Source organism: Eretmochelys imbricata, chromosome 10 (assembly GCF_965152235.1).
Source record: "Eretmochelys imbricata isolate rEreImb1 chromosome 10, rEreImb1.hap1, whole genome shotgun sequence".
NCBI classification, from domain to species: domain Eukaryota; kingdom Metazoa; phylum Chordata; order Testudines; family Cheloniidae; genus Eretmochelys; species Eretmochelys imbricata.
The window spans coordinates 79,967,243-80,039,331 of NC_135581.1; positions in this window are offsets into that span (position 1 = coordinate 79,967,243).

The following is a 72,089-nucleotide window of genomic DNA, read 5'->3' on the forward strand; positions in this document are numbered from 1 at the left end:
CACTTTTCAAACTATAATCACACTTTAAATGATATTTGATCGGGACCAGATTGGTTGATGTCATGCAGCATAAATATTAATATTCTACTTTATTATTTTTCTGTTTATTTTACAACAATTATTGTCACGATGGTGTCAAAACATGTAACCATCATTTAAAGCCAGCTCTTGAGATAATGTACTGATCTTTTTCTTTTTGCTTAGTTTTATTGCATAAGGCCATACCATCTACATCACAGGCTACATCTGTCACGTGCAGTATTTTAAAAGGACACTTTCATGTTGTGTCACTTCTTTAAAAAGAACAGTTCTCCCTTACTCCATTTCAGATAGTAACTTTGATTATTTAACTTAAAAAAAATATGGTCTAATTTACTGTTCACCATTTGTGATATTTACCTTTTTCAAAGTTCTTTTTGCCTTCTTCATAGTTAGAAGTCCAAATCCCACTGAAATTCAATGAGAGTTGGACACTGAATGCCTCTACCCCTTTGAAAAACTCCAGTCTTCATGCATTTCAGTCTGTCTGAGCAAAGAAAAGAGAGTGGTTTGTTTCATTTTCTAATTCACATGTACTGGCAAGTTCCTTGGGGTTTGGATAAAACAGTATGGGGGATATTTTAAATCCAAACAACAAAAAACCCAAGCCCAAACCCTTCCTGTTCCCATTATTCATTTACTCTTTCATGTCATGAGAACAATTTTAGTGTTAGATTGTATAAAACTTGTTCTTTTTTTATCATGCTTGTGTTTAGGGCTTTAGTAGCTGATGGTCTCCTTTTAAGGCCATAAAATAGATCAGCTTGTACTACCCCTCACCTTTGATGTGGACCAGGTTCTGCCTGTGGAGACTACAAGTCCCAACATGCACTTCTGTATCACTGAAATACCCAGGACCCAAAGTCTGCTCAGGCCACTGCCCAGTAATAAAGATGAAGGTTGCCATCATGTAGATGCCATAGGACGTACTCCCACCCTCCCTGGCCCAATGAAAACCATGGGCCTGATTCTCCACTGCACTGCCTCTGCTGTCATCCTTTGATGCCCATGCTACCGTTCTGATTTGATAGCTTTACCTCTGTTTTCGACAGGTGTAAATCAATTCCTAGACACAGCGCTGCAGAGTCAGGTTCCATCTATTTATAACGTAATTACCTGTGATACTAATAACATCTTGGCTTTATAAAAGAGAATGCATTTCTGACATCCCATTTACTTTGCACTGTTTCTGCTGTTTAATTTTTGCACTTCACTCAGCTTGAACAATGTTAGTGACTTTTCTTGAACTCAGTTCCTGGCCAGTATCACTTATAGGTCCTCATGAAATAGCACAGTGGTAGCATTCAGGTTCCCAATGTGCAATGGAATGGTTACATTTAGGATTTTTGTATTTTTAATTTCATGTACACTTTTCCATGAATAAATCTGGAAGCTAATTTCAGTTGACAGTGACTCTTGAAATGCAAAATGCAATTTAGCTTTTAGAAAGGGGCTATGAAATAAGACATCAACTTTTGTTTTTCACTGCCAAGTTGGGTCCTTTAATATATTTAACTAGGACCTTTTAGTCCTTACCCTGTTCTAGATCCTCACTGTGCTTAAGTTAAATCTTCTGTGAACTCAAGTCTCTGCACTACTTTTGAACCTGATTGTTGTTTGGTAACTATAAATCAGGACTTCCAACAGCCCTCAGTGTGGTTTCAAGCAGTGTCCCGTTAAAAAGACCTTGCAATCAGACCACCCAGAACTCACTTCTAGTCACTTCATGAGTCATGCTTTGTAAGTTCAAGAAACCCAGCCTAAACAAGATGGTTTTCAGAAGATAAAAAAGAAAAGAATGTTCCCTCTGGCCTCTGAAGAAGGTGAATAAGCTTCTCATTTTGCCTTTTCTGAGGATAACCTCAGCTTGGTCTCTTGGTCATGCTGCTTTTATTTCACCAATATTCCTTTTCCGTATTAATTTAGTTTGGTAGTGAGTTAGCCAATGCATGTACTGCCAGCATGCCTCAATCCTAGCTTGGAGACACCAGCTTTCGGGGCAGGAGGACAGATCCGTCTTCATGTTTATTCACATTTGTATTTCCTCAGCTAGAGCTACCCCCAAGGGTCACTTGTGGTGGTGTTTTTGTGTGAGTTGGACACCTGTTTTCTGGGAAGGGGAGTGAGGCCACAGACTCATTTCACATAGGTGACCAAGCAGCCCTCAAGTGGTAAATGAGCTTACTACTAACATGTTGGATTTGAATTAGCAAGTTCCTCTGGACCCCATTTCCAACCCACCAAATCTTCCAGTCTCCCCTGTTTTCACATTGACTCTATGCTCTGTAGCAGAGCTAGCCATCAAATACTTCACTTACCCAACTGCTCAGCACCAATGCCTTCTAAACCAGCTCAGTTATTTTCAAAGATTCAGACACTGACTGTCAAGCCAAAAACATGCATTTGAATCACACCTAAGCAGTAAATCTGCCTTCCTCCCCCATAGTGGGAAGAGGCTTTCCATCAATCAGTCAATCACATATTGAGTTCTGTCCCTAAATGCATATGACATACACAAACCTGATGCAGGCAGCTACAGGAGTTTAAGTGGAGAACTAACTGTCTTTAGCTCCGCCTCATGCACTCCCCTATATAAATGGGAAGACCATAGCCACCTGCTCCTAATAGTTGAGGGAGGTAATAGGGTTACCTTGATTTTCAGTTGTGCTAGTCTCTTCTCAATACAAGCCTAGCTTCTTTCAGGCCCTGTTAGAACAACATTGTTTTTGCCTTACCTAAGGTAAGTAAGGGGTTTTCTGTTCTTTGTTCCTGAATCAGAGACCAAACGCATAGTTAAGTTTGCTTCTGCTGCAAGAAAATAATTACTTTTGTGTTTGTGTGGAAAGTGCTGGTACCACGGGGAGGAATGGATGGTCTTCTAAATCCTGAGATGTCTGAGTAGTAAACATGATGTTCTCTTACTGCTGATGCAAGTTAAATGGATATAACGCAAATAACCAAATCCTGCCCTGAAAGCGGGTGCCAACAAAGAAACCAGCCATAAGTAGAAATGAACTACAGGAGCAAAGGTCAGCTCTAAACATCCCCAAAGTTTGGTGGCTGGCTGGCTGGCTTCAGGGGTTTGGATCAGGCCCATCACTAGAAATGGTACAGTAATGCAAAGTACAGCTTCAAATAATTTTCTCCAGGCTGGTTTGGTGTAAATACTCTTCTTCTCTCTTCCCCCCCCCCCCCCCCCCCTTTTGCATTTGAGGGAGGAAGTTGATGTAAGCACCAAGTTAGCTAGCCTTGTTCAAAGCCGGTGTAGGTAACGCAGCATGTAAAATGTTAATGTCCTCTAGCACCTTGTTTATTCTGGTGCTCTTGCTGTTCGTGCCCCTCACCCTCTGGTTTCCAAGCAGTCAGCATTGAGAGGGGGCAGGCTGGTCCGCCAGTCACCAGTGATGCTACGGGTCTGGTAGCTGCTCACCTAGCAAAGCACTCAGATGCCTGACCGCAAAAGATAAAGGCAAAGACACATTTGTATCTATGAGCATGGGCTGCGCTGGGGACTTCAGTTCCTGCTTAGAGACTCTAGAAACCATGGTTAAAGGCTTGGTGTCAACTTGGTTTTGGCCACTCTGGGAAATGTTTATCCATTTCCTGACTGGACATTGTAGGATTGTCATTTAATGTAGGGTCGGTCATGGTCTTCCTAAGGGAAATGGGCACTCTCCTGCCTGAATTGTTTGAGGGCATTACAGGGTGACATTGTCCCTTTAAGAGGGAAAAGGCCAGTTCACTTGTGACTGGGTCAGTTGACCCCTAAGGCAACTGTGCCCTGGAGGGAGGGAGGAAGCCTGGGTGAGTCTGTGCTGAAGGAGATGCTGGTGAGGACTGCTCAAAGCTGGGAGCCCTGGATGAGCAGGACACTGGGACAGCAACCCCTAAGGGAAAGGGGAAGATCCAGCCTGGCTTGGGGAAGCCAAGCCTGGAAGCAAAGGGCAGTTGCTGCGGGAGAGTGGATCCCCCTGAGCACAGTAAGACTTGGGCAGGGAGGTGTAGGGACTGGAACCCACAGGGAGCTGAGTGAAGGGCTGTGAGCGGACTGGCTGCTCTCAGGCAGGGAGGCCTGGAGGGTGGGTTCCTGGCTTGGGGACCAAAGGAACAGGGAACAGAGGTGACTTGGTGGGGATGTCTCTGGAGAGGGGACTGGGAAAACCTGCTGTATCTTTAGATGTTTACTGTAGGAACTGGAAAATGGTTTCACTACAGGGTTAGTGAGGCGCTACTGCACAGGTGGATATGAATAGTGTGTGCACATAGGTGAGCTTGTATCAGACCCTGAAAGACTGTTCCTTTCATGGATGAAAAGGGTAAACTGAGGCAAACAGGCCTGTGGTGCTGCAGCCTGCCACTAGGTGCCGCAGGCAGGGCCACCCTATGACACGAGGTAGAGAGCTCCTCTCATGAGCATGGCACACCCTGGTGCTATTATCTCTTCTCCTGCCCTCAATGCCTGTGTATGCAATGGACAAATTGACTATTTGCTGACGAGCACAGGACAAGAAAATCCTCTCCAGAACTGGCTTCCCCTGAGAACCACTATAGAGGGCACCAGGCACCTAAAAGACCTTTGTCAGTGGCAGAGAAGAGCACTAGGCTCCAGATATGTCAGCAGCGTGTAGGTCTGGGCAGGAAACGAGGAAAGTTAGTTGTCCCCCACCCGCACCCTGATGAGGAATTACTTGTATTTTGGGTGGGACAAATACCAAATATTACAAATGCTCAACCACAACCATGGGGCTAAGTGCCTCCCCCTAACACCAGTGCCACACTCAGGAAACTCCCTTGTGTGTGACAAAATCAGTAAGAACGTAACAGCCATTCTGGGTCAGACCAATGGTCCACCTAGCCCAGTATCCTGTCCTCTGACAGTGACCAGTGCCTGCCTCAGAGGCAAGGAACAGAAAACGGCAATTAGTGAGTGATCCATCCCTTGTTGTCCAGTCTCAGATTGTGGCTGTCAGAGGTTTAGGGACACCTGGAGCATGGGGTTACATCTCTGATCATCTTGGCTAATAGCCACTGATGGACCTATCCTCCATAAACTTACACAATTCTTTTTTGAACCAGTTATACTTTTGGCCTTCACAACATCCCCTGGCAATGAGTTCTACAGGTGAGCTGTGCGTTGTGTAAAGAAATACTTCCTTTTGTTTGTTTTTAAACTTGCTGCCTATTAATTTCATTGGGTGACTCCTGGTTCTTGTGCTAGCTGAAGCAGTAAATAATACTTACTCACTTTCTCCACACCATGATTTTATAGGCCTCTATTATATCTCCTCCTTAGTCACATGGGTGGAACAAGGCAGGGCTGCGGGGGAAGGGGTGGAATCAGGAGGGGCTTGAGGCTCCAGCCAGGGCAGAGAGATCTGCCATGGTCCCAGCTGAGACTGAGAACTTGATCCTGGCCAGGGCTGAGCTCTCAGCCCCTTTCCCCTGTACCAGTGGCCCTGACCAAACTCTCAGCCCGCCCCCCTTCACCCACTGCCCATGGTAATGGCAGAGAACACTAACTTAATCCAGAGAGAAGAGTCTGAGGCAAATGATGGGTGCTCAGGATGGATCTTGCTAGTTTATGTGGCTAACTTGCTTGGAGAAGCAGACATCTGTTAGCCCAGAATAGTACACTCTAAACCTAGAAGTGTTTATCTTGTGTTTTAAAATGATCAGGCATCAGAGGTCTAATGAAGGGGCCTAATTTCCCTCTTGGTGGCATTGGTGTAACTGAGATGAGCATTACACCCCAGGTAACTGCTGTTACTGCACTCCCCTGTCACTCTGGCTCTTTGAGAATATGTTGAGATTGTGTTCTCTCCAGGAGGCACGTTTCTAAAGGCATGGCCCAGAAGGAGAACGGCACAGGTGGACCGGGGCTCTTGGGGGTAAACTTAAGGGCTATTTATGGCAGCCCTAAGCTGTACTTGATCTAAGGGGATATCCCCCTGGTCCCTTATGGCACAGTCTGGATGCTATATCCCATGGCAGCAGAGAATGGAGGCTGGGTTGGGACAGAATTTGTCCTATGGTTTAAAAATAAAATCAGAGGGAAGTATGGTTCCTGTTGATTTCTGAGGCAAAACAGGCCACTGGTTCTTCATGTACTGGTCACTCTGTGTACTCCACTCTGGGTATGCATGAGCTCCATGCACCTGAGAGCAGGGAATTCTTGCAAGCAGTGTCTGGTTGTCTGCCCTTCTGCTTTCCTTGTGCCCATGCTGCTCCAGTCCCTTCTTATCACCGCATGGCTGGAGTTGGAATCCTCCAGTGTCTAGAACTGATCCTACTTTACCAACTGGCCCACCTTCCTCCTTGTGTGGGTGTCATAAATATAAAGGGAAGGGTAAACCCCTTTGAAATCCCTCCTGGCCAGGGAAAAGCTCCTCTCACCTGTAAAGGGTTAAGAAGCTAAAGGTAACCTCGCTGGCACCTGACCAAAATGACCAATGAGGAGACAAGATACTTTCAAAAGCTGGTTTCAGAGTAACAGCCGTGTTAGTCTGTATTCGCAAAAAGAAAAGGAGTACTTGTGGCACCTTAGAGACTAACCAATTTATTTGAGCATGAGCTTTCGTAAGCTACAGCTCACTTCATCAGATGCATACCGTGGAAACTGCAGCAGACTTTATATATACACAGAGAATATGAAACAATACCTCCTCCCACCCCACTGTCCTGCTGGTAATAGCTTATCTAAAGTAATCTTCAGGTTAGGCCATTTCCAGCACAAATCCAGGTTTTCTCACCCTCCACCCCCCCACACAAATTCACTCTCCTGCTGGTGATAGCCCATCCAAAGTGACAACTCTTTACACAATGTGCATGATAATGAAGTTAGGCCATTTCCTGCACAAATCCAGGTTCTCTCACTCCCTCACCCCCCTCCAAAAACCCACCCCCATACACACACAAACTCACTCTCCTGCTGGTAATAGCTCATCCAAACTGACCACTCTCCAAGTTTAAATCCAAGTTAAACCAGAACATCTGGGGGGGGGGTTAGGAAAAAACAAGGGGAAATAGGCTACCTTGCATAATGACTTAGCCACTCCCAGTCTCTATTTAAGCCTAAATTAATAGTATCCAATTTGCAAATGAATTCCAATTCAGCAGTTTCTCGCTGGAGTCTGGATTTGAAGTTTTTTTGTTTTAAGATAGCGACCTTCATGTCTGTGATTGCGTGACCAGAGAGATTGAAGTGTTCTCCGACTGGTTTATGAATGTTATAATTCTTGACATCTGATTTGTGTCCATTTATTCTTTTACGTAGAGACTGTCCAGTTTGACCAATGTACATGGCAGAGGGGCATTGCTGGCACATGATGGCATAAATCACATTGGTGGATGTGCAGGTGAACGAGCCTCTGATAGTGTGGCTGATGTTATTAGGCCCTGTGATGGTGTCCCCTGAATAGATATGTGGGCACAATTGGCAACGGGCTTTGTTGCAAGGATAGGTTCCTGGGTTAGGGGTTCTGTTGTGTGGTATGTGGTTGTTGGTGAGTATTTGCTTCAGGTTGCGGGGCTGTCTGTAGGCAAGGACTGGCCTGTCTCCCAAGATTTGTGAGAGTGTTGGGTCATCCTTCAGGATAGGTTGTAGATCCTTAATAATGCGTTGGAGGGGTTTTAGTTGGGGGCTGAAGGTGACGGCTAGTGGCGTTCTGTTATTTTCTTTGTTAGGCCTGTCCTGTAGTAGGTAACTTCTGGGAACTCTTCTGGCTCTATCAATCTGTTTCTTTACTTCCGCAGGTGGGTATTGTAGTTGTAAGAAAGCTTGACAGAGATCTTGTAGGTGTTTGTCTCTGTCTGAGGGGTTGGAGCAAATGCGGTTGTATCGCAGAGCTTGGCTGTAGACAATGGATCGTGTGGTGTGGTCAGGGTGAAAGCTGGAGGCATGCAGGTAGGAATAGCGGTCAGTAGGTTTCCGGTATAGGGTGGTGTTTATGTGACCATCGTTTATTAGCGCTGTAGTGTCCAGGAAGTGGATCTCTTGTGTGGACTGGACCAGGTTGAGGTTGATGGTGGGATGGAAATTGTTGAAATCATGGTGGAATTCCTCAAGGGCTTCTTTTCCATGGGTCCAGATGATGAAGATGTCATCAATATAGCGCAAGTAGAGTAGGGGCTTTAGGGGACGAGAGCTGAGGAACCGTTGTTCTAAATCAGCCATAAAAATGTTGGCATACTGTGGGGCCATGCGGGTACCCATAGCAGTGCTGCTGATCTGAAGGTATACATTGTCCCCAAATGTGAAATAGTTATGGGTAAGGACAAAGTCACAAAGTTCAGCCACCAGGTTAGCCGTGACATTATCGGGAGACATTATGTGTGTGTATGGGGGTGGGTTTTTGGAGGGGGGTGAGGGAGTGAGAGAACCTGGATTTGTGCAGGAAATGGCCTAACTTCATTATCATGCACATTGTGTAAAGAGTTGTCACTTTGGATGAGCTATCACCAGCAGGAGAGTGAATTTGTGTGGGGGGGTGGAGGGTGAGAAAACCTGGATTTGTGCTGGAAATGGCCTAACCTGAAGATTACTTTAGATAAGCTATTACCAGCAGGACAGTGGGGTGGGAGGAGGTATTGTTTCATATTCTCTGTGTATATATAAAGTCTGCTGCAGTTTCCACGGTATGCATCTGATGAAGTGAGCTGTAGCTCACGAAAGCTCATGCTCAAATAAATTGGTTAGTCTCTAAGGTGCCACAAGTACTCCTTTTCTTTTTGCGAATACAGACTAACACGGCTGTTACTCTGAAACCTGTTAGAACTTTTAGTAAGTAATCTAGCTAGGTATGTGTTAGATTATGATTTCTTTAAATGGCTGGGAAAAGAATTGTGCTGAATAGAATAACTATTTCTGTCTGTGTATCTTTTTTGTAACTTAAGGTTTTGCCTAGAGGGGTTCTCTATGTTTTTGAATCTAATTACCCTGTAAGATATCTACCATCCTGATTTTACAGGGGGGATTTCTTTATTTCTATTTACTTCTATTTTTTTTATTAAAAGTCTTCTTGTAAAAAACTGAATGCTTTTTCATTGTTCTCAGATCCAAGGGTTTGGGTCTGTGGTCACCTATGCAAATTGGTGAGGCTTTTTATCCAACATTTCCCAGGAAAGGGGGGGGTGCAAGTGTTGGGAGGATTGTTCATTGTTCTTAAGATCCAAGGGTCTGGGTCTGTAGTCACCTAGGCAAATTGGTGAGGCTTTTACCAAACCTTGTCCAGGAAGTGGGGTGCAGGGTTTTGGGAAGTATTTTGGGGGGAAAGACGCGTCCAAACAGCTCTTCCCCAGTAACCAGTATTAGTTTGGTGGTGGTAGCGGCCAGTCCAAGGACAACGGGGGGGAATATTTTGTACCTTGGGGAAGTTTTGACCTAAGCTGGTAAAGATAAGCTTAGGAGGTTTTTTTCATGCAGGTCCCCACATCTGTACCCTAGAGTTCAGAGTGGGGGAGGAACCTTGACAGTGGGGTAAAAGCTCATTCCACAAGGGCACAGGCAACCTCAGTAGCATCACTTCAAGGTGCCCCTGCTTGATATTTGCAGGGTAGCTACCTGGAGTTTCATCCACAGTTGAGACGTTATGCCCTGGTCCAAGCCTCCTCTGCTGACTCCTCCTTTGGGATGGCAGTTCCGCAAGCAGCTATACCCCCTCCTCATCTGAGTACTGGTTGTCAGTCACCTGCAGTGCAATACACAAAGGAACCAACACTCGAAGAAGGAAGGGAAGTTGCATATCTTGCTGGAGTTCTTTAAGACATCTGGTCCCTATTTGTCTCCCTTGCCCTCTCCTTTGGATCATGACTGGATTTGGAGTAAAGAAGGGACTGGGCAGGCAGTTGCTCCACTCTGCCCCTCTTACCCTATATGTGGAACAGGAGGTTAGCAAGGGCACAAGTGTGGGCCACCAGTGGTGTTCGTGAGAATTCTCCAGTCTCGGATGCATGGAGAGCACATGTACCCACAGTGGAATACAGATAGGGACCACACATCTCAAAGAACTCCAAACACAATAAAATAAGTAATCTCCCTTTTTGATGGCAGGTTTGCATTTAGGCAACTCTGACTATCTTATGGGCAAGACATGTTAGCTGAAGATGGAGACCTGTTAGGTCATCTAGTCCAGTGGTTCTCAGCCTGGGGCACGCAGAGGTCTTCCATGGCTAGGTACATCAACTCATCTAGATATTTGCCTAGTTTTACGATAGGCTACATGAAAAGCACTAGCAAAGTCAGTACCAAGTAAAATTTCCTAAGACAATGACTTGTTTATACTGCTCTATTGAAATGTAAGTACAATATTTATATTCCAATTGATTTATTTTGTTATAATTTGGTAAAAATGAGTCAATGTTTTTTCTGTGATAGTGTGTTCTGTGACACTTCTGTATTTTTAGGTCTAATTTTTTTAAGCAAGTAGTTTTTAAATGAGGTGAAACTTGGGGGCACACAAGACAAATCAAACTCCTGCAAGGGGTACAGCAGTCTGGAAAGGTTGAGAACCACTGATCTAGTCCATCTTTCTGCCAATACAGAATTGTTCGTGTATTGATTTTTCTAGCGCTCTGTCCAGTCCTAGAAATGTCTCAAGTGATGGGGTTTCCCTCTTTTCTCTTGAGAGACGGTTTTACATTCTGGTAGTCCTCACTGACAGGACATGTCTCCTGACATTCAGCCTGTTTTCTTTTTTGTTCCATTGTTTCTAGTTACACCTCCATGTTACTGCTCTTCAAAGTCTTCGGTAGATGCCCCTGCCTACATTTCAAAGGGAGCTTCACCCTTGTAAATGAGAGCAGAATTTGTCTCTCTTTCTTCATTCTTACTTATCGAGGGTGCTTTTGAGAGGGGAGTCTGAAAGGCCAGGCTATAGTGGGTTCTGTCTATTCTATGGCGGTAGAGACCCTCTTCTAATACAGAAAAATTAACCTCCAAAGCCTATCACAGACTTGGGTTGAAGTGTGATTCCTGGCTTGCAGCTAGCAGCAGCTTCCTCTGGTCAGGCTGTCACAGGTTTTTTGCCATTTCCATCTAGAACAGTTTGTCTTAGCCATTTTTGTTAGAAGATGAATGCTAGGGCCAGCAACCTTCGGGAGCCGAGGACAAAATAAGTATTTACTAAGCATAGCACAGTCCTCCAAAAGTTTTTGTGCAACTCTGATGTGATCAATCAACTTGCTACATTTAAGAGTTACTTTTCTTAACATGAAGGTCTCCAGCTATTTCTTGTCCAGTGCCGTCTGGGATGATAGGTGGAGCATATAGAACAGTTGGGTGTAAAACGGTCTTGGATTGTACCTACCCACTTTAAAATCATTCACAGTTTTCTGTAAAAGTGTGCAGGGGAATAATTATAATTTAAGATGGAAGCTTGTTAGAAAGACTTACTCACTACTGTAAATGGCTGCCAGCAGCAGGGCCCACTGATCTAGGGTTGACACAATTTAATGACAGTGTCGATGGGGAGGAAGCAGTTTGGAGCCCTTTCTGGTTTTCAAGCAATATCACAAAGTTGTACTTGGGCCCTGCAGTCAGATCTGCCCAGGCATGAATCCCCCAGTGGGTATCTGACTGCAGAATCAGTCCCCCATTTCCAATATTGCAGTGGAAAGTCCAAATTAAAGAACAAAACGGTTTCAGTGGAATCAAAAACATTGAATTAATATTTCTACTTGTATGAAGTTCAGCAAAAACCTGTCGGCTTTGCTCTGCAGAATGTAGTTACCTGAGGGGATCCCTTTAAATGGAATAAAACTGCCTTTAAAAAAAAAATCTGTTCAATATGTTGATTTTGCATCAGCCCGTTGCTGCAAAGCAAATTGTTGGAGAAGAAAATGGATGTTTTCCCCTTCAGAGGCAGTTGGGGAAGCAGGCACCTGCAGTGAGAAAAACATTTGTTGTTCCTGCCTTTGGTACACGTTACTCTTTTGATTTGAAAATAACCTTTCCCTTTACAGCACAGAATATAGAAAAAATTAATGCTAAGGTACCACATCAGATCTTGTACAAATCAGAGGGCTGCCATTTTGGCCACAATGCTTAAGGGTCTGTCACTCTTTACGCTACAATCTCTATTTTCAGGGTGGTATCTCTGCAGTAAACATTTTCTAGAGGATGAAATTTACAATACCTAATCTTGGCCCACCCCGCTGGATTCCTTGCTCTCTTCCCCCGTGCACTTTGCCACTTTTGTATTGGAATGTAATGGAAAAACAGGGGCTATTGTTTTAAAAGCGTCATGCACGATGGCCATCCTCTTTTCCCCTCTCAAAAACTGAAACGCAGCTCATAACTTTTTATTTTGTACAGATAATTTTTAAAAAGTAAAGCAAAATGGTGGGTTATAGCTTTAGCTAGTGCCCATTAACTTCTCTGGTTCCAGAACTTCAATGGGTTTTAAATGGTGGGCTTGACCCTTAGCACTGATCTGCCCTCATTTTTGCTCCTTTATCCTCAGCCAATGAATCATTTCAATAGCTGGGGATCACTGGTGTGCAAGAGTCTTCTGGCTGCTCCCCCTTTGCTTTGGCCAGGACGTGTTTCCTTTGGGGTTGCAGTGGGTGGTGGCATAGATCTAGCAAGGCCAGCTGTATGTTGCTGGAGAATTTCCTAGTGCAAAGGGAATCCTTAGTTAACCACTTAAGTCACCTTTAAGTCTGCTTTACGCTTCCTGGAGTGGCATGAAGCGGACACAAGAAAGGCTGAGCATCTGGTCCTGCATCTGTATCTATATTTAAAAACCGGGGAGGGGGGGTGGACTATTTTAAGGTTCTGCATGTGGATGCTGTAGTGAGGAGCTCTGTGTTTATCTGCAGGACCATGTCCCTGCTATTAAGTGGCTGGGTTTGGTGACTTCAGGGTGACTCTGTGGGCACAGGGTCTATGCTAGGCCATGTGTTGGATAGATCAGAGCCTTTGTGTTCTTTTAATGTAGCTCAGTGCTGTACCCACGCACCTATACAAAAGCCACAAATAAAAGAGAAAAAAGAAAACATTAAGAAATTCCAAAAACAACCCTCCTCCCCTTCATTAAAACCCCCAGTTAAGGTTGCTAATGGCAACTACTTAGTTACCGACCTGCATTTATCAACCTCAAATTCAAGGCCACAAACATACATGATTTTGCCTTCCATTGGCAATGGTGTGTGTAATTCCACAGAATACAGCTCAGCATTTATAGATCTGTAGATCTTAAAGTTCTCCCCAAAGGAGGGCAGGTATCCCCATTTTACCAATGGGAAGACCAAGGCACGGATCACTAGTGACTTGCCCAAAGCCAATGGCAGAGCAGTGTCAGCTGGTGAGCCATGCAGCACAGGAATAGTCTTTGATCTGGGTTTGCACAGCACCTGGTGCAATGGGGTCTCAGTCGGGATTTGGTAGCGCTACTAGAATAGAAATATTTAACAGCAATAAAGCTAAGGCTAGAACCCCAAGATCTCCTGGCTATTTATTACTATTACTGACTCCCCTCTTCCAGAGCCTTATCTACTTGGCAGCACCGCTTCCCAGTATATGGCGCACATAACTGCTTTCTTCTTGAGAATGTTGTAAGTACAGTACTTTACTAAACATGTCCAGCTGCCAGTTTGACAAAATATATTAACTGGTCATATGTTTTCACTAACGGTATTCTCTCAAAGAAAACTTTTAGGTACCATATATTTGAGTGACCAGTTCGTGGGTCAGAGTTAAGGTTAAATATACTTTAACCTTTAACACACACTTTTTATACTTGACAAGAATGAATTTATTATATAGGCAGTGTCAAATTTATAGGAGCCAGAAAATGAGTAATTATGGTTCATCGTGGGAGTTCTGTGAAAGATGGGGCTGGTGAAGACTCTGCTGTTACTTAGCTACCTCAATTGTTGTTTTACTCTAAGCCGTTTTAAGGGTAGGGTGATGAATTGTGAGTCAGGAGACTTGGGTTCAGCTCTGCTGCTGAGCAGGTGTGACTTTGAGCAAGATGCTTCCCTTCTAGTCCACTCTTTCCTCTCCTACCGTTTGTCTTGTCTCATTAGATTGTAGGTTCTTCAGGGCAGGACTGTTTCTTACTATGGGCTTGTCTACACTTAAGATGCTACAGCCTAGCATTTCACTGTAGACACTACCCATGATGATGAGACAGCTAGTGCTTTCTACATGAGGACTTTGGTCAGCTTAATTACACTGCTTGGGATGTAATTTTTCACACTCCGGACTGGTGTAGTTATGCCAACCTAATTTTCTAGTATAGACCAGGCCTTAAGTGTCTGTACAGCATCTTGTTTAATGTGGCTCTGATCTCGATTGCAGCTTCTAGTTGCTACCTTAAATGAAAATCTTTATTAAGTAATTTTGAATTTGAAATAACCCAGAAAGAAACCTTTCTCTCCTCTCCTTTCTGGAGACTACAAGGTGCACTGAATTGCTGAGCTTGTGGAAATCACACAAGGAAGCTGAGCATGCCAGTCAAATGGCTGTAATTGTTATTCTAATGTCACAGATGGTTGCTTCATGCCATTTTATGGAGCTTGTTCAGAGCCCTCCTAACATGCTGTATTTAAAGAAAAATTGGACAGTTAAAAGTAATAAAAGATAGAAAAAGAAAAGAAGGTAAGAGGAGTCCAGTGTAAAGGGGAAAGGGAAAATTAGGAGTAGCATGGGACTTCATTGCTCCTTTTCTGTCATTTCCTTTCCTTCTTTCCTGATCCCTTCTTTCATACTATAGGAGGGCTGGACCTATCTGCACCTATCTTGGCTCTTGAAAGACAGGCATGTGTGTTATGCACCAGCCTCACTGTTGAGGTGTAAGAAATCCTCCTTCAGAGACCTACGTGTATTTAGGGGGAGATGTTCAGAGGCACAAGGGGTCAGTGAGGCTCCCAACTGGCACCCCTTGACTTTCTATGGGACTTGGGTGGCTAATTGCCTTAGTGCCTTTCAAAATGCCCACTGTAAATGATTGAAGGTAACTGCTTAGATGCCTTGTGGTATTCAGGTTCTAATTTCCATACAGGTGCCCTATGGTCTTTATGATCAGATCTAGGAACATGTCTCAGTGCGACACTGCAGTTGATCACCAAGGGTTATTTCATACCAAGTAGTTTTAATCCTGCTTTCCTAGAATGTTTTATCATGTTGCTCTTCAATGAAGCTTTGCTTGCTGCTATGTTGGAAATTCTAATCTGTTTTCCTGATTTATGACCAGGCACAAAGTAGCATCTGTACGATGTACACTGTGGGAACAACCCAAAGTTGCTCTGCAACTAAACTGGTTTACAATTATACTGAAACCTATTAAATTAAAACACACAGCACATATATTACACAATAAACCACAGCTATTTCATGGATCAAATTAAATTTTATTTGGGCAAATTGCAACCTTTCTTGCAGTTGTGCCTTTGTGAAACCATTTCTTTTCCATAAAAGCAAGCTTTTTTGGCGAGCACTCTTGAAGTGTGCATTCCCAAAAATTGCATCTACAGTTGCTATTTTTTTAGATGTATGTGGTTAATTATCTTGTCCCATTTAGGACAGATTCAAACACAAGAGAGTCGTCCTCCTCCTATCCCATTCTTTGTTCTGCTGGAATTTCTTATTCCTTTCCATTTTTTATTAGCTTGGCTATGGAAGTCATCAGAAAAACCTTCTACTCATTAAAAAGCAGAAAAGCATTTCCCGGAATTCTTGAGGAAATATGACTCACTAAATCACTCTCTAACAACTGCTTTGCTCACTCTGCTGCAAAACAACGTAGCTCAGTGGATAATGGTGGCTTGAAAGACGAAGGTCAAAAACAAATCTCTGGGCATGTGGATTCAGATCAGCTTGAACATAGGGAGCCATAAGGCATTAGATGACAGGACTAAAAACAGCCCAATGAAGTGGGCGGAGAACTTGTTGGCTGGTAGTGAGTCTGAATGTTTACAGGCCCGAAAGAGAAATTATGGTTTGGGAATGGAGACAGTCTCTAAACCAAGAATTCAGAGGTTTCTGGCCCTTCTTGTTTGGCCATTAATTGCCTAGTGACAATCCCACACAGGGGATTCCCGTTGACTGTCCCTGTGTGTGTGTGGCATAGAGAAGATGCATTCCTATCACAACCTTCTGGCTTAATTCACAAATGTCAGTCTTGTAGGTAGATTCTTTCCTTAGCTCTGCTCAGAATAACTTGCTAAATGTTACTCTTTAATGGGCAAACAGGTTTGGATAAAATAAAAATAACCCAGACAACTCCGTGAGGCTTGAAAAAATGTTGCGTCAGTGTTTTTCCTGCCTCTCTGTTTTCCGGTTTCAGTCAGGGCCAGAGGTAGAGCCACCAATGTTCTGTGAGAAAAGCTTTTCCCACAGTATTCTCAGCCAGGACCAGGAAATACAGGATATCTCACAAGTACAGGCTTCCTTGGGTGATATCCAGCCCAATTTGTAGACCAATGAGATTCAGGTAAGCATCAGATGAGCATCCAAACATTTAATTTCTTTAATGAACTGAATGGAACCTTTGCAACTCTTAAGCTTACACTTTTTAGTCGTCATTGCTCTTGGGGCAAGCCGGAATTCTGAAAATGCATCTGTTAACACTTGACACTGGCTCTTTACCAGGCAAAGCTAGTGTTCAGACTCTTCTACTCTCCCGTTCCATACCATGGCAAAACATTTGCATCTTCTCCTTTCTCCATGGCCAGAAGAAGAGTTGCCACAAAGCATGCCACTTGAGGGCAGTGAAAGAAGGAAGGATGGGGCTCTAGGGGGATCCTGGATCTGTGCCCACGAAGCTCCTGAAATGTCTTTAAAATTTCTGAAAACTAAAGTTTTAGAAAACTAGAAAAAGGCCCAAGTTTCAAAGTTCCAATCTGGGTCTAACATGACCCAGGGAACCTGAGTCTTGCACCTTGGGGGTACTAGACTCAAAGGTGGTGGCTTTCAGATAAGATGGGCTTCCTTTGTCATGGTGCAACTTTATTTGGATAAAGTATTTGTTGCTTGTCTTGAACTGTAATGGAGAGTTGCAATATACGGTTAGGACACCGCATTTCTCCCCAAAGGCATTTTCCCAGCAATGGGAGGTGAAGTGACCCTTTAGAATTCTTTTCACATTGGCTTTAGTGCACTTTGGAATGAAAGGAGGTGCATTAAAATAAGAGGATTACTTTACACAGAAGAACCCTTAAATGAGGAATTGCTTTGGTTTTCTCAGTCACTGAAGTTGGCCAGGTCCTAGTCCCACCATTGTTTTCATCATACATCAAGAAAGAAGTAGCAGACACGGGTTAGAGGATTACAGAGCAATCCTCAGAAGAGACGGGTGTTTGGCGCTCGGGATGTGTTTCCTTGCCTGCTGTTGCCAATATTGCACCCGTAGCACTGTTCTGGACAGCAGTACTTTCACCAGTGATGTGGCAGCCCTTATGCCGGTCCTGGTTCCTAAAATGTCTTTATAGGAAGCACTGCTGCCTTCCGGAGAATAAACACGGCTTCGGGAAATGACACCACAACCAGAGTGTCTTGACATGGCTGTCAGGGCATTGTGGGAATATGCCATAGGCCCTGGTGTGTAGCGGGTATTTTCTGCATGCCTCTTCTAGCTATTCCTTTATGTACATGCCTGTTTGTGTACGGAGGTGTGCAATGGCCTCTCCTGGTGCATGTGTGCTTAGAGGTCACGACATCTGTGTCTTCAGATGCTGCTGGATTATAGTGCAATGCCTCTAGCCTGTAGGGCAACATTGTCACCACTACATTGAGCCTCTTGCTTTGAGGAGTTAATGGAAAATGATCCTAGGAGGTGGTGTGTATTAATATTAACCAGGTAACTCATATCCATTCTGGTATTCTTCTTAGGCAGAGTTTTAAATATATTTAATCTTGGTGTCAGTCCAGGTTTATTGATAAGCACAGCTGGCTGAATGAAAAAAATTAATTGTGAATAGGTTATCCACCAATTGCAGAAAAATAATTGTAACTATTTTATCTGACAGACAGGGTTCAACCTGGTAGATCTGAGTGGAGGCGTTTATTCCTGTACCTGGGCATTATGAACTTCAGGATCAAGGCCTGAATACTCAAGACTACAAAGAGGAGGTTGGGGGGAAGACTCTCATTGTTCCTGTTTTTACAAATGGGAAATTGACAGACTAAGTGACTTGGCCAGGGTCACGCAGGGAGTCTGTGACCGAGCTTGGAATTGAACTCCGATATCCTGAAGCTCAGGTTGCTCTTGTGGCTAAGGCACTAGGAATTTCTCATTATGAAGATCTCTTTAATGATGTTTAGATCTCAGTCCTAATTTATTCTGGGGTTTTAAATAACCCCAAAGCAAATTGAGGTCTTTGGTTTGGGCCTATATCTAGCTCTAATGGGTATAATAGAGAAACCTAGATTGCCTTCATTACATGACCAGTGCCCTAGGAGCTCCATGACTTGGTCTGCATGAGCTTGACTATCTTGCTTCGAACCCTTCCCCCTCCTACTTGTCTGTCAAATGGTTTAACTTTTGCACTACATACTTTCCTCACATGGCAGATCCCGCCCCTCCCCACATTTATTCCCTAAAATACATCTTACTGTGGGCTGAGCTGATGACTGAGGACTGGTTAACAGCAGTAAAGTGCCTCGCTCCCAAGTCTGACGGTGGCCCTTGTAAGGTTTTTTACTCCATGGAATGTCAAGAATATTTCATGCTCCTTCTCCCCCCATTCTTCCCCACACCCACCCCTTCTTCCACTCCAAACCACAAATAGAAAGCAGAGGAAGGAGGGCTGCAGAATTCCTGATACACTGAAAGCTTTTTCCAGTCCTTTTCCTGTCTCTGCATCTGAATCCTTGTAAAATCTGGACATTGACACGGATACAGGAGCATAGGATGTTCACTTGATGCTAAACAGTTATGGTTTCATTTATACAGCTGTGGCATTTCTCTTGTTGGGATACCGACATAGGTCAATAGTATCTGTCTATGTATGGGAAATGTATTCAACCAGACATTTCAACACTGCAGATCAGGGCTTGGGAAGACAGGACCACAGCATACTGTTAGCTGTCATTGCAGCAGTGTTTGGAACTGTCTCCTCATGGAACCCTTCTGAAAGTATACACAATGTTTCACAGATCCCTCTGGGCACTACTGTCATACAGTCAAGAGCGATTATAATGCAGTCTCTGAAATCACATCTGCACTGGATTTATAGAGTTGTATTCAGTAGGACTGTGTTCACAGGCAGTTGACTGTTTGGTAAGCTGCAAACGAAATCCATAGCACAAAACTTAATTATTTGTTGGTGGTAGCTGTCAGTTACCCAGTGAACAGCACCTCTGACCCCTCTTGGTCTCTTTGATGCCCTCTCTCCTCCACTCCCAGACACCTGGCTTTGGTCTCTCTTGAGGTGGAATCATGTGACTTTCCCATTCTTAGGCTTGGTCCTGGGTTACGTTCCCCTGGGATCAACTATGATTACCTCAGCCGGCCTGACTTCAGTGGCTGTTTCCTCTCCCTCCAGGAGCAATGACAGTGGTAGCCAGTGACCAGACAGCCACCTTAGAGTATGGTCTTAATTTAGAACAAAAGCATTTAATTAAAAACAGATCTTAAAGATATAAACCAGTGTTGCCTTTACTCATTCCTTTCCCCATGTTCAGGCAGCAATAAGCCTTGGGGAAAACCCATCCTTTCAGATTCCTCTGTAGAGAACGTCTTCATCAACCTGTCTCCCTGTTGGTTGACCCCTGCCCTCCTCTCCTCAGAAGGGCTTTTCAACCCACGATCTCTGGCTCCCAGCCTGGCAAATTGAGGCTTGTATCTTCATTGGAGACAGGATCTGGATCCTCAAAGCTGATAGCCTCTCCCACTGTCTTGTCATTGCCACCAGGTGTTTGTCTTGGAGGTTATGTATCTGGACCCATAGTGTTTGTTTCCCTGATTGTTTTCCCTACAGCCCCCTATTAAGCTAGAACAACATAATCACATGGAAAAGTCCTATAACCCAACATACAATAATGCACCCAGCATGAACCAGGTCACCTACAGGGTTAATAGAACAATTATACCTCTGTATTCTTAAGTTATTACATAGCGATTCTCTGGCAGCTAGCTATCCAGCACTAGTATCTCCAGCAAGTCATGAGGGGCGTTTTCCGTTAATGGAATAGGTAATGCACTCCTAAAAGGACTCTTAATCCAAACAGAGGGATCTGCAACCTGATGCTACTGGGACCTCTTGAACAGGAACTTCAGCTCCCAGGCTAAGGTGGTCTCTTAACCCCCCTCCCCCCCACACACAGGTAAGACAGCTGTGGAGCCTCAGAGGGAGTGAATGGAACGTCAATAACTATTTGCACGGATTGCAGTCTGTACAGTTGTTTCGTTATTAGTCAGCTGTCCATGCAAGGCAAAAGCATGTTCTGTCACCACGGCAATTCCTTTGATCTGCCATTTCAGAGCAGAGAATGTGCAGCTATGACATACAGGGAAAAGCAAATGGGGGTGGGGGAAGGGGCAGCTCCGGTAGGTTCCAAGAAATTTAGACGCTGATCCTGAAGATGCTTAAGCATGTGCTTAACTTGCGTCGGATTACCCTGGTGGAAACTGAAGCATGTGCTTGGTTTTGCAGGATTGGAGTGTGGTGGTGGTTTTAATCCCATTTTGCAGCATTGAATGGTAGAAGCTCTTGCACTGGAAGATGATATAATTCTCTGTATCCATGGAATTTAAATGTCATCACCATAGTCTGAGCACTGAATATTTTTATCTTCTCAACAACCCTGTGAGGTACAGCAGTGCTATTATCCCCATTTTATAGATCAGGATCAGAGGCCCAGACACAGTTACTTGTACTAGGCCAAGCAGGATACGAATGGCTGAGCAGGGACATGAGCCCAAGTCTCCTAAATTCTAGGCTTGTGCCCTAACTGCTGGCCATCCCTTCTGTTCTAATTGTGTAGGCCAGCTGTTTCGTTGAGGGGGTGTTTTCTTCCTTCTGCTTGTTGTCAAATGTAAATCATCCATGATTATTCCTGGTTTATTTCAGGCCTCTCTCCAAAATCTGTAGTATCTTCTACTTTTTGGTGAACATCTTAAAAAAAAAAAAAAAAAAACCTCAAGGAAGGTGTGTTAGATCTTAGCAATGCACCACCAGAGTGGTGAGTTGTTACAAATCTGATTGACAGTACGTGTATCGGTAGGCATCGGTCAGACCTACCAGTTCTCCTCCTATTCTTGTAAATGTTGAGAAAAGCGACTCCCAACACCTAATGAGGGTTGAGGGCTAAGTGAAAACTGAGATTCTGTTGGTTAATGTAAAACATCTGAAACCGGTTTCACTGAGCATGCGCGGTCTTTTTGTGGCGGTGGGGTTACTTGACACTTCAGTGGATGCTGCTTTGGAGCACAGAATTGAAACCACAAGCCAGTTTACAAAGAACATACATGAGATCTGCTGGGAGAGGAATGCTCATCCTCCAAATCTAAAGGGGGGAGGAAAAAACCCCTCAGACTTCTGCAAACTGCTTCCTTTCCATTTATTTTTTTCTAAATAGTGTAACAAATGAAACAGACTGAACATCAAAATGCTATTAGCTTCATTATTGTATGCCAAGCTTGAACACATAGGACTTGAGTACTCAGAGCCTGCGCAGTTAACAGTTAATTATTACTGAAATGATGTGTCTGAGTTAAACTCTTAAAGGACTGAAGAATTATGGAACTGTAATGAGGAAGACCCATTCTTGGCAAACACTTAAATGATTCAAATACTAGGGAATTCAGCATGTTTTTCTTCTTCCTCTTAACACTTCATAAGCAAGTTGATGGTCCAGATCGCATAATGTGGGTTGAACAGTCCCATCTATCTAAGGAACTGACATTATATTAGCGTTGCCACTTAAGCATCAACTAACTGAAGCTATTTTAACCCACTGTTACTTGAGAAACTACCAAGTGTTTAATTTTTAGATGAAACTATTGAATGTGATCTGAAAGAGGAGTTTGCACCAGGGTTGGGTTCTGCTCCAACCCCAAGAGAGCCAGAAGTAGCACAAAAGGGGAGGTGTGCTGCCTTGTAGTGTTTGGTTGTTGAGCCCTCCTACTCCCCTCTCCGTGTGTAGTGGAGGTCTCTTTGGGGTGTCTGTAGAGCTGACCAAAATAATTTTAAAAATTATGCAAAATTGGGTTTAGATGAAAAGTAAACTTTTGTGGGAAGTGCCTGGCCACCCCCGAACACTTTCAATTTTTTTCATTGGAAAATCAAAAGTTGAAGAGACTTTTTTGGCTGGGAATTTTCACTTTTTTTCAAAGTGTTTTCTACAGACCATTTCCCTGTCTCCCAGCCAGCTCGAGGTGGTTTGTCTCTTCTTACAGCCTGGCCAGTCTGTGCCCTCTCTGGGAGTTTCTACACTGCAGCTGGGACTGTGCCTCACTTGCACTAGTTCTGCTTGAGCTAGCATGCGAAGAAACAGCAGTGTGGGCCTTGGGGTGCAGTAGGTGGCTTGGGTTACCAGCCTGCCTGATCCCCTCAGTCCGAGCTTGGATGGCTAGCTCGAACGGCCACCAGTGCCACAAGGTCCATGCTATTTTTAGCTCACTCGCTTGAACAGAGCTAGTGTGAGACTGTCTACCTGGACTGGGAGGCTTGTTCCCAGCCGCAGCGTAGACACCACGCACCCACGGCTCTGAGAATCCATGTAGTTCCTTGTAGTCAACCATTAGCCGGGCAGGAAGTCTCCACCTCCCTGAAGGCATGTTGTCCCGGCAGAGTTACCTTGGGAGATTGGCACATGGGTGTGAGAGGCCACACTACAAAGCCAGATTTGAATGTGTCCGCTCAGCTGTGTCCACACTGGGGCCGCATGCACTCCTGTCAGGTGCTAGGACTTCTGGAGGCTGTGGGCTGCTGTACGCTGTGCTGACCTGATTCTGTCTCAGAGAATTGTGGGAGAACTTGTGTGTCTGTCCTGGGCACATGGGGCAATTATGGGAAGGCATTGGAGGACCATGCACTCGAGTTGTATAGCTTGTATCCTCAGTCCTTGCTGCAAAATGGGCGGGTTACCAGCCTGCATGCTAGATTCCCCTGAGCAATAGCCTTAAAGCACTGCTAAACTTGAGTGAGAGGGTTAAGTGTGTGGGAGGGAGGTTAGGGAATCCAAGAGGAAAAGAGTATAGGTTAACTCTGCATTGAAGACACCCTGAGTGTTCTCCTGAGACAACATATCTTTATGTTCCCTAACCCTGGATCTGCTGTTTATCAGTTTCCCCTTCTGCCACAACACTGCCCACAAGCTCAGAAGGAAGAGAGTTCCTTTCTCTGTGCCCTTGACCCATACATAGGTCATGCACACTTTTCTTTCCTGGAGATAGCGGAGAGCTCTTTGCATTAATGATAACCCGTAGCTTTTCCAAATTAAAGTCAAGCCCCAATGGATTATTAGTAGTATTTCACCTGAAAGGAGAAAAACAAAGTTGATGAGAGGTTCCATGTTAAAGTAGGTCTATGCTAAAACCCTGCAAGCTGACACTACAGATCTAACTTGCATAGAAAAGTTAAGTAGAGCTGGTTGGGAAATGAAACTTCTGTCCTACGAGGAATTCTAAAATTTTCTTTCATACTGCTTAAGGAGGAAATGTCAAAATTCTGAAATATTTTGTTTTGGAAACGTCAAAATGATTTTACCAAAACATTTCATTTTAATATTGACATGCTATTTAATATAAAGTTAAATGTTAAAGTTGCCAGAACAAAATGAGAAAGTTGGAATGAAATATTCCATTTTGATTCAAACATTTGTGAAATTTTTGTCAGATTGTATAGAAATCAACATGCTCCTCTGAAACATTTTGACTGACAAAGCAGCATTTTCCAACACAAAGCTGTCCCATTTAATTTTTTTCGACCTACTGTATAGTGTTAAGATGCTGGGCTTTTGTACAAGGTAGACTGGTCTCTCTATCTCAGTCCTTCTGTCTTTTGGATGTACCACATGGTGTGTGCCTCCCAGATTGAAATTTATGATAGTGTGGTTAGCAGCTAGCTCTTTTATGGTTTCCCCTGTCTTCAAAGTAAAGCTCTCACAGATTGCAAAGAGGGCAGAGATAATTGATCAGATGTCAAAATGCACATTAGCTTTTATTTCAATGGATGCAGTCAACTTAATAGGTATTTCACCTGACCCAAGTCCAGTTTTTGTAATTGTCACATTTTCCTATTATAAAGATGTTTTTAATCCCTATTGCTCAGAGTGAAAGATTTGCACAAACCTCAGGGGAAACCAACTGACCACATAAATATCCTAATTGCGCAAAGACGAACACCTGGGCATAGCTTGGTTTAGATGAATAGCCACACTGAAGTCAATGGAACTGCTCATGTACACAGTTGTACTGGTGTTTTGTCCTTTGGAGGATCAGGGCCAAAGTGCTGACAGATGCAAAAAGTAAACCATCCCAAAAAATGTAGCTAGTTGAATTTTGTTGTTTTGGCCCCATTACTTTCTGCCTGAGGCACTTAAAAACCCAGTGCAAATCCCCACAAATAACAGTGGAAGTCAATGTACACACCAAACAGGATTGTTGATGGCTATTACATTCTAGTCACAGTGTATGCATGTAACACAATATACACACTCTCATGCTGCTATACTTGACCTACATGATTTTAAGGTGGACTTCATGGAAATCTACCCATGAGAGGTCCTCCACTGCACTGGAATGGATTTAAAATAAAGACCATATTCAAGAAAAATTTCCCACTGACTCCAGTTAGAATTTTGCTTAAATATGGATTTCAGGACTGGACCTAAAGCTTTTAATGATGATTATGTTGCTGAGTTTGCTCATTATGGTAGCTGGTTGGCATAAAAATCAAGTGATATTTGTGAGAGGTAGCCATGTGTATGAAATTCATCACCAACCTTCCTTGTGCTTTCATGCGGGGTTAATCCCAAGTGTATTATATATTGTTTCGCTATAAATAGATGTAGGGATCTTCTGCTGGCTAAAGCAGGTGGGCTAGTGGTTCTGCATACTCCCCCTGAGGTCCTCACAGTGATGTCTCTTTCAGCAAGATGCCACTCACCTGCAGGTGGCTCAGGACTGACATCCATAAGTCAGTATTTTCTCTTCAAATACAATTCCACAGTCTACTCCTGCTGAGAAGTGTTGCTTATCTTTTGAACTCTCAAAAAGCGAGGCTCAGCAAAGCGGGGAGCTGTGCAGTAACTAAATACATTGACATTAGAGCTGTAGGTGGCTGAGTCTGCCTCGAATGTGCTGCAATTAACTGAGATGCATCCTGAAACATCCTTACGCTGATACAAATTTGGGTTTAATTTGGGAGCAGCTCCGTGCTCTTCCCTGGTAAATAAGTTATTGAAATCTTTGTGGTGTATCCTCTGACCCACCTGTGGTGAAGGTGTTCGGAACACCGTCCTTAGGGGCCAAACTGCCTGGGTGTTTCAAAGAGATTGGGCCAAACTCTGCTCTCCGCATTTACACATTTATATATAACTCAGAGCACAGTTTGGCCCAGTTGTGTCCTAAAAGGGCAGCTGAAATGGGGTCCTCTGGGAGCCAGACTGGGGTGGCTCTAGATTACCCGCCGAATACTATTAGGAACTAGCTTGGCATGTGGGTGAGGGCTGTTGCCATCTAGGGGCTGGCCCACAAGGCAAATGAAGAAACTACTACTCCTAGCAGCTACAAGGGAGTTCTGTCTTAGCTGCAGTGGTAGAGGCCTGTTTAAGAGCCGAAGGAGCAGAGTTTTAATCCCTGTTCCCGACATGGGTGGAAGAGATTTGCCTGGTAATTGCGGCTGTCACTTGCAGGATGTGAATGTGTCACTCCATTATACAGCACAAGCCTTAGCCAAATGTGGAATGTGCAAAATCTGAGGTTCACCCACAATAAATGAGACATGAGATGACTAATTCATGCTCACATGAACACTGGGATGGAATTGGTGTGGGCTTCCATTGGTCCTGGAATCCTTCCTCCTGCAAACCTCCCATTAGACCAGGGGTGGGCAAACTACAGCCCGTGGGCACAGGGGCCACAGCATGGCCCCGCTCCAGCTGCTATGCGCTCCAGTGGCCCCCCTTCAGTGCTCCAATCGGAGCTTCAGGAGGCAGTGCCTGCAGATGGGGCAGTGTGCAGAGCCTCCAGCCATACCTCCGCATAGGAGCTGGAGAAGGGACATGCCGCTGTTTCTGGAAGCCACTTAAGGTAAGGGCTGCTCGGAGCCTGAACCCCAGAGCCTCTCTCCCTGCCCAACCCCCTGCCCCAACCCTGATCCCCCTCCTGCTATCCAAACCCCTCAATCCCAGCCCAGAGCATCCTCTTGCACCCCAAACCTCTCATCCCCAGCCCCTCCCCAGAGCCCCAGCTGGAACCTGTACCCCTTCCTGCATCCCTGCCCCAGCCCTGATCCCCCTCCCACCCTCCAAACCCCTTGGTCCCAGCCCAGAGCACCCTCCTACACCCCAAACTCCTCATCCCCAGCCCCAACCCCAATATTGTGAGCATTCATGGCCTGCCATACAATTTCTATTCCCTGATGTGGCCCTCGGGCCAAAAAGTTTGCCCAACCCTGCATTAGACACTGCCTGAGTCAGCGTTGCAGGGAGAAGCAAGCTGTGTGAATGAATTAAAAAATGGCACAGATGGCTGCAGAATAACCTGATGGGAAGAAAGTGGACAGCAGTAGACTGCTGTCAGGAGGAAGAACAAATAACAATCCTGGTTCAAGATGATGACAACAAAGAGGACATCACAACAATTAAATATATGGAGGCAGTACTTTAGTTTAATACTGAATGACAAGCCAGTGGCCAATACCACAGATATTGTGGAAGGGGAAGACTGGGACTTTGAAGTAGGACCTATTGCTAAAGTAGAAGTGGAGGTATATGGATGGAGATATATATACGCACACGTGCACGCGCGTGACATAAAATCATATTGGGGGATATTTTACAACACTGAAAATATAGCAAGGGAAAAAAGTTCAATCTATTTTCTTAAGAGATGGCATGGTGTAGCCCTGGCCTGAAACTTGAGACCTGGGGGCTGGGATGGCTTCTCTTACTATGGGTGTGTACAAGAGCTCGGTGCACAGGGGCCCTGCTTCTTGTTGGGGCCTCTCTAGGCACTGTTATGCAAATAATAAACAATAACCTTCAAGCCATACACTTTCTAAATGTGAGCAATTCTCAGGGAGAGCGCTCATGTCCATGAGCCTGCTTTCTTCCTAGATGGGAGTCTGTCACAAAAACTTATACTGTACTTAGACCAATGTCCCACTTCAACTTTCTGATTAACTGCTATATTTTCTATGGGTAATTTCCACAAGGTGCCTCTAACTGTGAATGCAGAGGTTGGGGTTTTGTGTTCCATTAAAACTGAACGGTCTCTTGCATTTGGTTTCTTCTTTTTTATTCTTTGTCTTGCAAGAAATGTACCTGACCCTGCAAAATCCAAGCCCTGTTAGCCCCTTGCCACAAGTATACTAAAAGAATAGTTGAGATAAGAGCACTTATACATTTTAAAGTCAATTTTAGAGTATCATTTCTGCCAAGACAGTGACCCCTTGTGGATTTTACAAAAGTCTTTAAATTTATTTTGCTTTATACAGTCAAACTCTCATTTCAGACCTTTCCATTGTCCCTTGCAATTCTGAAGTACTGGAAGATTTATTATTTAACAGAGGCTCCAGTATGATTTATGAAACTATAGCTGAAGCATATTGCGTGCTGGTTACAAATTGCAAACCTATTCTGTGGGACATGAGCTCCAATGAGCAGTGGATATATTACACTGTAGGGAAAAAGAGTTTAAAACCAGCTGGCAAACTGTAACAACTATAGCACTCTTCTTTTGATGAGAAGAGGACCTACATCTGGGCTTAATACAAAACATGATGGATTGACACAGGGTTTCATAATATCTTATACAAACTAGATAACTTTCACTTGGTTTCCTAGAGCTGCCATGATAAACTTGAGTAGAGTGCTACATTCCTTTTCTCCTCTTGTTTCCTCACATGTCCTTTTATTGTATTGGCTGCTTATGTCTGAGGACTTAAGATGCCCACCAACACCTAGAAAGGGGTCGGAGCTCAAATACATATGGGCAGTAGGTTTGAGAGGTTGTGAGGCAACAGTATAGCCCCATATGTGGAATCATCACTTTAGCTAAATCCGCTACCTATAAATATGCACCAGATGTTAGTGGGGGAACTGGAACATATTATCAGGAAGGGTGTCTCTCTCGCTAAAATGAAAGCTCTCCCCTGGAGACTATTCCTTTAGCTGCTGCTACTTGCTCAGCTGTTCAAGGAAAAATGACCTGAGTATCATATGCTCTTGGTAGCACTCTGGGCTCTGTGTGCACGCTGAAAGACATCCCTCAAGCTCCCTCCTTCCAGAGGCAGTATCAGTGGGTCAGATTCTCAGCTGGTGTAAATTGGTGTAGCTCAACTGAAGTCTATGCAGACTTCAGGAAGTTTTTAGACAATAGAATTATGCTGATTTCCACCAGGTGAGGATCTGGCCCAGAATCGTTAGCCCTATCTGAAATTAAGTTACTGGTTAGAGTTGGCCTAATGATTTGTAATGAATAATTCATTCAGTGAATTTTGCAGCCGCCTCTTTTGGCGATTTTCTTGAATGAACTTATTCAAAATGGAAAAACTTCTGCAAATACAGATTCTCAGACTGTAGCTTGTCTGTGAGCCAGTCACTTTGTATTTGATAGTTAAACTTTTTTGATTGGGTACAGAGATCACATGGCATTCTTTCTACTTCTTGATTGGGTGAGTGTAACTCTTAGGATCAGATTTCTAATGTGGTCACTTGGAATTTCAAAGTTAAATTATTTTTTTTTCTGCCAGTGTTGTGTAATTGACTACCTTAAAATTGGCTATTTGGGTGAATAGTCCTGCCAGGAAACTTGCTTGCTTCCTGAGAATAATCTGGCAAGTCCAAAGGGAGTGTGACCAGAAACTTTAAAGAAACTTTGTAAATATTCATTTGAAGTCTCCAGCCAGTTCTATTCCTTGAGATACTTGCAAGTAATTTGTTCTAAATGGAATTCCCCTTTTCGCCTCTACAGCTGTTTACTTGCAAGGATGATTGTGTTCTATAAGAGGAAGGCTTTCCTTGGTCATCGATTTAGTACCTTACATACAGCAGGTTCTTTGAAATGGAGTGGGTTGCAGATGGTTCAACCTGATCTGTGTAGGAGCCTCTGACACTTCTGTTAAGACACATAAGAATTAACGCTGCCAGGGACTTAGCATGGATAACTTTATTGGGAACCAATAAGATGGCAAAATTTCCTGTAAACTGTGGAAGCACTCAGGTACCTTGAAGAGATACAAATAGCTAGACAGGCAGTTGGTAATACTTAAGGTCTGGTGGGCTCCTTTCCTCTTAAAGACCTTTTATAAACATCCCAACTAAATATTAGAACTGCCATTTTACAGATGGTGCGGCTACAGCAGTGTTTGCCTTGTCCTAGGCAAACATGGTTGGAGGTGGGATTAGAACTCAGGAGTGTCTGGGTGTTAATCACGTGCTCCCACCAGTAGACCATGCCTTCCACTAAGAGCAGGTACTTTGTTTTAATTTATTCCATGGCTGGGATGTTAGGAAGCACTCAGTGGTGGCATCATAACTTCCTCCCATTGCAGTCAGTAGTAAAGCTCCCACTAACTTCCATGGGAGCATGGCTGACATTGAGAGCTGTTGAAACTTCCAAAGATGGTTGCACCAATCAAAACAAAATCCAGAAGAAAGGCAAGTAAAACAAGATTTGGATGCTTGCTTTGGTTTGGATAAGCTCCCAAAGTATAGATGCTTATCCAGGCTTTAATTAATTCAATTCCTTGAGCAGGGGTTTGCTTCCTTAGTGAACTGAAATATACTCCCGCCCTGCTGTGCATCATCACTCATGCAAGACGGTCACTAAATATTTTGCTGCCCTAAACTAGCACCTGTTCTACCCGCGTGGGAGCCCACGCCAGAGATGAGGAAATGTGAGGAGACTGGTGCTAGGAGGATTGTAGCTTTGCCAGTATTGGCTTAGGAACCCGAAATGCTTTCTAAACAGTGTCCGCAGACCTTCCAACACTCCTAATGCTTCGTCGGGGTGATGGCACTGTCTTGGAGCAAGTGTTCAAAATGCCCCTGCAACAGTTCAGGCCAAACGACTGCAATACTAAGTGTGGATGGCAGCTGGACACGTTCAGCCGAGCCCCCAGCATGTCAGCCAGTGTTGGAAAATTTCCATCCCAGTAAACCCTGCACTAATTTCAGTGGGAGTTTTGCTGGAGTAAGGACTATATAATGGAAAATTTAGCCTACAGCTGGACAGAGGAGGAAATATTAACCATTTAGTCCTGGAGCTGTGATGATGCGGGGTTCAAAGTGTTTGAGCCTGCCCATTAGAAGCCCAGATGCTCTAACACTATTGTATTTATTCACACAGCTTGCTTCTCCCTGCAGTGCGGACTCAAACAGGGTCTAATAGGAGGTTTGCCCAAGCAAGGATTCCAGCACTGAGACCAGTGAGAGCCCAAACAAATTCCATCCCAGTGTTGGTCAGAACATAAATTTGTCATCTTTCCTGTCTCATTTGTTGTGGGTGAACATCCATAAGTTTTTACTTGTGCTGTATAGTGGCAAATTCAGGCTCTGCAACTGACAGCCCCAACTACTGGGCAAATCTCTTCCACCCATGTCGGAAACAAGGATTAAAACTTGGCTCCTTCAGCTCTTAAACAGGCCTCTACCACTGCAGCTAAGACAGAACTCCCTTGTAGCTGCTAGGAGTAGTAGTTTCTTCATTTGCCTTGTGGGCCAGCCCCTAGATGGCAACAGCCCTCACCCACATGCCAAGCTAGTACCTTATTGTATTCGGCGGGTAATCTAGAGCCACCCCAGTCTGGCTCCCAGAGGACCCCATTTCAGCTGCCCTTTTAGGACACAACTGGGCCAAACCGTGCTCTGAGTTATAGCAGTGTAAATGTGGAGACCAGAGTTTGGCCCCGTCTCGTTGGAACACCCAGGCAGTTTGGCGCCTAAGGACGGTGTTCTGAACAGGATGGAGAGTAAACTCTAAATTTCCTGGCTAAGACACCTTGTTCTAATAAGGTTATGAAATACTGACATGGATTTTTGAGATACTAATTAGGGATGGGCAAACGGGAATGGAGAAAATAAGAAATCCCCTTGCACTCTTCCTGGCATTAGAGAGAGGTCAGGTTAACTTCCCCCCAGTTGTGTTTTGTGCCGCACTCCCCATCCAGGTTCCAGCAGGGATTGGAAGGAGAAGTGCTAAAACACTGTGGGAGGCTGTAGGCCTATTCACAGGATTTCCAGACCAACTCAGAGCAGGATGGTAACCTAAACTTTCTGTGAGCGTGCTTATTCTTGTGCGATTTCCAGCTCCCTTTTCAGACTCAGGAGCCTGGTACAAGATCATAGATTAGCTGAGAAATCAAAACTTTTAGATGCTTACCTGAAGCTCCAAACTGTTTGAGATTCATGTGTCTCTTATTAATACTTCTGCTTTGTACAGCATCTCTCCTCCAAGGATCTGAAAACAAATAAATATTAACCCCACCCCACCTCCCGCTGCGTTTGACAGATGGAGAAAACCCTGCTTCAGAGGGGGTAAGTGACATTCCTAAGGTCTCACATCAAGTCAGTGGCAGAGTTGAGAACAGGATCCAGGAATCCCAGCTCCGAGTGCTTACCTCTAACAGCCTCAATGTAGCTGTATGTAGAGCCCATATGGACATCACAGGAGTAAAGTGTCCTTCGTCTTTTGTGCATAAATGTAGTGTGCCCGTTCTGACAAGTACACCCAGAGATATTGGTTCCCACTTTACAACCTGTAGTAAGGTTGCCTGCTCCTCCTCTAGGCAGCCTCCAGTTATCAGTTACCATCTTAAAGTATTCCTGGCTGCCAGTACCTCCCCTGGTCAGTCCTGGCTGGTGGTGCTTCTATGGAGCCTTCCAAGTAGTAATCCTAAAAGAGAATCCTTAGGCTATCTGCTGTCTGCTGGGGTGGATTTCATTTTGATCACCTAGCTGGCCCAGGGAGGTGTACTGGCAACAGTGTATGCCTAGGAACCTGGCCTCACCCCAAGGGATCCCTGTGTGGCCACTGAAGACCGCTTCTATTAGATACGCAGTGGTTGGTGCGATATGAACATCAGATAAGTTCTGGATGATCACATGGTATTACTCCTGCAGCATGGATACTTTATTTTACAGAGCTTGTTTCTCATTTAATAAACTCCCTCCTCTTGGAGTTTCTAGTTTTAGCAGCCAGATAAATGCACATAACACACATTTTACTGAAAGTCTGGAAAAAATGTTTACTGATAGGAAACCTGGAGAAAACAAACTGGGAGGTGACGTACTGCGTCTTAATTGAACAGAGTGGGAGCCAGGAATTCCTGGTTTCGAACCTTGCCCGTATTCTTCTATTGACTCTGCTACTGGCTTTGGCCCAGGCACTTCCTCTCTCTGCATGTGAAATAGGGATAATGATTCTTAATTAGGATTAACTAGTTAAATAGTTGAAATAGAAGGTGGCAGGAGCTGTGCAGGTGCATTGATTATAATTATTGGAGGTGGTGTTTAACATGAGAGCTGCCCTGAGTTTGTCCCTCAAGCTGGAAATGGACCTAAAGCACCAAGTCTGGTTCTGCCTCGGACCAAAAGCAAAGTTCTAAAATTCCCGCAGAACGGCTGCCCTTGGTGAAACTCCAAGCCTTACTAGAAGCAGGAAGAAGTGTGAATCTCCCAAAGGAGTCTGTGGTGATACGGTATTTCCAGTGCAATTTTACTCATGAGGTCTGGGTAGCTGAGGTGAATTTTCCATCTACATGGGAATGTTTGTGTACCCGCATCTGAACTTCATCTCTGAGCCTTTTTTGGGGTTCAGTGCCTTGGGCATTTATTCTGAAACAGTGGAGTCAATGTTGCCTTGAAGCTCTGTGATGCAGCACCTCATCCAAATTCAGAAGTTGGTGTAACTTGCACCTTCATCTGGTCCCCTCCGTATTATGACACTCATTTAGACTCCCTTCTAAATGACCCGTTGGACGTTACCTCTGGATTTGGCCAACTCAATGTAAGGAAGTCTAAGATGGGTGAGAAGAGCGATGTAGCATGATAGATAATTTACACCAATTTACTCATCTCTGAATGTGGCACTCACTGTCTTTGCCCATGCCACCTCCAATAGAGGTAAGACCTCAGCTGGAGAAAATTGTGGCTATCTGGTGGGCTTGTCATGCTTCCTGCTGTTTTGCAAGCTGCATACCTGCCTCAGTCAGCATGGGGCCCATTGAGCTGTTCAGCACTGTCAGTCTGTTTCCTTTTCCCTCCCTTAGGTTTTGTGGCAAACAGAATCTCAGGGAATCCCATCGTTTCCAAAAGAGGGTAAAACAGGATTTTTTTTCCCTGCTCATTTGTTTTTCTCCATTAGGTTTTCATTTGTTGTCCCTCAAAATTGTTTGAGCCCTGAGTTCAGTAGCTCCTTCCCTTTCGCTGGGGAAGGGGCCTTCTGCTGTGGATGGGCTTGTGCCCGCCCACCTTCCCAGGACTTCAATAGGTGTTTTTCTCCATCTTCAGTTCCCAGATTAGGCATGATTTTCAGAGCCAGGGAACTGCAGTTGTAGTCAACCTAGCTCCATCACTAAACAGTTTGTTCAGAATTGTAGCCTTGATGCAGTGTTGAAGAGGTGATTGCTATTAATATGGTGTTGAACACAGAAAAGGAGGTCTGGAAATCTAGCACAGCAAGCTGTGGCTGAATATATCTATCGGGCATCTAAGCCAAGGGAATGCCTATCACATCTGACCAACACAACTGAAGATGCAAAAAATAAACCAAAAGATCAACATTTCTGTTTTCTTGCCAACTGGATCTGACTAATTGAAGCAACATTTGTCCATCTAGAATCTTTCTGGTATTACTGTTTCATGACTAACCAGATCGAATCTGATAGGAAAGAAGACATAACTTTAAACCTACTCATTGGTTTCACTTTTTTCAACTAAGCAGCCATGGGACATGCTTTTAATTTTGTGTTTTAGCTAAATAGGGCTGGTTCTGATTAACAAAGGAAAGATTGCAATCAAAAAAGCTGTCTTTGCTGTCTGTCAGGTCATGTATGTACAAGACTTGTTCTAGTAACTCATCGTTCAGTAAAACGATACCCACAGAGGTGCTTCAGTTAATTTATGCAGTTACTATCACATATATGAAGTAACAAATTACCCTAAAGTATATCTTTTAGATGAAAAGCTCTGGCTATATTTTTTCTACTATACTAACATGATGGCTGCTACTTTCCCCCATGCGGCATCCACTAAATCTTTAGGCGTATTCACGTGGCTGTTTCCTCGGGTTATAAATTGCATATAAATTAGGTGAGGTGACCCTGAATTAACTGTGTAGTTTGTCCTGTATGTATCTGACCCAGTGTGGAATTTCATTAAGACCTATTTTCAATTGTAAACTTAAAAAATTCTACCCACAAAATGCAGAAATGTGGCATTTTGGCATATTTACAGTATAAAGACTTATGAACTGTACAAGAGACATACATAACATGAGCATAGGGTATATTACTTATAATGCACAGGTCAAAATCATTCCTGGAGTTAACAAGTCCAATTTTCAATGAAGTCATGGGCAATTGGGCCAGTTTATACCGGAGCCAAATGTGTTCTGTGTACAAGTAAAGGGATACTTAAGCAAAGATACACACTCTAAAGTACTAGTAACAAAACCCTCAACCCTGGGTGAATACATCCACACCTGCGTGGGCAGCTATACATTTATAATGCCTGGAAAAAACTGTCCTCCATAAACCCGGTTGGCTGATGCTATCAATATAAGCAAACATATCTTTTATTCTAAACACTTCCAGCCCTGTCACTTCTGTACAATGAAGATGTAATCGATGTCTTAGATTGCAAGCTATTTGGGAGAGGGACAATATCTTCCTTCATGTGTCTATGTAGTCCTCAGGACAACAAAACCCCAATCCCAATTGGAATTCCTAGGGGTGATTTTAATATAAATATTAAGTAATTGTTAAGGCTACGTTTTAGTCACTGGTATTTTTAGTAAGTCATGGACAGATCATGGGAAGTAAACAAAAAGTCGTGGCCCGTGACCTGTCCATGACTTGTACTATATACCCCTGACTAAATCTTGGATGCTCTGGGGCGGGGGGTGGCCCGGGGGCACTGCAGACAGTCCCGCGCTGGCCGCATGGGCTGCTATGGAAGTCATGGAATCCGTGACCTCCGGTGATAGACTCGCCGCCTTAGTAATAGTCATTCAGCACCATGTGGGTTCACCTGTTGTCAGTGAGATTGTGGCAGTTCTAATCCTCTTGCTGAGGGATGCAGATAACATGCTGTTGGAAAGAATGACTGTTTTATTGGCATAAATTACATGTTTAAACTGAACAGCAATTGGGAGGTTCTTACTGAAGATGAACATTAGCAAGACTGTTTTTGCACCAGGAAAGTGGTTTTTTAAATGACCCAGATTGACTTTATGACTTTATAGTAAACTTCTTGACACTTATTCAAATGTTGTTTTATTAGCAAAAAGTCCCTTAAGTGCTATTCCAGATAAACCCATTTGTATTGTCTGTAGGTCATCAGGCCATAGATCACCACATGGACAACATGTGCATTGCTCCAAGAACAGATCTGCAACCCTTAGAATTATGAACTTGCATTTCCAAGGATTTATAACTGGGCTGTAAACATTAGCTTCAGGGTGAAACTGGCGCATGTAGGCTATGCTGTAGAGAGAATATGCTATGCATTAACAAAAGCAACTATTTGGCACAAATCTCCTGGTTTAGTTATGTGAGTACCAGTGTAAAAATATGTAACTGTTCAGAAGTTTATCTTTCTATCTGACCAATGGTTTCTTTTTTACATCATCAGATTGGGGGGGGGTTTAATCCATAATATGGATTGAACTGCTTTTATAAATTGTATTCAAGTTTTTTAAAAGTCTAAGCTATCAAACTTTTTAAAAAATCATTTTAAACTTAAGCCAACACTCAGCCTCACCTGATTCAGTGCTCTGGACAGCTCGGAAATGAAATTTTTTTCCCTTGGAAAATTTTCAACAAAAATGGAAAACAGTAGTGATTGTTCCTTTTCTTTGAAATTGTTTCCATTGAAAAAAAAGAACTCCAACTCTCCCCCCCCACCCCGCAAAAAGTTTAGCTTTTTGAATTTATTTTGCAGTGGAAATTCCAATGTTTTGATAAAAATGGAAATTCTCTCACACTAATCCAAAAGCAATTCAACGGAAAAAATTTCATTCCTATCTGTCCAGTACCTTCCAGCATTTAATCAATCAAATTATAATCTTGGCTTCATTTGATTTCAGTGGTCCTACACTGATTTACACTTGCCAGCTAAGCTTCTGGCCCCTACATTAGGCCTTGATCCTACTCCCATTGAAGTCATTGGTGATTTTGCCACTTTCTACAATGGGAACAGTATCAGTCCCTTGAACAGCTAATGAGGATGTCGTGTTGTATTGAGATTTAAAAGTAAGACCACAAGCCAAATGATCTTCAATCAAACACATAAAATGATCCAACAGATATATAGCTAATATCACATGTTTACTCTTTTGTGCATTGCGCCATTAATATTAATGAGCTTATTGAATAAAGAACTTTCTCAATGGGTTGCTTGGACTGAAGTCCTATTTTACTTGTAAATTTATCCTTCATCTTGAAAGTTTTTGCATTTAGGGTCAGAGCTGAAATTTACGCTTATATAGGTTGAAAATTCTTTACAGCAGGGATGGAGGCTTTGTAGAAATTACGAACAGTTTTAGAGATGTCTAGGGCTTTTCTTTCCCTGAAAACAGAATTGCCTATTGATTTTGGAGCTCTGAGTCTCCCCCACCCCCGGACAGGCCTCTGTGCATATATTTAGAAATGAAGATCATACCTTCCATCTCTGAAATAATTAAACTTGATGACTTAACTTTAGACCATGAAAATTAAAAGTTCACTTTTCAATTTTGTCCCATGTTGTAATCTATTCAGTCTCTGGGGTCTGTTTGCTTATCAACTGTGGGGTTACCATGCCTTTTCTATCATTTTTTTTTCTCAGTCTGGGAAACCTGCCACAAGGTTATATCTTGGGATGTAAAAATTAATCTATTGGAATGTTGCAAACTTCAGAGATCAGTGAAGTCTCTGCATTTGTGGTGCTAAGTTTGCATGTCTGAATGGGTGTGTGCGCTCTGAGGGAGTGAAATTGTCTAAAGGTCTAATCCTGAAGTTCTTACTCAATCCTTACTGGGCAAATATCTCCAAAACATTTTTCAGCAAATATTTACTAAATAAAAAATTGAATTCACTTCAGCTGAGCCTGCACCATTTGGTATATTCTCATTCTTCAAACTTTCTAGCACACGGGCCCACTGTCAGGAATGTTTAGCCTGTTTAGAAAAAGCACATTTTGAACTTGTCAGTATTCACCCTGGCTACCAGATTCTTTGAGCGAACTCTTATCTAATCAATGAGTGAAACAATAGTCTGTGACTTGTGCATCCTGGCAAAGCTGACCCACATGGCCTGGAATACTCACCACAAACTGCTCACACCCAATCTATGGAGCAAGAATTGTTTACAGATGAAGAATTCCATATAACAAATACATTCCAGTAAATCATAGCCTGCATGCAGACAGTTTGCTAAGGCAAGGTTTAGTGCTTACCCCTGAGTAGCCTCACCTCCAATAACCTTCTTGAGTTCAGTAAGAACTACCCCACGTCAGGAAGATGGCAGACTGGGCAGTGGTTGCACTTCCTCTAAGAGGCAACGTGGTTTGGAGAGCTGAGTGGAGCTGTGTGGTGTTGGGCAAGTCACTTGACCCTTCTGGTTCATTTCCCCCATTTATGCAAAGGGGATTATCCTCACAAGCCCTGCGGGAGGAAGGCTGTTTAGTATTAATGAGCGATTAAGTGCTGTGAGCATGTTAAACACTCAATACTAGTGAAATGTCAGAACTCGAAGGCTCCTGATCCAAAGTGTACTGAAGTTGATGACTTCAGTGGGCTTTGGATCAGGTCTTGCTTGCACTGGATATGATCCTGCAAGCACTTACTGCTCTGCCTACTGCTTACTGCCAGGGGTTACCCCACTGAATTTAATGTTAGTAAGAGTTTGCAGAATTGGGCCCAGTATTTGATCACTGCTACTCAGTGGTTAAGAGCTACGCATACTGTGTCCTAAAGTGCCCTGTTTTTACCTCATCTGTTCTTACCTCCCTGGCTCAACTGTTTCTCATTCACCTCTTGATTCTTGTCTCTGAGACCAGTTCTATGGGGAGGGGATAGTCATTTTGTGTTTGTGCAGTGCCTAGAACAACGTGGTTGAGCTTTCTAGCAGCTGCCCTAAGATAAAGGTTTAAAAATAATTGTAACCTATTCCTGCATTGCACTGCAGAAATGTGGGGCTCAGACACTGTAAACTGCCCGAGAAATTCCCTAATCAAACACTCAGTTTTCTAGGCTCCATTTCTTAGGATAGGCCTAAGATTTTTTTTTTTAATTATCTGCCTATGTAGTCAGAAAACCATATTCCAACTTTTAAAAGGTTATCAGGAACTTTAGAACCTTACTGGAGACCCTGTAGTGTTTCTAGCAGTCCTCTGGAAGGCTGTGGAAAACAAAAACCAAAGAACCTCACCACCTTTTCTGATCACTGTCTTTTAATATGCAATACTTTCCTGTAAACATCACCTGGACATCACTGTATAACAGCCCTAAATGTTTGCTCATAAATAGGTTAGAGACTTATACTAGCCCAAGCCTCTCCACCTGCCAACAAACCAACCGCTCCCAGTACAGTAGAAAAATCTGTACTCCTCTGCAAACTGCAAGTGTTCATGAATTTATCCTTTCTATGGGCCTGATTCCAATCCTTGGCTTACATGAGTAGTTGTCACTTGTGTGAGTAGCCATTGAAGTGAATGGGACTGCTTGCATGAGTAAGTTCTAGGTTAATGCAGATGTCTTGAAACACACATGGTGGAGAGGAAATGGGCTCGGAACTTCTGCCTCTTCCACTAATTCGTTGTGCAAACTTAGGCCAAGTATTTCATTCCCCGGTGTCTTTTTCTTTTTGTAAAACAGACCAAAAGTTTAAAATCTGAGAACCTAAAGTTAGACTCCAAAATTTATATTTTAGGTGCCTAAATATGGACTGGTGGGCTTAACCTTAAGAACCCACATCTCTGGCCACAATATTTAATACCCTCACTTGGGTGTTGAGGCTTGTTTAATTATTGCTAAACCCCCACCCTGAAGATCCTCAGAACAAAGGTGCTGTGTGTTGCTATTATAAACTCTCTCTGCTAGTACCTCTTGTTGAAATTGATCGAATGTAGAACTGTTGATTGCATTGTACTTTTTTTACTGCTGCCATCAGTTGTATTATCTGAAGTGCACTAGGAATGATTTGCAATGTTGAAATGGTTGAGTTAATTGGCACTAAGAATGTTGTACTATTATTAGGTGTGCCTTAATGTAACAATCTCCATTTTCTTATATTTACTCTGTACTACTGAGCAAACGCAAAGATAAAAGAAGGTGGATTTAGTACTCTTAGCACTTCTCTCTTTTGCACTCAAGCCAAGTTGTATTTTCTTTTCTGTGGGTTCAGGCCTAAAAGCAGCTCAGGTATGTGCAAGTTTAAACAAGACAAACCAGGGCCTCATTTAAAAATTACTCTCTCCTGGATAATATTCAACACAGGATTAATGGTAAAGTGAATGATGTCCTCTTTTAAGCTCCTGTGACCCTTTGCACTTACTTAGCATGCTGTTGAAATGAAACGTTTGTTACATGGCAAAGTTCTCATGCTGGAAAACCTGGCGCTACTGCATTCATGGAAACCTAAGATGAATATATTAAGAGCAATCTGAAGAATAATTATCTATTAATTAATAGATATTAATCTGCAGAACCTTCTTTTCAATGACGTTAAATGAGAAGTGCTCTGCATATGAGCTAAGCCGGCATTCCATTCACCTCTACCTAGCACTTCCAGCATATACCAAATAGCTTGTGTTCAATCTGTAGGCTAACAGAAGATACACTAAGTTACCTGTGCAGAGAGGAAGGCTCAGCCTGGCTGCTCTCCATGGCCTAGCAAGTTAATGCTTCAGCAGAGTCAGCAGTTCCCCAGCAGTCAGAATAACTAACTCATTTGTGTCTTGACATTTTTTTGGAACCAAACTGTGTCGAGGCTGGATTCAATTTTTCAGGCCTTGGACCTGGATCCAATCGAACTCCACAGGTTTTTATACGGATGTGAGTCCAATGACTTTGGAATTACTGCTGATTTACACTAGACCAGAACCTGTACTGGGATCCGTACTGTTCGACATATTCCTAAATGATCTGGAAAAGAGTGAAGTGATGGGGCAAAATGTACAGACAACTTAATTACTCAGATAGTTAAGTCCAAAGTTGACTGGGTAGAGTTCCCAAGGGGTGTCTCAAAATGGAGAGACTGGGCAACAAAATGACAGATATTCAATGTTAAGTACATAGTAATGCACGTATATATAGTTGGAATTATGTTTTGCAAAGTGATGGGGTCTAAATTAGCTGATACTACTCAAGGAAGCGATTGTAGCATCTTTGTGGATAGTCCTCTGAAAACACCTTCTCAATGTGCATAGTCCATCAAAAAAGCTAACAGTGCAAAAAACCATTAGGAAAGGGCTAGATAATAAAACTGAAAATAACATAATCCCACTATATAAATCAATGGTACACCAATACCTTGAACACTGTATGCAGCTCTGGTCACCTCGTTTCAAAGAAGACATGAGAACTACAAAAAGTACAGAGGAAGGCAACAAAAAATGATGAAGGAGATGGAACAGCTTCCACAGGAGGAGACTGGCACTGTTTATCTTGGAAAAGGTGACGGGGGCAGGGAATGATGGTCTCTAAAATCATGCATGGTGTGGAGGAAGTGAATAGGGAAGTGTTATTTATCCCTTACCCCATAATATAAGAATCAGGGGCCACCCAATGAAATGTAATAGACAGCAGGCTTAAAACAAACTTAAGGAAGTACTTCACACGATGCACAGTCCACCCATGGAATTTGTTGCTGAGGATGTTGTGAAGGCTAAAATTAGAACTGGGTTTTAAAAAGAATTAGATAAATCCATGGAGGATAGGTCCATCAGTGGCTATTAGCCAAGATGGTTAGCAAGCAGCACCATGCTGTAGGTGTCCCTAAACCTCTGGCTGCCAGAAGCTAGACCTGGACAACTCGATAACTGCCCTGTTCTGTTCATTCCCTGTGAAGCATCTAGTGCCAGCCATTGTGGAAAGACAGGATACTGGGCTAAATGGACCTGGGCGCTGACCTTGTATGGCTGCCATTTTTATGTTCTTATGTTAACCAGGGCCTGTGTCTTGGCTCTGGGATGAGAGAAGGTGCCAAGGAGTTTGTGCTTCAGGATGGCATCAGTGCAGGGCTCACGGATATGATGTTGGTGCAGTACTGCACATGCAGCCTTTCATTCTTGCATTTTACCCTTAGCTCTGTCCTCCAAATAGATCAGTTATTCAGCCTGAACTCAGTTTGAACATTTACTGATCCATCGGAGGACTGTTCAAGTGCTCACCAACAGCCATAAGGGTTAGCAGCCTAGCCCAATGTAGATCAGATGCCACTCTGATTAAATCATAGTGAAAGTAGGCACAATTAAATAAATTAGTCATTCTAGATGAAGGACAAATCTAATAAATTGCATGTGCAATAATAATTGTATAGCAACCTTTGTCTTGATGTTTATAAACAATTGATTGCACAACATCAGTTAGTTAATTTGTACAACACCCCTGGGGCCAGGTAACTGACCTGGCTGGCTCTGTCACTAACTTGCTCTGTGACCATGAGGCAAGACTGATATCCAGGGGTCAGTTCCTGTTGTCACACCAGTTGTTAATCTCCCATTGCAATTAACCATGGGAGACCAAAGATGACCGTACACACTGAGACTGCAATAGAAGACAGTCATAAATGTCAACATAAACTGCCCCTTTCAGCCTAAAATAGCACTTGAAATTGTCAGTTTCAATGGTGAGGGGCTCTCTGCAGAGACGGGTGATGTTCTATCTTACATGTAGGATGGATGTTACGTGCTTGCAAGAGACAGAGACAAACAAACCACACCAAAATTCCTGGCATGCATATGGCTCCAAACACCAAAAGCAACATCTATGGCACCACGGTACTCAGACATGGTGAAAAAAGGGGTGAAAAACGCTGCTGTGAAACACCATTTACCCTAGTTCATACCGGCAAGTGACTCATGCCCCATGCTGCAGGGGAAGGTGAAAAACCCCCTGCCAGTCTGACCCACCCCAAATATGGTGACCAGTAAGACTCTGCACCTGTGGGCAAGACCTACCCGCCAGACATGTGGGAAAGAATTCTCTGTAGTAACTTGGAACGCTCCCCATCTAGTGTTCCGTCTCCGGCAGTTGGAGATATTCGCTAATAGCAGCGGCAGATGGGTCATACGCCATTATAGGCAACCTCATTATAACACCCCCACTGTGAACTTATCAAGGTGTTCTAACGAGAAGTATTTTTTCCATGTTTAGAGATGTATGAAAGCTGCAAACATTCCTTGGCGCTCCATGCTGGTAGTGCAGAGGGGAAATGCACCAAGATCTCTTGGAGTACCGGTTAGCAAACGCAGACAAGTTAAAGGTTGTGCATTGCTTTCAGATGGACCAGGAAGAAGTGCCCAGGCTAGCTGCAACCCACTGGGGTTAGCACTGTTAGGTGAAGTTAGAGCCAGTGGATATCTGGCTTAGCAGAAAGGTCTGACATCCCTGGACTACTTGCACGTTTCATAACCATTAATCAATGGACGTTGACCATATGCAATTGATTGTGCACCATTTCACTGCCACCAGGTAACCCCCGGGATTTCTCCTGTGCTGGTGAAAGGCAGGAATGATCTCCTCTTCTTTGCTTTGGAAGTACAATGGCTGCCTCCTGGCATCGGCCGCCAGTTGCTGCTGCTGTTGTACACAATAAAAGTAACGGGTTTTCCTCCACCCAATGATAAGATTGCTTGTCTAGTGAGAGGTTCTGAGCTGTTCACTGTTAATGCTGGAGGAAGCAGCCTTTATGAAGAGGAGCTGGAAGTTCACCAGTGCCCTCAGGGGGATCCTTTTGTGACTGCCAGCTTCCTGGAAGTGGCCTAGAGAGAATTTACCCACTGGCGCACACGAGATTATTTGCAGACACACCCTTCAGAAAGGGCCCAAGCCGCCAATTTTTAATCTGGATCTGAATCCAAACTTTCAGAATGTCTGAGGGTGTTCTTAGGTATTTCCAGGGCACCATCTTCATAGTATCTCGGTGCCAAGGGCCCGAGATTGGGTTTTGCTTTGGGATGGTCTCTAACTTGTGCTATTTCCTGGACATTGTTAAAACAAAGATGAAAAAATGTTGAGACACTTACAAGGCAACACTCTCATTGGCAGGGATGGGCGTTTTGCTTGAGTTTAGGGGCTCAAAACTGTTTATTTTTTTTTCCCAAGTGGGGAACTAGTAGCTAAGGATCGTTGCTGGTGAAATAATATCCTGATCTCTGTGTCCAAAGGTCAAACTTCTGTATAGCAGCTTATTTATGGGTGGAAGGAAGTGCTTCAGTGGAGATAAAAATCAAGCTAATGAGTTGGCTTGATGCGGCCATTTTCAAAAAGCAGTATAAATAAACCATTAAAAAGGCCAGAAGGTGGGTCCAGTTATCAGTTTGCTCAATGTGCAGGTGCAGGGGCCGCACACGGTGACGGTGACTTGCTCTAAACAGATTTTGTGAGCAAAAGGTATAGTGAGCAGCATCCTTTGAACCTCCCCATTCCAGGAGGATCCTGGCATGAAGGGATTCTTTCTATTCATCTTTCAGAAACTTCCCAGTTAAGAAAAAGGGACAGACGCCTCATTCTTAACTCCTGGAATTACAGTCCTGGGAATGCGGTCTATAAATATTTTTTATGGTTTAAAACAATGGTTATTCACAAGTTGATACAGAATAACAGCATGTAGCCCTACCATAAACAGAGGGTTGAGAATGTCTGAGGTATTATTCTTTGCCATGTTCTTAGAGCACATTCTAGGGGCAGGTAAACAGGGCAGTTGCCCCGGGGTGCCAACTTCTAGGGGGTGCTGTTCCACTCAACTGGTTTTTGCTTCAGTCTTCTGATTGACCTTCTTGTCTTGGCTGTTTTGGCAGGAGGGGCAGTGTCTGCCCTGGCCAGAAAAATGCCTAGGGCTGCTCCTGTCTGTGCTTAGACTCCTTCTCTCCATAGAGAATTTGTGCATGGAACAGAAGGGATTGTCTTGGCATTGATTTGCAAACCAGTATTTAAAGGGGATAGCGCCTCAGCTCAGCTCAGCTTGGGATCAGAAAAGGATGGAGGCAAAAAAAAGCTTGAAGTTACCCCTGTGCCCTTGGTCCTATGACCAGCTTGGTGCAACTTGGAGCAATCTCCAGGGCCCAGTGGCACAAGGGGCTATTGTGCAGCCAGGGACTCTGAAGTGCTCTGGTCATGCACCTGAAATGCTACCTCGGCCAGCGCTGCAAAGGAAACGTAGGGCTGTCTAGGGCAGCACTGGAACACTAGAGCAGCGGTTCTCAAACTTTAGTAACCCAAGGACCCCCATTTTGATTTAAAATTTTGCCACTGACTCCCAAGGCCCCTGCTCAGCCCCAGGCCCCACCCCACCTCTTCCTGCCACTGCTCCACCGCTACCTCTCCTCTTTCCCGCCCCTTCTCCTCTCCCTCCCAGCGCTTAAGGGAGGGGGAGGAGTTGATCGCGGGGCCTGCAGACCCCCCTGGAGTACCCTCACAGACCCCAGCTTGAGAAACACTGCACTAGAGGATTATTCCCCTACATCACAGGAACCCTCAGCAGACTGCTTAAGCCAGGTCCCTCTGCTTTGTGCTAGAGGAGTGGCATAAAGCAGACTTACCAGGGGCTATGGCGTATCTAGCCCCTGTCCCTAATGGCACAATAGGCAACAACTCTGCCCCGTGTTCAGCTGTCGCATTGAACACAAGGCACAGGAAGCTAGGTAGGGCTGGCCATTGGAAGCGTTTGAAAAAAACCCGTATAGCCGCATACCATTCTGCAGAAAACCGTCTACAAATGTGATTTACTCCTGAATCTTTTAACCTTCATGTGTTCTTATGATTCTCAGTCTCTCCTGTGCTACTTCAGAAGGAAGAAAATTGGCTAAAACATTTGCATCCTTTCTCTTGCAAACACATGCTAGCAAATCACATCCGCCTTATGTTATCGGTGTCCATGTTACCGGCAGTGGCGACTGTTCACTGGAAAAGCCTGGTGAGCGAAGTAATTGAGTGGGTCTTTTCCCCAGAGAGGGTCCTTGGTTAGAAGGTAAATGCAGTAGTTGAGTCACTCTGCAGGCATATTTTTCTTTGTTTTTCATGTTTTCGGGGGTATCTAAACAATATGATTACAGCTGGTCAAAAGTGTTTCTTATGGACCAGCTTTCCATCAGAAACTTCTAATTCAGTGGGATCAACACGTTCCACAGGGATGTCTTTTCTGTCAAAATGTTCAATGGAAGGCAGGCTGGCTAGCTGACAGGCCAATCTGCCTGTTTGGTTTCCTGCCAGGCTTTGGGCAGCTTGCCCAGGCTCCCTGGACTTCCTTGGCTGCTCATCTGCCCACCTAGGCAGCTCCTATACAACTGTAGCGATAACTTTCTGTGCCAGACGAGAGCCATTTAAACGTTAGAAGTGAAGCCTTTTGTAGGGTTTTATTTGAGAAAACGCCCAGAAACTTGTAATAAAACAAGTTGGGCTTGTTTCCCCATCTTTGTATCTGTGGGTTGTGCCTTGAGATCGTAAAGTTCCCTCCAATGGGAAAAAATGCCTTTAGCATTTGGTTTTAGGCATTATCACCACTTATGTCATTTTTCTGTCACCCCAAGCACCATCTTGTGTAGCTGCTGCTTTCAAAACCAGCCCTGCCCTTCCCTGCATTAACTACAGCTTTGCGGCTGGAAATGCTCGGATGACGAGTTTGGATGCTATTATGAACGTCCTGCATCAGGGGCTAACACATATTTTTGTACTTGAATTCCATGTTATGCACTATCACTAGCTTAATAGTCTAATATAAATGCTGTCTGTGGGGCTGACTATCATACTGTATTGATATGGCTGAACAATAAATATTTATGTGCAAATAGTGAAATATATTCTATATGCTGCAAAGCATGTCCCTAGTGCCACACCTGCAACTCCTTGTTAGATAGGGTCAATGACTGTTCTGACAGCTGTCTCCCATGTACCATCACAAGGAGACATTGAGACCAAATTTCAGCCCAGGCTCTGATGGTGGGCACACACTTTGTGGTCATTTGCACAGGCAAGCTGGGAGTTTGGGCACACAACTCTCCAGTTTGTGTGCAAATGGCTTGCTGAGGTGTAAAATGTTCATGTACCCACTTCTGCAGGTGCAATCAGTTACATGCACCGAACTGGACACCAATGTTGCCTTTTAAATACTGTACTTTTATGACTCATTTGGTTGCTTTTCAGGATAAATCTTTTCTGCAGTGTTTGCTATGTAACTTTCATATATAACTGTTAAATGCATTGCCAGATTTGTCTGAACGTCTTGCAAATTTCACTTACCAACCTATAATAGATCTCTTTAGCAATGGTGGATCTCTTTCCTACCAAAATGATCTTAGGTGAAATTAGTACCTTTTAAATTTAGCCAACAAGATCTGTTTGTACTCTAAATGTTGTGTTAGGTCCAGTATTTAAATGTGCTACCCAGTGCTGACAGCAGTCAGGTCATGGATTACTGATTTTTCAACTATGGCACATGCTGCAGGCTATAAAAGAATTGAGCAAGTATCTTTGATGTATCTGAAACACCAATTTTCTGGTAAGTGCTACATATCCAATGGGGTTACATTCATATTTCAATCTTTAATTCTTACAGGTAAATTGGGCCCAAGGATGTTGTCCAATACACATAGATTACCAAATGAAATGTGGTTAATGCATATAAACTATGCCAAGATTAATCCAAAAAGGGGAATGAAGACAATCCTTAAAGTCAGACTGGTAAGTGGTACCTTTTAGAATGTTTGTGAAACATACAATCAGCTGTGCTAATAACCTTTGCTGTGTGGTCTTCCCTGATGGCGGTTAATTAAGCATTAAGAGGGGCATTGTACTCATCAGAGGCAGGAATGTTAAACACAAGAATACCATTCTGCGATAAGGTTCTCGGACTGTGGTAAGGCTGGTCTCGAAATCCTGTTGATCCTTCTGCTTACAAACAGGATATGGTGGTTTAGCTCACTAGGCAAATACAGATAGTTTGGAAACTGAAAATGCCCCATTTCACAACAGCTCTCAAAGCCCTGCGTGAGCAATTGCTTATCTGATCTGTGCTTAGCTTTGGTTTTGTCCTTCTGCTCGCCTTCTTTCAATTTTCTCTCAATAGCTGTTGACACTAAGGAAGAAGCTCGATATTTCTACTGAACAGTCCTTCACATCATGAAAACCACCTTTGTTACTGATGCTGCCTTTAGCAGGCTCAGCTGAAGAGGAAGAGGTTGAGTAGGCCTTGGAAACTGAACTAGGGCTGCTCCATCAATGTAAGAATTGAGGGAACAGCTTTGGGGAATTTTAAACTGTCGACCATGATGTTTGGTACCCTGACTGAGGCTGAGGTGGTACTTGACTCATCTCATTGTCATCTGAGTTCAATCAGACTGTTTCTGGAGTAAGGTTCTACACAGCCGAAGGAAGGGTATCAGAGTCTGGTCCTCTGGTTATAGAGTGATACTCCATTTGAAGATCTCAAAGTGCTTTATAAACATTAGTGAATTAAGCTTCACTGTCCTCCTGTGAGATAAGTACTATACCCATTTTACAGATAAGGTGCAGCCACAGAGAAATTAAGCTGACACGGTGTGGTAGAACTAGGAATAAAACCCAGGTTTTCTGATTTCCAACTGTATTCTTTCATCACAGGATCCTTCCTCCCCAGCAAGAGGCTAAAATATTTCTCCCCTTCACTGGCAGCTGGGTAGGAATATGGTGTAAAACTTGGCATGATGGCCATGTACACCTGAGTGACTCAGTACACAAAGGGAATTCCCAAGTGGCCACATCTACTGGGTGAATGTAAATTGTGTGCTGAGGTGATTGGGGAAGAAGTAGGCTAGGTCCATTAGAGAAAGAGGGCTCCCATTTTTTTCAGGCTGCTTGATGACTCAGGCAAACATCTCTGCCTCGGTTACCCTGCAGAACGTGATTCATGTGTAATCTTGACAATTTAATAAAGGCTTGAGAATTAAATTTTCTCTAAGTGAAAGTTTAGATGCTGGATCGCAAAACAGTCAAACAGCCAGGTCCTAGAGCAGCTGTAAACTGGCCCAATTTGACCCATGATCTTAACCAAATGACTGATCAGGATGGAAGACATCTCTGCATTTTGTAGATCGACTGAAATAACAAGGAGCCAACAGTACTGTTTCACAGCTTTGCTGGCCCATTCCTATTTTTACACTGGAACATGTCTGTATAAATTAGCATGCCATGGCCTTTTACACCCTTCCTCACATAATTTTTCATAAAACTGCAACATAAAAGTGCTGCGTGTAATGAGTCCCAGCGTTGCTATGTGCCCTTTCTAAGCATAATCCCATAGTATCTGCTAAGCATCAGTCTGTTCCATAAATGTAAATGCTTTACTGGCTTACAAAAGAGGTGCAGATGTAGAATTGGCAGAGGTGATTGGAAAATGGAAAAGCCCCCCCTTAGTTAAATGGTCACCCGCTGGAGTTGGTGGAAGCTCAGAAGTAGTACTGACTTAAAACATAAGTCCTTCATCTCCGAGAGGGTTGGGTAAACATCTGCATTTGGTAGCCAATGAAATGTGTTGTGTAGCTTCCTCCCAGCCCATGTGACAGAGCCTGAACAATCCAATATGACTGGGAGAGGCTCAGCTCAGGACTATAGTGGTAGAACATCCAGGTTTCAAAACTTCAAAACCCAAAGTTGAAACTCAGTTGAAAACACAGATGAGCCCAAAATGAAAACAAACCCCTGGACTGAAGTCCCACAGAAATGCTAGATGATGAAATCTAGACCAGAGTTTCTGACTCGGGACCTTCTTTAATGGAACCTAGAGTTCGTATCAAAGTATTCGCTTTCCTGTGGCTTCAATGACACTGCAAGTAGACCTAGGTTTCTAAACAGAGCAGCAGGCCGCCAATGAGGTTTGGTTTGAAACGGGCTAGTGAATTTTCTGTGTCAAAATCATTTCCATGACTCTAAAGATCAAGAAGGTTGGGGTTCAGACCCTTTTTTCCCATGTCTAAATCTCACTTGCCAAACCTATATGCACGCTTCAGGGGTGTGTGTGCCTTCCTCACATGGATTCACTAGGACTGGCAGGGAAACAGTTGCTATGCAGATTGAGTAAAGAGAAAGAGAAGCCATTTTAGAGAGTGCAGAGAGCAAACTCGAGAGCTTGCTTTTCACCCTCACTCTTTAATGCTAGGAGTGGAGGAGAGGAATGGTGCGGGGGGAGTGTGGAAGGAGAAGGCTGGAAGGTTATGGGGAGCATGGAAAAGAGGATCAGCCAAGTGCATATCCTGGTCCAGTTGGGTCACCAGGATAAAGCTCTGCCTTGGCTGTTCTGTGCTCTGGGACCATTTTGCAGCAGGATGTACCGAGCGCAGGGTCACCTGCAGTCGCTTCCTCAAAAAGGCAGCTGGTGGTCCAAGGAAGTGCTAATTAGGAGAACACCATGCAGAGGTGTGGGATGGGCAGGGCGGTCCTGGCCTGGGGTGTCAGGACAATGCAGCTGACCAGAATTGCTGTGTAGGCATGAATTGCCCCTACTATATACAGCCATAACAACAATGGTTAGGCCTGTGGGTCTGGTTGCTGCTGAGGTTGGGGGCACTGGCTGAGCCTGGACTTAGAGCTAGGGAATGCTTTATTTGCAAAGCCACAACAGTAATATGTGCTGCAATGAAGCTAACTATTAAAACAGTTGGTTTCCACTAAGTGACCGAATTAAAAATACCAGCTAACCTGTGTGGCAGGGGGCCAGTCCGAAAGAACATCTTATCCTAGCTGTTGTGTTGAAGTCTGGGTGAGGGAGCTCAGCATAAAGCACAGCATCTCTGAGCAATCAAGTGATATTGCTTCTGCTGGCTTTGCAAAGCGCAAAGTGGGCTCAGCCAACCAGTGAGAGCATGACTTGTTCCATGTGACTTTGGGAAGCCAACAGAGATGAGACATTTAAATGTACCAACAAACCATTTCAGCACCTCCAGAAAAGCTTGTCTAACCCTGAAGAAAATTCTGGCTGTCTTCTGGGAACATGAGTCAAACTCAAACCAAGGCTGAGTTTAGGTGCATTTGAAATTAGTTGAATGTTGAACTACTTCTGGGTTTCAAGTCTGTAACAAAACCATAAGCCAGGCAAGGTGTGTGTGGTTTAGGATTTTTGTCTGCTCAGGACTAGAGTAGCAGGGTAGTATAGGTTATGTTGGAGGTCCATTAACAGAGCTGCTGGGAAACTCGGACAGCATACCTGGAACTAGCTAATGCAATCAACTTTTAATATAGTCAATATCAGCCCTCACTGTTAGTTGAAAATCAAGTACCATCCATGACCATGATGGGTATCCCAAAGCCTTTTTGTTGCTAGTTAAACTAAACCCCCTCTGCTGAGCAATAAGATTGTAATTGATTCATTCTAATTAAAGTTAAAGCAATTATAACTTTTGTAGCACACCTTGGTCCTTGACAACCAATGACTTTGTCTGGTGGTCATCGTCGTTGATCCTTTGAGGTAAAGGATGATCTCTTCCACAGGTTTTATTTTTCATGGGCCCTTTGGTGACCGAGGAGTCTAATCTTTGAGCCACAAACCCATTGGCAGCTGTTGTAGACAATGTTGGAAGGCAGGATTGGGCCACGATTGCTGCATGACAGTTGTCTGTCCTTTCTTTTCTGGCTTTTTTTCTGCAGCCAGGGCAAGGCTATTTTCCTCAAAGTGGTCGTTCCTTCTCTGACAAGTCTTTGCCAGTTAGCCCTTTCCTGGGCTACTGTCTCCTAGTGTGCGGTGTCGAGGCCACATCTCTTGTTTGTCTTGTGGGTGTCTTTAAAGCCCTTCTTTTGGTCTCCCCGTTTCCTTTCTCCTTTGAGTTGGGCGTACAGCAATTGTTTTGATAGGTGCGCATCAGGCATGCGTACACAGTGCCCACTCCACCTCAGTTGGTACTGGATAATCAGGGCCTCAATGTGGAAGGTGTTGGCCGCGGTGAGGACACTGACATTAGAGCGGCGATCCTCCCGTTTTATGTTGAGGATCTTCCAAAGAAAGTTTTAGTGCTGGCATTCCAGGTTTTTCAGGTGTTGTTTGTAAGTCACCCAAGTCTCACAGCCATAAGTGAGCGTTAGGATTACCACAGCTTTATAAACGGAAAGTCTGGTGTGTCTTCTAATGTTCTGGTTGTCGAACACTCATTGAGACAGTCTGCTAAAGACAAGGCTAGCACAGCAAATTCTGCGCTGAATCGCGACGTCTGTCTGCCCTCTGTGAGGGATGGCTGCTAAGGTAGGCAAAGTGTTCTACGTTTTCCAGTTCTTCTGTCAGTGTAGAACTTCCTTGCTGGGTCTCATGATTGACCAGGAGCTAGTGGAGAACTTTTGGAGAACTTTTGATTTGCCGATGTTCAGGGTTAGCCCTGGGCTTTTGTAAGCTTCGCAGTTAAGGGCTGGATATTGCCATGCTGTAAAATGTTCCTTCTAAAAGCTCTAGTCTTGGACCAAATTCAGCCCTGGAGTAAGCCCACTGAAACCAATAGTTGCAATTGCTAAATATGGGCCAGTATATGTTTTAAACACGCAACTCTCTAGATTTTACAAGCTCGTACACATGTGCAAAGAGACTCCAAGATAATCAGCATTGAAAATGTTTCTCTTGGAAACTGTTTACATAACATTTAAATGGAGCATTTAAACCAAGGTTTGTTTATACAGAGAGACTGTCATGCCAACTAGCAAAGCAATTTCACTTTTTTGGCAGATAGGACTGAAATCACAGCCTCCATTTTTACTGTCCTGCGCTCCACCCTGCCATGTACAATGGTTTGCAGCTCTGCAGTTAAGAGGATTCCAGTGGCGCCCTATCATGCCACTAGAGTTCAACTTGTCAGTATTTCCAGGACCAAATCTTGCTTCAAGAGGCTTGTAACTCCTCATAAAAACTGCACTTTGAGCTGAAAATTGGTCTTGTGCATGGGGAGCAACCTTCCTTTACTGAATTTGAAATAAAATTCTCAGGTTTTTTTTTTAAACACCTACTTCTATCTCAAATCAGTTTATTTTTTTAAAAACCTTTTCAGGATGTTAATTGAGAAACAGGGAGGAAGGGGAATGAGTGATTTTATTTAGAAATGCAGTTTTCTGGGCCTACTCACGTTACATTTTCTCAGTGAATGATTCTTGAGGAGTTTGAGCTTGCAGACTGAACACTGAGCGCAGATGTGTTGGGGACCATTGCCACGTCACTTCAGTGATTGGCTATGTGCAGAAATCCACTTCAAGTATGAGCGCACAGTCAAAATTATCTCAAATTACCATGATTGCGGTGGACTAAGGAGGATTTATGATACACTAACTTTATTGCTTGGGATTTACAATACAAATGAAGTGTAGGAAACAAGCCTGGGGCAGACTGGAAGATGCTCTGTGACATGCCCCAGGGTACAATCTGGACTGTGGAACCCCTGTGCCCTCTCTCAATCTCCTGCCAGGCTGTCTCCTATATTGCTATGCCAGTGAACAGCAAACCGCTCCAGGCTCTGTTCACTCAGCCATCAGCCTACAGAGGCACACCCAGCAAAATTACATGAAGACTCTCATAGCCACTTGTGAACAGCATACAGAGAGACCCCGGCAAATTCCTCCAGCCTTGCACCCCAGAAATGTGTGTCTTGTACTCAAGTCCTTTGTGATCAATGCAAGCTCATTAATTAGTTCGCCACTCCTTCGAAGTCTAGTGGACATGCCCCAGCTTCTGTAATCTGAGCAGATCCCACAAGCACTTTGGACAAACTCATTGGTTTAGATTAAACATCAAAACAAATGTATTTACTAGAGAGAGACTAAGTGGTATTGGCATAGATTAGAATTGGTTACAAATAAAATAAAATAGGAGAACAGCAATCTAAATCCTGAACGTTACCAAAAAGTCTGCTGCAGTTTCCACGGTATGCATCTGATGAAGTGAGCTGTAGCTCACGAAAGCTCATGCTCAAATAAATTGGTTAGTCTCTAAGGTGCCACAAGTACTCCTTTTCTTTTTGCGAATACAGACTAACACGGCTGTTACTCTGAAATCTGTTACCAGACTAGTAATTCTAAAAGCAAAACTTCACAGCAGTTCCTGCTAACTGGAACGCCTTCCACTTAGGTCCAGCCCTTCCCAAAGTCTCAGTGGAGATTGGTTTTCCAGACTCTCTTGCTCCCTTGTGCAGAGATCGGAAGGAAGAGGCAGGCCCCCTGGTGACATCACTGTCCCTCATTGACGCTTTTCTCCATGTGCTAGAAAAATCCATGCTGTATCAGGGGTTAGGCAGCCCTCGTAGTGTGTATGAGCTGCTGACCATCCTTGATTATGAATTGCAAACTTTTGCTCACACCTTTTGTCTACATGAGGCCTCTAGGTATGGCCTTGGCATGTGGCCACTGTTTTCAGGTTTTGTCCTCTCTGAGGGACAAGTCTGTGGGCGTTTCCCAGACTCGCATGTTTCCATAACAAACATGGCAAAATGTCAACTTCATAGACACAGCTACATGCATTTCAACAGAATGAGGTTCATCAAATTCAGACTTTTCAAAGGATACCTCACAAGGCATACTTTGTACAACACAAAACCTATTATCATCATAACAGTGGTGAATATGTGGTGTGACAGGGTCAGGCCAGATGGATACAGGAGTGCTTTTTTTAAAAATGAAGGCAGGTATATTAGCCTGAGGATAAGCAGGTCCCTTTTCCCTTGGTAACTGAATGGAGGTTACTCTAGGTTAATTAGGACACCTGGGGCCAAACAAGGGCCTGCCAGAACCTGTTAAAAGCCTCCCATCCAGCCAGATATGGGGTGTGATAGGAGTTGTAGGAGAAAAGCACACGGAGATCTGGGCAGTGCAGATGCTGACAAATACCAGGAGGAAAAACCCCGCAGGTACAGAGGCAAAGGACAGGGGAAACCCTACCCGACAGAGCAAACAGCCCTTCCAGGCCCCAGAAGTCTGAGGGGAGAGACTGAACTGGGTCCCTGGTTTGTTGCCACCATGCGTACCAGAGACTAAGAGGCTCCCCGCCCTCTCCCCCGTCAGGGAGCCGGGAGAAACCCTGCTTAGACAAGGTATGGACAGCAAGCCCAGGCACGTGGGGAAATTCTGAGGTAGAGAGGAATACCCCGGCCCACCGCTAAGTGGAAGCGCAGAATCCACTGAGGCAGAGAAGGAGCTCTGTCACAGTCAGTACAGAGGGTAATGTGGGGTACAGTCTGTCACAGCCCCTAGAATGGGTATAAATAACCTCATCTCCAGTACGCAATGGCAAATGCTCATTAACATTAATGGAAGCAGGATCCGGACTAGAGGCTTATGAGACTATATTGGAGTGGCATTTACTTTGTATGTGATATGGGTTTTCTATGGCATTTTAACTCCGTGCCATGAGGTTACAATTCCCCAAAGTACCCTTCCTCTCAGCACTGATAGCTCACATCTTCAAAGGCCAGGCAGTCAAAAAATAACCTCCAGAAGGATTGTGGGTGGTGATCACCCTTGGGGGAAAATGCATGTGCCCATGAAAAGATACGCACTGTGCATATGCCACATAGTATCAACAGTGGGAGCATTTCTTAAACACTAGAAGCCTCACTGAAAATGCATCCTACAGCTGTCTTCTCTTTTCCAGTAATAAATCCCCAAGGACGTTCTACATAAGAAAGTTGCACTGATTTAATTAAACTAGGGTTGGGGTTTTTTTACACCATACTGTATAAGAGCTTTAGTCATGGATCCGGATTCCATTGCACTTTGGTTCTGTATAAACAAATTGTTTTAGTTAAACAGGTGTAATCCCCTGGCATGAGCACTCTGATTTTTGGTAGGGGCATTTTATGTTGGTTAGGAATCAACTTAGGCTAAATCAACAAAGTGCTGTGAAACCTAATTCAGAGTCAGGGTGGAAACGCGGTGGGGGAAGGGAGGGTTTGCACCAATGCAACTAAACTCAGTGCAGCTTTCTCATGTGGACAAGTGACCCATAGACAGATGAGGCCTACATTTTCGAGAGACTGATATGGATGGCTCATTTCTTGGGTGCCCAGCTTGAAACACCAAGGGACTTGACTTTCAGAGGGTGTAGTTGGTCAATGCTTCCTGAAAATCATGCCTTTAAAAGTGTCTCAAGTTGGACACCCAAAAATTGAGGTACCCGCAATCATTTGTCACTCTTGCAGATGTAGGCCTGGATTTCTCCAGGTGTATAATCACTGACTCTATACTGCAGGGTTCACAGATGAAATAATGGGTAGAGCTCTAAGTGGAAAAAGGCATTATATTTGTGTGTACCTTTTTGTGTAGTGTACCACACTGTCGCGGAACTGATTGTTAGGTACGGCAGCGCTCTCACAAAATAAATATTAAAAGAAAGAAAACAAATTAATTTCATAACTCCCAATAAAACGTAAAGAATGCATAAATGCAAAATTATCCATTTCCATGCACAAATATGCAAAACAATAAACGTTTCTATTATCGCTTCTATTGAGACCATAATCATTCTAGATAAAACTTATCTGTTCCCAGGAACTTGCCACTGGAGCGTACAGTTGTTGACTTTGAACTAGTTGAACAGATTATTCTTATTTATAAAACTGGGCAAGATTAAAACTCTGAATATAGATACGCTGCAGACGGTAGGAGCCAGCAGGATTCTGAAGCCTGTAGCAGCTGTCAGTGTGCAAGCCTTTTAAACAGTGAGCCACTCATACTAATCTGTTAAATTGATGCTATGCAGGGAAAATCTAGGATTTTACAAAAACTGGTATTTTTTTCCTTTGGGAGACAAACATTCATGGGTTGTTCGTTTATCTGTAGGGTGAATGCAACAGCAGTTTTATTTGACACTGCTGACTGACTTGGGAAACCCGACTTACTAAGAATAGCAGCCTAAAGACTCAGGGTGAAAAACAACAAATGTCCAATCTTTTTACAGCTATTGAAGAAATAACATAGTACAGCAATAGCCAGAGGCTTCAAAATTAAATACATGAACAATATCTCTGGGTAACCTGGCTTCTTTTAAGGAGTGAGGTGTAGTGCAAGATGTGTGCAGCCAATGCATCTTTGCTACTGAAGAAACTTGCTGTTGTGAAGAATTCTTCATGAGCTAATTAGCACCTCGGAAAGTGAGCTTGTGACTTTATAAGAGACAGAGGAATTAACTAGCGTAGCTCCCCTCTAGCCATGAATTTGCTTTTGCCAGAAGTAAGCACAGCACAGAGCAGAGAGTTGTTTCTAGGGCCATGCTTGCATGTAGAACCCTGTTTAGTATTTGGTGCTCTAAATATTACATTAGACCCACTAGGGAGGCCAGAATGGTCCAGCCCTAGGCCTCAAAATGGAGAGGAGAGAGTTTTTGGCATGAGTCAAAGTGAAGAGCAAAAAAGTATATTCTGTTCTCAAACTTCTTCTCTCCTCTAAAGCTTTGACACTCCCTGTCCCTATTTGTGTGATTATTTCATACCAAAACTTACTACACTCTAGCAGTGTAGACCTGTATTTCTAGTTACAGTAGAATCTCCGTTATGAACACATCAGGAATGGAGGTTGTTTGTAACTCTGAAATTTTTGTAACTTTGAACGAAACATTATGGGTCTTTCAAGTTTACAGCTGAACATTGATTGAATACAGCTTTGAAACTTTACTATGCAGAAGAAAAATGCTGCTTTTAACAATCTTAATTTAAATGAAACAAGCACAGAAACAGTTTCCTTAACCTTGTCAAATCTTTTTTAAACTTTCCCTTTATTTTTTTAGTAGTTCACATATAATACACTACTGTATTGTATTTGCTTTGGGGGGCAGGGGGCCCTCTGCTGCTGCCTGATTGTGTACTTCCGGTTCCAAATGAGGGGTGTGGTTGACCGTCAGTTCGTAACTCTGGTGTTCAAAATATTGAGGTTCTACTGTAAAGTGAACTGTGCCTTTAAGGCCACCCCAGGAAAGTTACTGGCTGGATCTGGGTTTGGTACATAGAGTGGTCTCTGAGTAGCATGTTTGTTTGGAATCTCCTGGACTGTCTGTGCTAGTTGTTTGGGTGTAATACTACATCTATCCTACACCATGAATTAGGGTGGCATTATCCACAACTCTGGTAGGAGATGGGTGACCAGATGAATTCTGCTGTTACTTGGTGTGAAATGCACAGTAACACTATGGGAGACATTCTCCACTGGCATAAACAGATACATCTGTGCTTAAGTCAGAAATTGCACCAGTGTAAATGATAAGTTAGTCCCCGTGTTCATAACTGAAGCAGACAGTGTTCATTTACAGGCTTATCTGAAGTCCGTGTCTTTTTGTTACCAATCGAAAAAGAAACCGTAGAATCGGTTTGATTTGTCTAAGGTACTCTGACTCTGAATTAGACCGAAGTGAATCCAAAAGGAACATAAAGACTTAGAAGTGAAATAATAAAAGGATAGAAAAAACATAGCTGTATGCCTTGTTTTGACAACTATATGAAAGGATACTTTAATTTCCTTAGTGTAAGTGATACTAATGGAGGGAACAAAACAAAAATATAATCAGATGAAGCCTTCTTCTGTACTAAATGTTAGGACTTGGTGAAAAAACACAATTAGGAGGAAAGGGCATGTGTGAGAACTGGATTTGGCCACTAATCTTTTCCACATTTGAAGCTGAAAAGGAGACAGCTCAAGAAATACTGTCAAATCTCTTGCTTTCAAAAACTGCAGTATGAGGTTTGGCTTCTCTTTGCCATATTCCAAAGCACTAAGAACATTCCTTAAACGTGTTCAAAACAGAAAATGTTTTTCATTAAACTCCTCAAATTTTGCTCTGATTTAGATGGAAAATTTTCCAAGACAAAAAGTACAGTAAAAATGGTAACTTGGTGAGTTCAATCAGGCAAAAGAAGCAGACAAAAGATAAAGCATATGTACTCACCTCAGTGTGTGATTTTAGAGACACAAATCCCATTAATATAACGAGGAGCAATAGAATGACTCTATCTCTGTGCTTAGAAAGAAAATTCTACCCTTTAGTCTGCCCAGATGCCAAATATAAAAGTCTGGAAGCTGGACCTCTTCTGCTTCCCTTATGAGTCACCAGTTATCATCCTCACAGCTGAGCACCAATGATTACTGTGATTTTTGTCTGTAATTAGTCGCCATTACTATTGGGCCATGTGAAACCTTCTCTCCTTCCATCAAGCCCTGAGTGCACTTTTCTCTGTGACATTCTCAGCCCCGGTTGGCTGTCCAGGACTGACAATCACCTGGTCTTCCTGCATGGCAGTGCAGATTGCTATCGCTGGGGCAGTGCTTCCCCTGACCACCTTGGGTCTGTGCCCCACAAAATGGCTGAAATGTTGGCCCACCACCCACAATATCCCGCAGTCCTTCTGCAATTTGGGTCACAGCTTCATTTTTATCCCTGTTGAGAAGGGCAAGAGGCTTCTGAAAGGGGATGTGGGAGGGGTGGAAGGATCGGGGTTGCTGAGTGTGGGGTACTTGTTGAGTCAGTGGGGACAGGGGCTGGGTAAGGGGGCTTCATGCTGCTATGTTGTGGAGTGGGATTGAGAAGACCACATGTGATACTGCTTTGCAACTATTGGCAAACTGATGATATGGATCGTGTTATTGAGCTGTGTGCTGAAAGCTTCAGCAAATGAGCTGTCTAGAGAGAACAGCCAGTGCATTGCACCCGAGGTGGAAGAGCAGACAAACCTGGTTCTACCATAGTTCAGGTTTGGATTTTTATTTTCCTATGTGCCAGTTCTTGGTTAAGTGCATCGTCTCGTCTTGTTGCTATAACATCTAACAGCAAAATAGTCCGAGTAAAGTTGGACTATGCCACAGGTATGTTATCCATTGAGGAAATCCATAAGAGAAGCATGGTGTGGGTGTAACACTGAAACCAGACCAGAATTTTCCCCAAAGGAAATGCATAGACTCTGGGAGTGGTTCTCCAGCCAGCTATGGCCTCTATGCTTCTGCAGTGGTGAGAGGGCTGTAAAAAGCTCATTTGCTAACAGGCCCAGCGTAGGATAGGCATAGGCTGCCCTGCGTAGCCTCTTTGCAAAGTCTGGAGCAGGGCTGGGCTGCGGAGAGGAGCAGAGTCCTGTATACTGTGCAGTCACACTAGCCCCACCGGCTACTCAGAATAGCCACCTCTGTTTAAGCCTTTACGCCAGGAGAGAGGAGGAGAGATGGACTACCGCTTCACACAAATAGTCTGGCCCATTTCAAGTAGTCTGAACCAGCTTGGGTCAAAGTGGAGAGTGGTCCAAGCCCTTGTCAAAGCTGGCATTCATATTCATATTCCTGGAAACAGTCTGGCTGCCTCCTAATAACACAACGTCTGTAGGTAGGAGTCATTAGGATGCTAACACACTTATTCCTACTTGCCTCCAATATGACTTAGTGTCATGATGGCCAATCCAGGAATCCACAGCATTAGCGTTACCAATCAGGTGTTCCCTAATTACATGAAATGTAGCTAGTTTTGAATCATGGTTCTACTGTGGGTGCTGAAGGCCACAAAGGAAAATCGAGGAGAATGACCGCTTTAACATCAAAGCATACAAAACCGACTGGAGACTGTAAGATAATTGGCTCACTGAGTAGCTCTGTCTGTACATGGTGGCTTCAGCTTCAAGAAATCTCCATCAAAAATACAGAATAGAAGAGTGGGAGGTTTGCAGCAACAGCTGGTGGGTGTAGTTCAAACTGATCCCGTTACACATGATGCTAGTTACCATGGCTGAGGAGAGGAATGAGCCTTCCTTTCCATTTAAACTGAGTTTCCCAGGGAGAGATACAGAGCTAGTGGCCTGGGATTCCTGTGGAGGAGGAGAACGCATTGTGATCACTGGAACTCTTGCAGAGCAGGTGGTTGGGATTTGACTTGCCCCATGTCACAGGAAGTCTGTGGAAGAGCAGGGAATTAATCCCAGCTCTCCTGAATCCCAAGCTAGAGCCCTCACCACTAGCCCAGCCTTCCTCTCAACCCACTGAACCACTGATACCTTCAGCCTTGTGGCTAATGAATGAAATCTGCTTATTTAGCAGTTTTGAATTAAATTCACTGGGGTGAGGATTTTTTCTTACTAGCTGTAATTCTAGCGAGAGGCAGATCCTCAGCTCATGTTCATTGGTAATGGTTCCAGTGACTCTGAATCTCTAGGAAGTAAACTGCAGAGATGTGGGATTTTTATAGCCATTTATAGCTGCCATTTTGTTCCTTTCAGTCAATTTTCACCTTATGTGACAGTAAGTCAATTTCCCAGGTTAGAATGTGTGGTGTTTTGCTGTTAACAGATAGAAAAAGGGGAGGGGGAAGGAGGATTTAAGGAGGGGAAGTAGAGGAAATCGACATTGTACCTCATGCCCAATGCATTTACAAGCCAAATCACAAGATGGCATAACAGCAAAAGAATGGAGCATATGGGTCTCACCTGCAGGTCCCTCTGATTTCAGAGACAACATGCATTCATTTTAAGGGCTTTCAGAATCAGAGCACTTCAAGGAGGCAGCTCAAATCCAACTGAAAAATTTGTGAACGTGTCCTTCAAAATCTGATCCCTTCCTGAGGCCTAGATGGTGACTGGATTTACGTATCCTAGCAAGGGGGGAGTGAGAACCTCCCTTACATGGGCTACCTGGACCGTGGGTCTCTGTATGTAAGAGTGAGAAGCAATGGGGCAGGTGAAGAGAGGGTGGAGCCATGACTCCATGCCTTGTATTTACTGGCTAGCACAGCTTAGCTGGGGTGTGTGGTGAAATGTTGTAACTTCCTCTTGGTACAAACCAGCGGCAAGGAGCAGGCAGGAGTGGGTCCCAATACTTTCTGGGACCACTCCTGGAGTGATGCAGACAATGCAGCTCCTTGCTCAGGACTCGGCCTAAATTCAAACTCTAGTCCTAAATTTGCCAGGGCTCTCATCTGTCCATTGCAGCTTCCAGTTACTGCACTTACTACATGGTAAACTCCATCTGTTGGGGGGCTGTGCCAGCCCCCCTGTATGCTCTTTTCAGATTTCAAAGCCACTCAGTCGGAAAGGGATTAAACACAATTGTCTGGAGTTGCTGTCAGAGCAGATAGGTCGCTTTTAGTGGATGAGGTTTCCTTTTACATTTCTTATGGTTCTATTTCTTCCCCCTTCTCTACCTTCTCAGAAACCTGATAGTTGGCGAATTCAGTGATCTGGATTAGCGGGGACTCAGACACAATGTGAACTGCTCCAAGGTTCCCATCTAACTCTTTCCTTCACATCTATCTGGGAATTCAGTGCTAGATTGTCAGCCCTGGGGACTGATGTTCTTCGCTCACAGGTACAATGTGGGAAGCAGCATCTCAGGTTTCCCCACTCCGCCTACCTGGGTGTGTCAGGTCTGCCTAGGAGTGAACACCTCTAGGGAGAAGGGGCTGCTCATTTTTCACCACATTTCAGTCGCTGCTCTCTGTAATCTCTCCTTCCAAAGCACAGAAGCTGATGTATAACTAGGCTTGGCAGAATTAGCTTGTTTATAATTTTGGTGGATAATCATTTTAAAGCTTTTTTGGTTATCTATTTAAATTTTCAGTTGAGAAATTATTCAAGGGTCAGACAATGAGGGGGGAGTCAGACAATTATTTAACGACCAGTATTCTGAGATTCAAAAGTTAAAACTTATAACTGTTAAAACACAAATTGTCAATGTCGCACTTCAGAATATACAAAATAAATCGAGCACCATTGTATCTTTGCCTAGCTGTAAATTTCAAGTAATAGAAATTTGTCAGTTTGTGTGTACAGTGTACGCTTACCAATCAACCAAATCTAATCTTTCCAAGCCTATGTATAATGGGAAAGGGACTCTGAGTAAACAGCAAATTCATGGAAATGACTGGCTTCAGACATGGGCACACCCTGCCACGGGGTGTCAAGGGGAGCTGTGTCAGAGGGCAGAATTCGATTCTGCATTTTGAACAGTAACTCATGGAGCTTTTTCTGCCTGCACGCCTCCTCCCTTAGGGCCAGATCCTTGAAGTCAAAGGAGCTTAGCACCTTATGGCTCAGGCTTCTCTTTGAAGGAACAGCAATGTGACCTAGTGGATATAGCACTGAGCTGGGATTTAGGAGACTGGAATTCTGTTTGCAGCTCTGTCACTGCCTGATTGGTGATTCTGGGCAAATCACTTCACTTTTCTGTGCCTCCATTTCCGTGTCTCTAACATGGAGATGATACCCCCTCCACACTCTACAGTAAGTTGAGATCTATGGATAAAAGATGTTTTGTAGGCTTTCACTATGAATGTACATATGAGAGAATGTATACCTTCAAATCAGCAGCACTGCTATGGGTACCCGCATGGCCCCACAGTATGCCAACATTTTTATGGTTGACTTAGAACAACGCTTCCTCAACTCTCATCCCCTAATGCCCCTACTCTATTTGCGCTACATTGATGATCTCTTCATCTGGAACCATGGAAAAGAAGCCCTTGAGGAATTCCACCATGATTTCAACAATTTCCATCCCACCATCAACCTCAGCCTGGACCAGTCCGCACAAGTGATCCACTTCCTGGACACTATGGTGCTAATAAACGATGGTCACATAAACACCACCCTGTACTGGAAACCTTCTGACCGCTTTGCCTACCTACATGCCTCCAGCTTTCATCCACACCACACCACACGATCCATTGTCTACAGCCAAGCTCTACGATACAACCGCATTTGCTCCAACCCCTCAGACAAACACCTACAAGATGTCTATCAAGCATTCTTACAACTACAATACCCACCTGCTGAAGTGAAGAAATAGATTGACTTCTGGGTACTCTTCTGGCTCTGTCACTTACTACAGGACAGGCCCAACAAAGAAAATAACAGACCGCCGCTAGCCATCACCTTCAGCCCCCAACTAAAACCTCTAACGCATCATCAAGGATCTACAACTATCCTGCAGGACGACCCATCACTCTCACAGATCTTGGGAGACAGGCCAGTCCTTGCTTACAGATAGCCCCCCAACCTGAAGCAAATACTCACCAGCAGCCACACAACAGAACCACTAACCCAGGAACCTATCCTTGCAACAAAGCCCGTTGCCAACTATGTCCACATATCTATTCAGGGGACACCATCATAGGGCCTAATAACATCAGCCACACTATCAGAGGCTCGTTCACCTGCACATCCACCAATGTGATATATGCCATCATGTGCCAGCAATGCCCCTCTGCCATGTACATTGGTCAAACTGGACAGTCTCTACGTAAAAGAATAAATGGACACAAATCAGACATCAAGAATTATAACATTCAAAAACCAGTTGGAGAACATTTCAATCTCTCTCTGGTCACTTGATTACAGACCTAAAAGTGCAATTCTTCAACAAAAAAACTTCAAAAACAGACCCCCAAGGAGAGACTGCTGAATTGGAATTAATTTGCAAACTGGATACAATTAACTTAGGCTTGAATGGAGACTGGGAGTGGATGGGTCATTACACTAAGGAAAACTTTCCCCATGTTTATTTCCCCCCCCCCCCCACGGTTCCTCAGACGTTCTTGTCAACTGCTGGAAATGGCCCACACTCATTATCACTACAAAAGTTTCCCCCCCACACTCCTGCTGGTAATAGCTCACCTTACCTGGTCACTCTCCTTACAGTGTGTATGGTAACACTCATTGTTTCATGTTCTCTATGTATATAAATCTCCTCACTGTATTTTCCACTGAATGCATCTGATGAAGTGAGCTGTAGCTCACGAAAGCTTATGCTCAAATAAATTGGTTAGTCTCTAAGATGCCACAAGTACTCCTTTTCTTTTTACATATGTATTGGGAGACTCTTGAATGAGGGTTTTGCTTCTGATTCTGAATGTTGACGTTGAATTCTTGCCTAGAAGTTAATAAAGACCGAATTAAGGCAATCACAAGAGAAATGAGCTGTTCTGAGCTGCCCTTAGTGAGAGAAAGTAAAGAAAAATCTTTATAGCCTAATTGGAATGGCTACTTTAACCTTTTAGGTGACCTCACCTGAGCTACTAAAGAGTAGCAGTGATCATAGAATCATAGAATATCATAGAATATCAGGGTTGGAAGGGACCCCTGAAGGTCATCTAGTCCAACCCCCACTTATCAGATGTGATATCTCCTGTTCTCCTCCCAACCCATGCTAGACTCTGATCCTTGGGAGCTAGAATTGGTTAAGGGGAAAGAGAGAAGCTCCCCTTGAACCCAGTGAAGCACTAAGGACAGCCTAGTCTTGTCTCTTGATCACTGTGGGAAACTGACAACTCATTAAAATACAGTTCTCTTGAAATAGAAATGGCTTCTTTATGCCCCCACTAAACAATATATTTACATCAGAAAAAAAGTCCTTAGGCAGATCAGTCTTCTCAGCATCATCTAATTGTACTCCAACCCTGTTATTACTTGACCGTTTCCAGACAGTGTCTCCCCACTCGGGAAGCAAAAATCTTTGTGCTGTCTCTGAAATATACATCAGAGCCATGACTGCAAATTTTGTTTGTGAACAAGTTTCCTTCCCAGCCCGATCCACTCTGAGCGCTTGCCTAGCTGGGCAGAAAAGGAGCAGAAGGGAGAAATGGGCTTGAAAGGGAAAAGAGAAATTCAATGCCACTTCAGTAAAGTGTACAACCCCTTAAGAAATATTGGGCATAAAGAATAAGCTTGAGAAGGCTAGGGAATTTGGGGCACAGTTCTTAGGCAAGTCACCAACTGCTGGCTGAGAATTGGGTTTCAGCTTCCCGCAGCTGGGTTCAAAGAACTAAACAATCTAGAGGAGCTACAGATGCGGTTTCTGCTACTGAGGGGGGATCTGGAAAGTTCTGAAGGTTCCATTTGAGCATCTGAAAGTTGGTGCTAATAGCTAGTATTCCTTGGCCTGGCCTGCCCGTGCAAAATCTCATCCATTGGAGTGGATGGAAGGTAATAGTAATAGGATGAAATTTAATAGTGAGAAGTGTAAGGTTATGCATTTAGGGATTAATAACAAGAATTTTAGTTATAAGCTGGGGACGCATCAATTAGAAGTAATGGAGGAGGAGAAGGACCTTGGAGTATTGGCTGATCATAGGATGACTATGAGCTGCCAATGTGATATCGCCGTGAAAACAGCTAATGCGGTCTTGGGATGCATCAGGTGAGGTATTTCCAGTAGAGATAAGGAGGTTTTAGTACCATTATACAAGGCACTGGTGAGACCTCACCTGGAATACTGTGTGCAGTTCTGGTCTCCCATGTTTAAGAAGGATGAATTCAAACTGGAACAGGTACAGAGAAGGGCTACTAGGATGCTCTGAGGAATGGAAAACTTGTCTTATGAAAGGAGACTCAAGGAGCTTGGCTTGTTTAGCCTAACTAAAAGAAAGTTGAGGGGAGATATGGTTGCTCTCTAAATATATCAGAGGGATAAATACCAGCAAGGGAGAAGAATTATTTAAGCTCACTACAAATGTGGACACAAGAAAAAATGGATATAAACTGGCCATTGGGAAGTTTAGATTTGAAATTAGACAAAGGTTTCTTACCATCAGAAGAGTGAAGTTTTGGAATAGCCTTCCAAGGGAAGCCTTGGGGGCAAAAGATTAAACTTGATAAGTTTATGGAGGAGATGGTATGATGGGATAACATGATTTTGGTAATTAATTGATCTTTAACTATTCATGGTAAATAGGCCCAATGGCCTGTGATGGGATGTTAGATGGGGTGGGATCTGAGTTACTACAGAAAATTCTTTCCTGGGTATCTGGCTGGTGAATCTTGCCCACATGCTCAGGGTTCAGCTGATTGCCATATTTGGGGTCGGGAAGGAATTTTCCTCCAGGGCAGATTGGAAGGCCCTGGAGGTTTTTCGCCTTCCTCTGTAGCATGGGGCATGGGTCACTTGCTGGAGGATTCTCTGCTCCTTGAAGTCTTTAAACCACGATTTGAGGACTTCAATAGCTCAGACGTAGGTGAGAGGTTTTTCGCAGGAGTGGGTGGGTGAGATTCTGTGGCCTGCGTTGTGCAGGAGGTCGGACTAGATGATCATAATGGTCCCTTCTGACCTAAATATCTATGAAGGTGCCAGCTAGAGGAGGTGACGCTATTAACGTCTGCCTAAGAGGAGGTCATTTCATCCAAAGTTGCACAAGTGAACAAAATAGAGTTTAGGTCCCTGATTCTGCAAATCTTCCTAATGTAACGTGTGCTCACATGAATAGGCAATTGACTCCAAAGTAATACTGAGATGAGTAAGGGCGGTAGCAGCAGACTCTTTGCTAGAGTGCTCATTGTCCAGATGGCCCATCCATGTTTCATCAAAGCTTAGAGTGGGACTCAACATATGACACTTTACTGTGCAATATAATAATGAATAAATAGGCAATTGTTCTTGCTCCCTCTGGGTATTCATTGCAGATTAAATTCACCATCCTCCTCCTCCTACTGCTCCCCCCACATATAAGGCCCAAGTAAATAGGCTTTATGGCACATGGAGGTCAAAAGGGTGTGGTCTCAATCTCCACTCGACTGGCCTAAGGAAGATCTGTAGTGAATATCGCATTCCCTGCGGCACTTCTTACAGGAGTCATGGCCAAATGGATCTGTGCCCCACCTCTCCATGGTGGCACATGCAGAGCTGGTGTGGAGCCCAGCTGTATTGCATGCAGGGTGTGGCCCTGGGAGGGCTGGTGGGAGAATGACACCATGTGAGGATACGGATTGTTGTGAGCAGCAGAAGAGTTCATGTGCACATCATCAGTGGCTCCATTAGGAATTCCATGTGCAGTGGGCATGAAGAAAAGGCCCCTATTCAGTCTCCTCTGCTCCACTCCTAGCATCGGCAGAAAGGAGCAAATTCCTATCCCACAGGTACTGCAGGGTGCAGTTAATCTGGAGGAATACAGGGCTGTGCTCACATGCCTCCATCTGGTCTATGAAGTGGAATACTTGGGAAACTCCTAGGGGCGAGGATCAGCTCTTGTTCGGTGTTTGCAGAGCACCTAGCACAACAGTCCATGACTGGCTCCTAGGTGCTACTTCAACATAAATACTAAACAACTGGGGGCTCAAGTAACTAGAACAAAGACACTAACAACCCCACAAACAGGTAAAAATACTTTGCATGTGTCCTTTTTCCTTCATTTTTTCCCTTTCTTACCCAAGTTTGTTTCAATGAAGTAAGATGAAGTCTGTCTTCTAATTTAGTTATTTTTCCTATCTTCTCTTAATTGGCAATTCTACTCGGACAGATACACATTATAAAAGGGTATTAAATGGTAGTATTTTTAAAGTGTTCATCTTATTGTTTTCACGTATTTCCCTTGTCCTCCCCAACCCTGATATTCATAATGAAAATCTACAGAGTTGTTGACCCGGGCTAGCCTTTAATTTGTGTCTCTGCATCTGCTGCTTGACACACAACTACGTGCACCTGCAGTAAGGAGCCTGCACCTGTTTTCCATGTGTAAACAGCCATGTGCGCAGACAAACAGGAGTCTCAGGTACACAGACTGGCCATGCCTCCCTATTGTGTGGGTAGCTAGGCCAGGGTGGAGGCTGGCTGGAATATGGGGTGTTTGGAAAGAGTAAATCGGAATGACTGGAATGACGCTTCTGGTTGAGGCATCTGCAGGGAGTGGACCTGGGTCAGTTGGATTGAAAGGTGCAAAATGAGGATCTATTGATGCCAAGATTATATTCGTACAATGTTTCACTGCCTGATTTTCAAGCAGCTTATTTTCTCCTGCTTTGTCTCAATTTAAGAATAAAAAGATTCTTTCTTGTGGATACTTCAGTAACAGTAAGTCACCAGCTTTCCTGTAGACTGCTCGCTGTCGTTCATTCTGGCCTTTGGCCCTTGGAGCTGATACTGGCTTGTATTTACAAGCCCAGTAATTACTGTCCAGAACCTGTTATCAGTATAAATACATACGAGGGAAATTGCAAGGTTACGGTTGAAGCTTGCAGGTTTTTAGACTAACAAATATTTGAGCCTGAAGCGATGTTCCACTTTTTATTTCCCCTTTAAGTGGATTTGGGTAAGACGAGAGGTTGTCTGTCAGGTTTGATGGAGTCCATAAGATTCAACCATGTTCTACTGTAATTAACACTTGAAAAGAATTTACCTGGGACTTAGCCCTTGGCAGTGAGGGTAGGAACTATAATGTTAGGGAATAGTGCAAGCCCCTTGCATTTGTTGTCCTTTAGTCCAACACTAAATAGCAATGACTGGGAAAGGAAACTCACTGACCGTGTTTTTCCTTGACAGTTGCTTGGAGTTTCGGTGTAGGATACTGGCCAGCTACACGTGAGTATCCTCTAGAAACACAATAGCAATCCTCCTTACAGGCTGACTTTGCAACCAGTTCACAAATGGCAAAAACATTTCTATAATGAGTGGAGATAAAAGGTTATAATTTTAAGATGGTGCGGGGGGGAAATGAAGCAAAGGCTGAAAGCTAAATTGTGACTGTGTAACACTTCGTGGAAAACCCTGATGGAATAGATAGATGGCTGCCATCTTTCCAAGTGCCATCCCCTATCCAGGCCAGCCTATTCCAAAAGGGAATACATCTCATTAACTGGGCCAAAGAATTTGGCAGCCACAAGCCATTCTCTCGTTGTATTGCAATAGACTGCAGGAGCCCCTGTCGCTGACCAAGACCCCATTTTGCTCAGCGCTGCATAAACAAGAACTGCCCCAAAGAGCTTACGATTGAAGTGTCAGACGATGAGTGGAGACAGTCCTTGAGCACCCACTTTTGTGTGCACCCAGTCTACATTTGGACAGGCGAACAGGAGAGCTGCTCACCCAACTTGCACCCTCGAGTTAAAAGCACAAATCCTCAAGTCTTTACTCAAGCAAAATTTCCATTAAAGATAATGGTAGTCTTGCCCGAGCAAGGACTTTAAAACCAGAGTACAGGACATTGGGTTTGGTTGAACATGAATAAATCTTAATTTTTTTCTAAAACTATTTATTTTGTGCGTCATAAATACGGACCCAGCATCAATATGCAGCTTGCTCACCTATAACGGGAGTTCTGAGATCACCGCTCCACGTTGTCACTTTTGGAATGGGCCAAGTGAGACTGTTCAGAGGTTGCCCCGAAGAATCGCCTTCTCTCCTTTGGCTGCCAGTCGTAGAAGCCAGATGGAGGAGCAAAGCCCGCCCCCAGCCCAAGGGGAAATTGGGGGACCTGCTGCTACAACCTACAGTGGCTGTAGCTAGCTTGGTCACTGTGCCAGGCTTGCTCCATGGGCTGAGGGGGGCTACAGCCATTGCCCCACCTCTTCCCCCCTCCCCCATTGGGTAGGATCTTGCCTGGGCAGTGTGAAGGATACCAGTGTCAGACCCTTAAGCAGTGTGTGCAAAGTGGGGGGAGCTCCGTGTGATTTTTACCTCCTCCCCGGCCCCATGCCTGTGCACCTACATAGGGGCCTCTCACAATCTGGCTCTTCATTACTCAGGGGCTCAACACGTGAGCAGGGCTGCTCCGTTCCAAAGCGTTGGTGCCAGGTTGCTTTTGAGGTGCCAAGGCCCACATCCTGCTCTGCCTTCCTGCTGCCGGGAGGAAATTCTCCATATTCAAAACACAGAGGGTGCATTATCTCCTCTCCACTGCTCAGAGCCCTCCTCTACTGTCTCCAAACACCCAGTGCCGGTCTTCCCTGGCCTCTCTGTGCTGCTCCCGCTGCAGCACCTCCCCTTCCCTGCTAGCTTCGCCCTCCTGCAGTGGCTTCCCAGGGGATCTATCTGCTCCCTTCTCTTCCCTGACGGCTGCCTGATCCATCCCAGCAACCTCCTTCTCCCTCCTCCCCAGCACCCTGAGGCTCTCCAGGATATAAACTGAATTTTTCCGCCAAGATTTTTCTTCCTCGGTGGGTACCTATATGGCTTCCACTTCAGTAGGATCTGAGCACTTTGCCATCTTTAATACTGCCCCTCCCAGGGCTGCTGTGAGGACAAGGCAATGCTATTATCCCCATTGTACAGCTGGGCAACTAAGGTACAGAGAAAGTGACTTTCATAAAGGCAGTCTGGCAGAGGAGGGAACTGAACCAAGGTCTCCCAAGTCCCCAGCTAACCCCCTTCCCACTGATGTTTACCTTGAATGGGATATGGTGTAAGTCCAGCGAATCAAACCTTGCCCGATTTGCCGGCCCACATTATTGTTAAACCAAAAGGCATATTCATGTCAGTGGAATATAGGCAGGAGTTGTGCCAAACCACACTCAAACCAATGAGGGCACCCACTAAACTTGATACTCACACGTGTGGCTATGCTAATGTCCAGTCCGAATCTGAATAATTCCCCCTCTTCCATCTCAAGTAACGTTGGGCTCAGATGACCATTCTCCCCACTAGTGTCAAGAGACATTTGCTAATCCATAGCCCCTCCTTAATAAAGCAATTTTCAGTTACTTTAGGATGGTCTAGGCTACTTTGTACCTGTCCTTCTCGTTTTTTAAAGCTAACTCTCACTCTTTGCAGTTCAAATGATGCTCTGGGGTAGGTGAAGGCTACATCCCTATGTCAAAGACAATACATCAATTCAAAGCCCGCTGTGTCTCGCATTAGACCCATCCCAACCCCGTTTGCAGGAGGATGCACTCACACTGCACTGTCTCCCTGCTGCGTCAAGCTTGTGAGCTGGCAGGGGATTGAAATGTACAAGCATCATCTTGCTGTCCGTCTTGTACATTTCAGTCCCCTGCTTGCTCACAACAATAGGGTGGGCGTGTGAGCCGAGCAGAACTGTGTGTTCTGCAGGGGAACGTGTCCTTGGACCTGAGCCAGTGCCTTGCTACGCCGCTGGCCAGCGGAGTCCCTGACATTTCAGCAATGTTCTGTGACTTTTACAACAATTATTCTGGATCTTTACCTGTGCGGGTGAACATAGCTTTCCTGACAAGCAGGACAATAACCGCAGTGCTGGGAGCCATGCCCAGATCAGCCAAATGCTGGACAGGATTTCCTCACCCTGATCTGCAACGCTTTTGCTCTTCTAGTCCTGGAACTTCCAAGCCAGCTCTGCTAAAGCACCTCACTCTTCTCGACCTGCCACGCTGCTGCTCTTCCAGTCCTGAGCCTTCTGCGAGCGGAGGAAACAATGCGTCGAGTATTAGTGTATAAACTGGTCCACAGTATTGGCAGATACAGTATGTTCTGTGCCTGACGACAGAACGCTATGGATTGAGCTGGGCAAGTCTGCTCTTTCCCTTTTAGAAAACCCATATTTATGACCTGAAGCATACTGGGGAGAGTTGGGAAGGATGCCAGAGAGTGTGTGTCACGAACTCAGAGGCACTCCTAGCTGTGCAGGGCTACTGTTTAACCCCTTCGTTGCCAAAGCCGCACACCTCGCTTGAGCCTAATCTTTCCAATGCTGTGTGTGAGAGAGGGGGAGAGATTGCAAGTGGCTCCCTGGGGGGAGAGGAGGAGGAGGAGGCTGGGTGGCAGAAGTTACAATCCTCAGCTTGCCTGTCATTGCACCAAAGTGGCCTAATATTCACCAAGATACTGAAGCCAAGAGCTGAGCAGGTTTCAGAGGAGTTGGACATTCAGATATGGAGAATACCTGGAGAGAGA